This window comes from Schistocerca piceifrons, chromosome X (genome assembly GCF_021461385.2).
Source record: "Schistocerca piceifrons isolate TAMUIC-IGC-003096 chromosome X, iqSchPice1.1, whole genome shotgun sequence".
Classification (NCBI taxonomy): Eukaryota; Metazoa; Arthropoda; class Insecta; order Orthoptera; family Acrididae; genus Schistocerca; species Schistocerca piceifrons.
In genome coordinates this window covers 175,212,393-175,284,481 of record NC_060149.1, presented here as the reverse complement: position 1 = coordinate 175,284,481, position 72,089 = coordinate 175,212,393, and the positions used below count along the sequence as shown (strand labels likewise).

The 72,089-nt window shown below is 40.1% G+C and overlaps 1 protein-coding gene across 1 annotated transcript; it reads left to right on the top strand.

Moving 5' to 3' along the window:
- The first annotated feature begins 13,993 nt into the window (after positions 1-13,993).
- Positions 13,994-68,112, top strand: LOC124723140. Its single transcript, XM_047248329.1, has 4 exons — positions 13,994-14,103; positions 41,364-41,556; positions 67,654-67,796; positions 67,990-68,112. Exons 1-4 carry the CDS (start codon positions 14,037-14,039, stop codon positions 68,094-68,096), a joined length of 510 nt encoding a protein of 169 aa, XP_047104285.1. The 5' UTR covers positions 13,994-14,036; the 3' UTR covers positions 68,097-68,112.
- The last annotated feature ends 3,977 nt before the right edge of the window (positions 68,113-72,089 follow it).

The window sequence follows — 72,089 nt, the reverse complement described above, 5'->3', positions numbered from 1 at the left end:
GTATGGGGAAGTTAGCGTGAGTTTATATTGATACTAATTTGTCACAGCTAGTATTAATGTGCCATAGCCACTAAAGGAAAATAGAGAATTAGATAGAATGCATTGCTTCATGTAGAGAAGCGTAGAGCATGCAATATCAATGGTGAATTTATGGTTCCTGTAAGCCTAGATAACTTCAGCATAGACATAATTCGTCTGTTGAAGGGGCTAATGATTACTACATTAGAGAAATTATATGAGGAAGATATTGATAGGTTATATGATGGCAAGAGTCTCAAGCAAACCATCATGCAGCATCACTTGTGAGGCAGCATTCAGCAGACAATGTTAGTTTTGCTACTATGGCATATGGATTTATTTTACATGAAGGTTCCTTTACCAGCAACACCAGTTACCCCACACCATATAATAACAAGGAGTAATGCGCCAGCTTCCAGTAAGCCGTACTGTGTAGGGAAGCATCTTCAACCTGTAACGGAGCATCTCATAGATCAGATGTTAGCAGAAGGTATAACAAAGTACAGTGACAACCCGAGGGATGCACATCTTGACATCGTGCCAAAGAAGTCAACAGATGGTCTCACGAAGACTGAGTGCTGCCAGACATTCAGTTATTAACTGATTCTTTCGTTTTTCGCCCAAATTTTCTTCCCCTGTTTATGTTTTACCCATAATGAATAATTATATGTTTATCTATTTAAGTTTATTATGAATTACATTTTATGGCAAAAATGTAATCATAAACTCATCTTCTTGAAAAATGACTTTCTTATAAGTTCTTTGATTATATTGGATTTCGTGTATATTTGCGATGCCTGAGCTTCCACATTGCAGCAACAACCAATGCTGCTAATTTACATTGCTTTCTCTAGCATCTTCAGTCTAACTCAAGTGTGGTTTGATGTGTGTTCTTAATTCGTTATTCTTCGCTAGAAAATTAGTCTCAAGTTAAAAATGTTTGAAGGTGAAGAAGATCCATCAAAGACTAATCCACAAAAAAAGTTTAAATCACAAGGCAAACATCGCCAGATACACCTCAAGTAAGCAAGGACCATACAAGAGTCATACATTTTGTACTTTGTGCAGAAATTAAAATATTATTTTAGTATTTCGCACAGTGGAAAAACTGATCTGAGGCAACATACACAGTGACAAAGGATATAAGATTAACGAAAAGTGTAATTCTAGAAGTTCAAATAAACTGTCGAGCTATTTTGTTAACTTAAACTCCAAATAAGAGTATGATAAAAGCATCCCATATGAACCTGGTTTAGTGCATCATGCAGAAAGTTATTCAAGTATGGACTGTGGAAACAAACTTGTCCCATACTTTTATTGTTTTTGCAGTTGCTTCCAAACTTACATGTAGATGAACTAAATCAGAAATGATTGTGAAGAACGTTCTTGCTCTTAAAAGTGTTAAGGGTTTTGTGTTTGCTTTAAGGTGTCCAGGAAATATAAACATTTTTTTTTCGTTGGCAACCAATGCATCCAACAAAAGCGATCTAAAAACATTTCCAGTTTGCGTCCAGTACTTCGACCCTTTAAAGAAAGAAAAACACGATTTGGATGCAAATCATGTGTCTTCTTACTGTGCAGACAATGTTAGTACAAACTTTGGAAAAGACATTCTATATATCAGTTGCTGAGAAATTGGAAACCTAACTTACTGAAAGCTGATTGTTCTAATCATATCATACATAATCCAATTAAGTTTGCATGTAGAAAATGTAGCCTTAACGATATACAATCACTTCTCTTACTCAGACAAAAGAAGAGAAGAATTAAAATTATTATGGATTTGGAGTTGAGTGAAATTTTGAGTCATGTTCCAACTAAGCGACTCTCATTAACACCAGCCATATCTAGACAGCTTCAGACCTGGGAAGCAATTAAAAGTTATGTCAATAGTATTCCTGACTGTCCACAATAACTGCTTAACATTTTCATGAAAGATGAGATAGATGAAGGAGTTAATCTGAAATCTACTTTAATTTCTTAAGTAATATTGGTAAATGGCTCTAAATAGTAGCTAAGACACTAGAAAGATCTGAATTAAGTATACTCGAAGCTTATAAACAAATGATACATCTCAGTTCTAAAATCCAGACAATGTTGTTGGTAGCAAAGTAAAGGAACTCTTAAATCGATTGTCTGTGCCATTATAGAAGGAGGTAACTGAAGACTTTAACAGCTTTTATAGCAGTATGCTTCAGTACCTACAAAAGAAAAGTACAATATGACAGATGACATCCTCTATGCATCTCTTGCAGCTTTTTCTCTTTAGGAGGGGATTGTATTCAAATATTTTAAAAAGGAACTTTTTCATCATAGATGACTTATGTGAGGGGTTCAGCAGGCATCAAGATTACCTTAGCAGCAGTGTAATCAAAGATGGTGATTACGGTGTGAACTGACTTAACTTCTTTTCTTCAGTACCTGAGCAAGGTGTACCAAATATTTCCAATGTGGTAGGACTTGTGTGCAGTATCCTTGGCTCCAGCGCCTTCTTGGAGTGAATCTTTTCGTTCATGAAGAACAACTGCTCGAAAGATTTAGACACGGCAGAACTCCAGGTAACAGTAAACTATGAAAGTGTACCCTAGTCAAATTTTTTTAAATTTTCGAGGAAGCATATTCTTTATTAAACAGTGACATATGTTCAGTGAAATACAGTTATAATCAACCCAAATCTGAGTAACTAGCCCCTGTAAATGGCAAAACGTCATGATTCCAGGTTCTGTTTACAGCATGTGCATCCGTGTTTGGCGGCATCGCGGTGAACGCACATTGGAAGCATGTATTTGTCATCGCCATACTGGCGTATCGCCCGGCGTGATGGTATGGGGTGCCATTGGTTACACGTCTCAGTCACCTCTTGTTCGCATTGACGGCACTTTGAGCAATGAACGTTACATTTCAGATGTGTTATGACCCGTGGCTCTACCTCTACCCTTCATTCGATCCCTGCGAAACCCTGCATTTCAGCAGGATAATGCACGACAGCATGTTGCAGGTCCTGTACGGGCCTTTCTGGATACAGAAAATGTTCGACTGCTGCCCTGGCCAGCGCATTCTCCAGATCTCTCACCAATTGAAATCGTCTGGTCAGTGGTGGCCGAGCAACTGGCTTGTCACAATACGCCAGTCACTACTCTTGATGAACTGTGGTATCGTGTTGAAGCTGCATGGGCAGCTGTACCTGTACACGCCATCCAAGCTCTGTTTTACTCAATGCCCAGGAGTATCAAGGCCGTTATTATGGCCAGAGGTGGTTGTTATGGGTACTGATTTCTCAGGATCTATGCACCCAAATTGCGTGAAAATGTAATCACATGTCAGTTCTAGTATAATATATTTGTCCAATGAATACCCGTTTATCATCTGCATTTCTTCTTGGTGTAGCAATTTTAATGGCCAGTAGTGTACTTAAGAAATATTATGTTAATTTGCTTGGGCAATGAGATTCGTTCCTTGTATATTAAAAAGGCCTCCGTAAATAAGGAGCTATACATGGCTCATCTATGTTTAGCTGGCATGTTAAAGGGACAACAATTCCAATGGGTTTCAGATCATATCAATGCGTACCTGGATTCGTTTAAGCAAAGTCTCACTTTAAATCAGGATAAAAAATTGCAGAATCTTCAAAATTTGAAGCAACCGGTTCCTCCAGTTACTGAGTGCGATTCTAAATTTTTTCCAAAGACGTGTAAATTAACCGACATTGTCTTCGATCGGAAAGAGAAACGCTTATTGGATAAGGGTTTATCCTATAATATATCACACAAAATATCGCTGCAGCAACTGGATCGGTTGGTCTCCCATACAGTTTCTGCTTTGGATGGAAAACTGATGACGACGGCTCAGCGTAATGAAGTGGCTACAGAGGTAACCAAAATAGTAGAGAATTGCTCTAACAGCTTAGGTAATCCTAGTCATAGTTCTCTTATAGGCTCAGAGGAGAATATTAAAGTACGTAGGATCAGTGAAAAGCTACGGGATAATGGTGCGATTATAGTGCAAGAGAATAAGTCTAAATCGGTCGTAGTTAATTCGGAGGAACAGTAAGATGAAAAGGTCGAGCATTTTATTGACACCAACCACATCGAGAAAAGTAAGTATGACCTAACTGCTAAATACGTAGCGAATATTAAAAAGCTAACTAGGAACACAAGTATCTTTCTCAGACTTTTTAATAAGAGGTCATTTATTCCGTTGACCCCATCGGCTCCTAGACTTCATGGTGTAATAAAACTCCATAGGGAAGGTTTGCCTATCCGATCCATCATTAACTCCAGGAATAGCCCAGGTGTTCAACTTGAGAAACATTCGGCTGAATATTTGAATAGGAATTTCAAGCATCTGGTAAATTTCAATACCTCAAATAGAGAGGAATTGATTAGCAAACTTTTAGCCTTGACAATCCCAAAGGGTACTTCCCTGGTTTCATTTGATGTAAAAAATATGCATGCAAGCATCCCAATCGATCAGCTCCACGAAACAATTAGTGAAAATTTAAAGGAACATAGTGGCAGACCATTAGAAGACATAGAAGAGGTATTGCAGCTTCTCAAATTGGTATTAGGTTATAACTATTTTAAATTTGGGGATAGCACATACATCCAAAAACAGAGCTTGGCAATGGACCTTCACTGTCTTATTGCCTTGCCAACGTTTTTATGACTTTTTTGAGCATAATATGATGGTTGACTTAAGTAGGTACTCTGAAAGGATAATTTTTTGGGCTAGATATGTGGCTGACATAATTTTGCTATATAACAGTTCTTTCCAGGATTGAAACGCTTTCCTAGGTGAACTAAACAAAATACACGAGAGGATCCAATTTACTGTAGAACAGAGCATTAATGGCACCCTTCCTTTCTTAGGTCTATTGGTCAAAATCAATGGGAACTTGGTTAATTTTGATATTTTCAGAAAGCCCACAACTTCTGACGTCGCGATACATAGATCATCTAATCACCCTTTGCAATTCAAAAAGGCTTTACTACACAGGATGCATACGGTCCCATTATCTCAAGAATCCAGGGATCGGGAATTTAAAGTAATACAGTTCATCAGCTTTTCGAATAGATACAACGTGGATTTTGTTGGAAAGATTAACAGGGGTTATTACGGAAGATAAACATAAAACATAACACTGCTCACACCCCACTCACACCTGGAAATTTCACTTCCCTACAGCTGGCAAATAGCAGATTAGCTATTGGGCGTAAATTGCACAGGATACCTTTCTATGGTAACATTTCAAGCAGAATTGGCAAATGCTTAAGTTCTAAGTGAATAAATCTGGCCATTTATATTCCTAAATAAAATGGACCAAAGTTCAGGCACAAAGACTCTGCAACATGGAATAGTTTCGAGTCATCAAGGGTATATAGTATCGCCTGTGATGATTGTGATGCGGAGTACATAGGCCAGACAGGAAGGTGTTTGGAGACCAGCTTTAAGGAGCACAGCAGCGACCCAGGCTCAAAATCGGCGGTAGGTGCGCATTTACGGGAAACGGGTCACCATATCACTGGTATCCAGAATAACATGCTGGTGTTACATTTGGAAAGTAAGGGCAACACCCTTAATGTTTCCAAAGAGGCTGAAATCTTCAGACTTCTGAAGAAATCCCCTCGCTCCTCACTTAATACCCAGACCTATCTGAGACACAAGGGTCTTTTAGAAAATTTTGATTACTTAAACAGGTAGCCTTATCCCTATAGCTTACTTGTTAGTAGGTTCTGTCCAATACATTTTTATGCTTACTCCGGGCCTTACGCATTCAGAATCACCACATGTATTATTCTTATGGTTTTAACTAACTGCCCATTTTTAGATTGGCCACCTAGTATGGTATTAAACTTTTTTTAAAAAAATAGATATACGGAATTGTTTATCAAATGTTCAGCACCCTCCACTCTTCACACCTTGTACATGTCATCCGGGCTCTGGCAATTCTCGCGCCACTGCGTGAACTCTTTCCGGGTTGTGGCCAGTCAGTCAAGCTGTGTCCACTGCCACACGGCTCCTCTCAACTTGCACAGTATGTTCTGATATGTTTACATGGCCCTAATTCCGCTATTTGTTCATGCTAATGTTCAAAAAAATGGCTCTGAGCACTATGGGACTTAACTTCTGAGGTCATCAGTCCCCTAGAATTTAGAACTACTTAAACCTAACTAACCTAAGGACATCACACACATCCATGCCCGAGGCAGGATTCGAACCTACGACCATAGCGGTCGCGCGGTTCCAGACTGTAGCGCCTAGAACCGCTCGGCCACTCCGGCCGGCACTAATGTTCCGCAATGTTCGTGTTTTATTTTTATTTTATTTTTATTTTCTAGGTCATTGCCGCTCCCATTATTTAAATAATTTTTAAAAAAGACTTTTAAATTTTAACTACCGCTTTCACCAGATGACGGTATATTGGACATGAATGGTGGGGAGCGGCTACAAGGCAATGTTCAACGTTACTATGTTATAAATAGTGTATGTGAATACTTCCTTGTTTCGTTCAAAAAAACTGGCTATTTAAATGTTTAATTTACAACTCAGAATTGGAGGATCGAATAGTTTGTATGTGCTCCTATTATATTATTTTTTTGTACAGATTGTCTGAGGATGCACCAATAAGTGGTGCAAAACCGGTCGCAGATTTAATAAATATCATTCATACAGCCAGCGTGGAATTTTCTTTGAAAAAATTTAGTGAGTTTGATTGTGAAGTAGTGTACAAACTGGGTAAAAAGCATGCAAGTGTAGGTACACTAAGGAGGAAAGTTGTAGTGCTAAACGTAGTAGACAAAAGTTTAATGGAGTGGCAGAGAGCACAAGCGACTGACAAAGATTGTCAGGCATTCAGGTCACAATCACAGTTTGTGACACATGAGTGCTTGTTCAACAGAATGGAAAAATGCAGATCATCCATAGGGGTTCTGATGGCTTTCACGGAGGAAGTGCTGCAGGAAGAACATGACCATATGTTGTCAGGTCATAGAGTGCACTGAGCAACAGACAGATCGTGTAGCAGAGAAATTTTGGTGATGAATGAGGAAATGTGATGTTGAGAAATATGTAAAGGACTGTATGCCTTGTGCACAAGAAGCTGATCTTATTCATCAAAATATCCCTTTGCAAAGAGTACCAGAGGAGTTTAAACCCTTTCAAATCACTGGACCTGATACTTTTGGAACTTTTAATAGGCCACCCACTGGAACTAAATGTGTACTGATAATTGTAGATCATTTTTCAACGTTCTTTGCAGTGGAGCTGTGCCTGATTACTTGACTACTACAGTAGCCCAGGTTTTAATAACAACTGGATACTTAAAATTGTGGTACTTGATAACTTAGTTATGGATCAGGTCACAAATTTTGTATGGGACATGATAAAATATTTATGAGATATACTTCATATTTGGAAATTTCGAACAAGCTCAATCCATCCACAGACTAATGGCAGAATAGAATAAATGTATAGGACAATCTCTAAAATGTTGGGTTATTATGTTAACAACAACATATAGAATAGGATACATATTTTCAATACATAGTTTGCACATATAGCTCTAAAATGCATACTGGCACAGGTCTCTCACTTTCGGATACGGTGTATGGTAGATAAATGCTATTCTCCTTTGATGTTATGATTCCTATATTAGGACCAGACTGTAAATCGGTTAATAAAATTGCTAAAAAGTACAGGAGGTATGATAGAAAGTAAAGTGAACCAATACTAAAGCTTTGGAGCGACAGGAACAATTCACACGACGTGCTAAATTACCGTAATATCGAGAAGGTCAGTGGGTATTAGTCATCAATCTCTACATGCCTAAGGTAAAGACGGAAAAATTCTTGACTAAGAATTAGCGTCTTTATCAGATCATCGAAATGACTGCCAGTAAACATTAAAGTGCACTTTCTGAATAAAACGTCTATTGTCTATGTGAGTAGAGTTAAACGCTTTAGAGGAATAGTGCATCATTACCACAAGTCTCGATGATAGTCAGGGCAGACAAAAACGAATAGATGAGTTCAGAGGCGTATACCAGTGGTCAAGCAGGATATGCATAACTTACCATATGCATTAAGGTCATGCAACAAATAGTAGTACTCATGTTTAGTTGTATTATGTCTATGAGATGTTCCATTCTTGTCAGATGTATTATAAAGTTACATTGTGTCTCATTGTAGTTCTATAGTAGTAACATGTTTTTTCTTAGTTGTTTTAGTGTGTATATGCGTTTTCGAAGGAGGAAAAGGAGGACAAAAATTCTTTACTTTAAGTGGCAAATCACCAGCAACAACCAGATGGGTTGCAGTAATCTTGATGTTGCTGCATGTCATCAGCATAGGAGCAGTGCATGCATTTCGCATTCAATCATTGGAGTCAGGTGTGTTATTTTCTCGACAGCCAGATGTGTTGCACATTCATAGCACATTATATAAGGAAAAGCTCATGGCATGGTCAAGTTCGAGTTATGTGATAGTGGTACTTCTGTAAACAGCACGACTTGTGAGATAGCCAGAACGAACTTGCATCTCCCAGCTACGATCAAAGGTATGACTGTTCACCATTTCATTTGCTCTGCAAACAACTGAAAGTACTTTCAATGCAAAATCTAACTTACCTTAACCACACTCTGAATCCTTATCTCTTACATTCCTTAGACACACTGATAACATCTCAGGAGGGCAAAATTTTTATGGGGCAAATGTTGCAACATACTCAATAATACCAAAAGAACTGATGCCGAAACGTGGTAACCATAAACATTATGGCCACTCGTATTGCCAGCCGATGTGACCGAGCAGTTCTAGGCGCTTCAGTCTGGAACCGCACAACCGCTTCGGTCGCAGGTTCGAATCCTGCCTCGGGCATGGATGTGTGTGATGTCCTTAGGTTAGTTAGGTTTAAGTAGTTCTAAGTTCTATGGGACTGATGACCTTAGATGTTACGTCCCATAGTGCTCAGAGCCATTTGATCCATTTTTGAACCACTAGTATTGCCACATTACTGATAGCAATTGTCATACTTTACTTTTGTCTCAGAAGTAGAAGTATCCATCCTATAGACTTATCAACACGCCAAATACCTGTCACGTGGTTAACAGCATAAACCAAGAAACATAGAATTAGGGAACTGTAAATTGGTATAGTTCATAAAAAATGGATATAAGGCTAATAGAACGTAATTGTAAAAAAGGCTCAGCAAGCTACAACTTCAAGATGCTAATATAGGATTGCAAAACAACTTATGTAAGTCAGCTCCCACGACTAACAACATTTTGTATCTTGTACAATTATGCAGTTAGATTTATGAGATGAAGTTAACGAATAAGCCGAGGCAAAATTCTGGACGAATTTTTTGAAATGTGAGGGGGCAAGGGTGTGCTGCATGTCGCATAGCAGTATAATTTTATTGTGCAGGCATAAAATGCTACAGTTCTACCAGGCGAGCTTAGCACAGTAGGTTAGGGCTGGGCTGATGTACCAATCGGTATGTGAACAATGCGTACCACAAATGCAACAGATCACAGAATGGAGCAAGCGTTGCTGTGTTACTTAACAAGACACTGTGAGGTAATGCCATGTAACTTCACTGCCTAAGCGACACCACAAATTCAAATGTAGGCAGAAAAGAACTGAGCTCAGTGACCCAGAACTATTACTGAATTACCATAGCGAGACAAGGAGTGTGAATTGGTCTAATGAGGACAAATGCACTTATACACTTAGAGCCACTGCAAAATAGGTACAGGCTTGATCCTTCAAATAGAGAGGCTTTTGAAGCTCAAGAACACATTCTTTTCTGTTGCCATTCTGTCCCTGTCGCTAGAACCAGAGAGAATGACAGATTAGTAAGTTTCAGTGAAACCATGACAAGCTGATTGACGTGGCCAACGTGCTCCTTGCTTTCTGACTTCAACCGCAAGAGACAGGCAATCTGATGCACACCACAGTCGTGGTCTGCTAATGTTGCCAACTGAGTCATCTAGCATTAGAAGACTGGTGAGCGAAGAGACCTCCTCCACTACTGGGTCATCATGGATGACCTACATTTTCACACTGGCCAGATGAGGTGCATTCAAACAGCCACCTAGTCAAATGATGAGCATTTACTGCAGTCTTCTTCGATTCATGCTTATTGTCCAGGGCCTAGTCTTCATGACAACATCCTGGACCACAGTCGACAGTCTCCATCTTAGTGCTCAATAGGCTGCCTTTGAGAGTACTGAAGTGGGAACTGTACTAGGTCACCGCAAAACATCTAGTTAAGCAGTCCTTCCTCACTCCACTATTTCATTAAGCACAGCACATGGCAATGGCACTGACTGGCAGCAGCAATGTTACAACTCACTGATGAGGCATCAGCACTCCTTCGGTGCATGGGCACTCGGATCCAGCCACTGACTGCAGTTCTGAAGATACTTATACCTTTGTAGACACTGCAAAAAAGTTATCACAAATACTGCTGTATCACTGATGCCTCTGGGAGTGAACTGAAACTCTCACCCTCACACTATGCTTGACCACTGATCACAATGCAATCCCAGCAAGTGGGTCCCAAAATTAGTAATGGTCTCTGGGGAACCCTTCATTTTAGGAGCTGATGTTAATATTGAATTGCACATCAAGGAGGAGAGTGATCATTCAGTTAATAATTGTGAGTCATACTGCACCTTAACTGTGTGCATGCGAAAAATTAGAGTAGTGAGGGGAGTTAAAATGAAATGGGTTCTAAGGAAACATTTGATAAATTATTTGATGGAAACGATGACACTGATTTAGCATAAGTGTATATGTGCATTAAATACAGAAGGAAAGGGAAGGGATGCTGAGAACAACTGGTTAAGAGCAGAATATTTGGTGACAGGAGAAATTAAAAACTTACAGCTAATCATAGATACTGATGTTCATGACAAGAAAATATGTGCACTTCTCGAGTGTGGGAGTAATGTATTAGCCAACTCAGAAAATTTTGTAAATAGACATAAGAACAAGAAATTATTAATTTTTCCAGTCGCTGAAGTAAAAATTAAAGCTGAAACAGGTGGGTTAACTAAGCCTATAACGGAAGAAATGTTGATAGGATTTGAGTTTACAATGAGCTGATTTATTGTGAAATGTTTGGAGAAAGATATTGTGTTGTGCACAGATTTTTGGGTGAAGTACAAAATGGTAATAAATTCTAGAAAGAAATGGTTAAAATTCGAATAAGAGGGCAGAAAAGGAAGAATAAAATTCAAAAGGATATTCTGTGGCGAACACCAGATGCCCAATTTACGGGCTACAATTATCCAAGAGGCAATAAATGAGCTGTTTCAATATCTATAAACACAATATCCATAAGATTGCACATAAAATTATTAACTGTTTCATGTGTTAGATCATAATTGTTTTGGTGCATGTTAATGATTGTAGCTGGATGAAAAACTGGCAGAATGATAAGAAATAAAGAGGAGTAAGGAGGCGTACAAAATGCATATGTGGAAGTAGGGTGTAAAGTGGCATAATTGTTTATGGAGATTGACAGATTGTGATTTCTGTTGGTTTGATACATAAGTTCGAATTTCTGTACAGAGTATACACAATTTTAGGGGCAAATTTAGTAGTTTATCATCTACAATTTGGAAGAGTTTATATATATGTGAATGTTTGTAAGTTAATACTGGGTTAACAGTAAATGTTATGTTCAAAAGGGAAAATTATTTGGGGGTAATAAGATATGCGTACAGCAGTCTATAATTTGTTGAAACAATGACCAATGGGGAGAAATCTGCACAAAAGCTTCATTTAAAAGTATTAAAAATATGTTATTTATGCTAATTGTTAACAATTATTGCTTGTTTGGTGATCGATTTGTCTAAGAGGAAAACTGTGCTTCTTATTGTGTATTATGATCTATAAATCAAGGATATTTTGACAGTATCTTCCATCAGTTTAGATTGCTATTTAGCCTGTTTATGTATCTCTTCTACTGCAGAGCGCGTTCAGAGCCTGATCTACGAAAATTCATTGTAGCATACCATTATGGGAAACCATACCAGAGTGTTATTAGTTTAAAGATGATTTAAGATTATTGGTGATGTAATATTTTATTACTGTAACTGAATGATAAAGACTAATAAAACAATGCACTGATCTTGCCGAAAGCAGAGAAATGATTTGTTTTCTTTTGTAGCTCCTCTGGACCCCTGGGTTCTCTGGGTACCCTGGTACTCAGCATGGTATCCTGATGACATAGTGTACCTGTTCACAAATGTATTAATGTGGTTCTGTTGAGGGTGGTGTGGGTGGCAAATTCGTGTTGTACATTCTGTGAACATTGGACTTGGAGGATGTTACAGTATGTTACGTAATGTTTGTAAACAGCGCGCCCTTGAGCTCTCTTTACAGTTTAAATCACATTTAAACCAAACAGAAACTCCCTGAACACATTTATCTTATGACGATTCCTAGTCGTCAAAACCAGAGGCATACTATATATGATCCATATCTTTGTTAAACACCTCTCCAGTCAGAAATGTCCGATACACAATCACATCACGACTGTTGAAACTCTCAAGACTGGGAACCTTTTTAGCATCAGAACAATGCAGTACAACAGCAGTTATCCAAACATTGCCATGCTGCTCATCACCACTTTTAGTCGCAGTAAAGTTCAAAACACAACCGACAAACTACGACGATCCCTGCAAAATAACTTGCGCTTCAACTTAAGACGATGTAGTTTTGACACAATATCAGTAACTTTGTAAACAGTAGGCCGACGCATATAACGTCTATAGTAACGACTAAGCATCACGAACATAGCTGCACTGTTCCAGAACACTCCGTCAAATGATAACTTAGTCAGTCACTGTGTGGAACTTATCACGGACTTAGAAAATTTCTGCTCACTGTCGGCGCGGCGTTATCCCGTACTTGCGCACTAGCTGCTGTAGAGTGAGCACGGCATACGTGACCAGATAAGCGAGCGCAAGGACGAAGTAAGAGAGTGTAAGTGTGGAACTTAAAATACAACATAAAATCAACTTATGAAAGAAGTTGACACAGTCAAATTCCTGGGACTAAATGTGAACAAGGACTTAAGCTGGAATACACATATTGACTTTCTATCAAATAAACTCTACAGTTTCGCATTTTCAATACAAATAATAGCAAATTACACCGACTTGAGTACAAGAAAAATTGCTTATCATAGTTATTTTTAATCTGTTATTTGATATGGTGTGATTTTCTGGCGAACTTCAAGTAGTGTATCTCGAATACTGAACATTGCAAAAGAAAATTGTCAGGTACATGTGTACTGCACAGGAAACAGAGTCTTGTCACCTATTATTTCGGAAACTACCAATTCTAACTGTTCCCTTCATATACATTCATGAAATTATAGTATTCCTACACAGCAGACAAAAATTATTTGAGGAGAATCATTTTAACCACACATATTACACGAGAATTAGAAATAATTTTATGATACCCACGCACTAGTTGAAATTATATGCACGGACTCCACAGTATACGGTGATGACAATGTATAACAAGTTAAGGGACAAAAACATATTTAATATGAAGCCAGAAATTTTAAAACGAGGGTATATTAGATTCTGTGGAAGTGATGCTTCTATTCAACAGAAGAATTCCTAGAGGATGAAATGGTAATTTGAGCAACAGGTAATTAAGTGTTAGATTTTATTGTATGTGTATATAACAAAATTGTATTAATATTGTAAGGGTGCTGTTCGTTAACATCAGCTCTTCTGTATTTATGGTGAACTTTTACTGGAATTTTGACATGCCTCCTGTACCTGAATCAAATGATTTGTATTATGTACGTTATGAGATTAACAAATCACAATTCACAATTCTTAGTTTCCCGTTCAGTCATCTTTATTGTCTATGGCTTGTTTCACCAACCAGAGATTTTCTTCGTGTACGTAGCGAAATGTTTTGTAGATATCTTTGGTTGAGTTATTGTTATGACAGAGAGCAGCTTGTCAACGGCGGGTGTGGCAGAAAATGAAATCGTATAGACATTGGTTTATTGTTTTCCAATGTATAACATCTTTGTTTGTACGGGGAACTTGTAAGTAGAATTTCACGTCGTAAGATAAGTTTATTTTAGGTGTAATTGCTCATTTTACAATCCATGTAAAGGCTTGTTTAGTATTATGGGTTCTCAAGTTAGGCGGCAGAAATTAAGTACCAACAACGAACATCTGAACTTAACTGTTTTTCTTTCCTCCTGCGTACATACAGAACTGTTAACTACAGCGGAAAGTGTTTTTACATCTCCAGAAATCCTCCGCGTGGTTTTATATTTGGTTGCTATTAATATTCTATGCTTAAAAATATGTAACCGGTGGGTTACACAACGAAGTAATCGATTTTTAATACATTTACTCAGCGCAAACCTGGTTGGAAAGACTCGTCACTGATAAGTGAATAAATTGCTTCATGTGATTTGGGCAGTTTCAGAGTTAGTCTTTAATTATCGTCGGGATTTAGTACAATCTCAACCGTGGAATACAGTTAAACAGTGTTACTACAAAGATTCATCGTTGTTTCATGAGTAAACCGTCGGACGTAGTGTTACAGCATCAGTACAACTATTCAAAGGTGGTGTTTTCCATTATTTTGGCAACCTTGTAAATTTCCTACGTACAGTTACTTTGATGATTTCTGAAGTATCTGATGTCTGGGGAAGCACTGGTTAAGGGCGCTAAGTTAAAGTAACGTGATGTCAGGCAGGCAATATAAAGTGGTTTTATTGGTGCTGCTGAATTATTTAGAGATCCGGTATGGAATTGTTTTATGACGTACCATTCGAGAATCATAAACTAAATCATCAGTCAGGTAACATAATCAATAGGATTGTCTTGTGTGCTCTTAATGAACAGAGTAACTCGTTAGGAACATATTTTCGTAGTTTGCGAACTATTTCTTTTCAGTAGATATGTAGTTTTATTGGAGTGATTGAGTGAGAGTATCTCACTACAACCTGGATAAAAATCGATTGTGTCGAATACAATATAGACTTTCCACAGTGGATAATTTTACATAAAGTAATGTCACTGTAATCCTCACTTGTGTGTAGTCTTATAGTGCTGATAGGGCACAAAAATGTTGTGAAACAGTTGTTAATGATTCTTTTAATGAGCACCTATGGTTCAACTCAAACGTGGTTCTAACTACTTTTACTGAGGAGATGAATTGCCTAAAACCATAAGTGAATTAAAATGTGCACAATATATTTAATTAATTGTGTGTCCCCAAAGATGTCAGTTACTTTTATTGCTGAAACTATTTGCTATGCAGTTTAATTTCATCAATAACATCAGTGTGTAATTTCAAAAACATACGTTGTTTGCTTTATTGGTTTGTGCTTAACAGTCATAAACTCAAAGGTTTGTTTTGAAACCACAGACTTCACTCTGCCTATTCCTGTTTGATGGAAAATGCCTCTGTTTTACCACTTTTGTGATCTCTGGGGGCTTTTTACTGTGTGAATCATCAAATCCTTCTTGATAAGCATAAGTATTTTATTATGAGTGGAACAGTGCACAAATGGTTTAAGCCATATTTAAGTGGAAGAATGCAGAGGGTTGAAATTATCAGTACAGATAGTCTGCAAAAATCAGCAGAGTTCTCTAACTGGGAAGGTATCAAGAGTTGAACAGGGAGAGATGATGCTAGTTGTGGTACGAGGTACCCTCCACCACGCACCATATGGTGAATTGCGTAGTATGTATGTAGGTGTAGATGTAGTTGTATCTCACAGGGTTTAGTCATGGGCCCTTTATTGTTCTTAATGTATGTTACTGACTTGCTGCTCTGTATTCATGAAGATGCAAAGCTAGTTCTTTTTGCCGGTGATACAAGTATAGTAATCACATCAAACAACCAAGAATTAGCTGAGGAAGTTCTAATAATGTCTTTCAGAAAATTAAGTGGTTGTGTGCAAATGGACTCACTAAATTTTGAGAAAAAACAGTATGTACAGACCTGCACAGTAAACGGCGTAACACTGTTGATAAATGTAGATGTTGAAGAGAAGTTTGATGCTAAGGCAGAATATTCGAAATTTCAGAGTGACTACATTCATAAGAAATTGAATTTGAGAAAACACATTGATGATCTGTTGAAGCATTTGGGTTCAGCTACTTATGCTATTATTGTTAATGCAAATTTTGGTGATAGATGTATTGGTAAATTAGCCTACTGTGCCTATTCACTGCATTCATATGGTGTCATATTTTGGGGTAATTCGTCATTAAGAGGAAAGGCATTTATTGCACAAAAGCATGTAATCAGGTAATAACCCACCCTAATTCAAAAATAATAGCAAATTGCTTAGCTACAACACTAGAAGAAAGAATGATCTCCATTATTCTGGGTTCACCAAAAGGGGTGAATTATGCTGCCACAAAAAATCTTTGATCACCAAATAGTATTAAAAGTCTGATAGCCAACCAGTATTTAAAAACAAATTAAAAGAATTTCTGAATAACAACTGCTTCTACTTAATAAAAGAATTTACACACAAACACAAAGAAAGAAAACTTACTTTAAACTGATGCATGCACTGCACATCACTTCAAAACCTTGAACCATGTCTTGTCACTTCTAACTTCTCACATCATTCATGAAAGTGGTGAGATTGGACTGAGCAACAGTTGGGAATTTGTACAAGTGCTGATAACCATGCAGTTGAGTGCTCCACAAACCAAACATCATCATCTAACTTCTCACATTTTCAAATCTCATCCTTTCCTAGCATGTAATGTAGATTTCCTATAAATCTCCCATCAGCTGGGTATTTGGTGACTTATCAGGGAATCCCTGTTTAATCTAGTGTGCCTCAAACCATCTGTCCACTTTGCCACACAAAGGAAACTCTGGTTCCAACACTACTCTTTCGTGCCAATTTGCGTGCTTTACTGCTGCAGTTTAATAAATCCTTCAAACAAATTTGATTGAAGTTTGAGTTTGTAACTATTGTTATTTTACTTAAACAATATTTTCCGACCTAATTTTTTATTAATACTCCCAAACATTGAACTTTCTGTTTTACTGTTTTGTACCCTGTTATCTTCAAAAGCAGCTGATGCGTAAGATATTGGACAAGTAATTTTAGATGTATAGAAATGAAAGTGATTCTAGTATTACGGAAGTGTCAGATTCCACCCGTCTGCTTTGACCCATGACGTCAATATGGCGGAGATGGTTATTCTAAGCATCTCCAATATGGGCCTATGATGTCACTATGGCAACAAACACTAGAATACGTATAAATAAGACAGTAACATCTCCCTCCAAAAATACAATCAAACTGACAGGACAGCCGCAGGAAATTGGGGGTTTTAGGGAGGGGGCAAGCTAGATATAGCAGTAAAAAAAACATACACCATGAACCCAAAACACACAAAATGATGAACAAAAAAATTACAACATCTACAGGAATCGGACACTTCCCTTGACCTACATAGGTCAACTGCAGCTGATGATACGAAAACACCAACACCTACAGCAAAAACTATGGAAATTGGAATAAGACATTTCCCTTGACCTCAGCTGATGATACCAAAACACCAATACCTACATATAAAACTACAAAAATTGGAATCTGTCATTTCCCTTGACCTATATACACTCCTGGAAATTGAAATAAGAACACCGTGAATTCATTGTCCCAGGAAGGGGAAACTTTATTGACACATTCCTGGGGTCAGATACATCACATGATCACACTGACAGAACCACAGGCACATAGACACAGGCAACAGAGCATGCACAATGTCGGCACTAGTACAGTGTATATCGACCTTTCGCAGCAATGCAGGCTGCTATTCTCCCATGGAGACGATCGTAGAGATGCTGGATGTAGTCCTGTGGAACGGCTTGCCATGCCATTTCCACCTGGCGCCTCAGTTGGACCAGCGTTCGTGCTGGACGTGCAGACCGCGTGAGACGACGCTTCATCCAGTCCCAAACATGCTCAATGGGGGACAGATCCGGAGATCTTGCTGGCCAGGGTAGTTGACTTACACCTTCTAGAGCACGTTGGGTGGCACGGGATACATGCGGACGTGCATTGTCCTGTTGGAACAGCAAGTTCCCTTGCCGGTCTAGGAATGGTAGAACGATGGGTTCGATGACGGTTTGGATGTACCGTGCACTATTCAGTGTCCCCTCGACGATCACCAGTGGTGTACGGCCAGTGTAGGAGATCGCTCCCCACACCATGATGCTGGGTGTTGGCCCTGTGTGCCTCGGTCGTATGCAGTCCTGATTGTGGCGCTCACCTGCACGGCGCCAAACACGCATATGACCATCATTGGCACCAAGGCAGAAGCGACTCTCATCGCTGAAGACGACACGTCTCCATTCGTCCCTCCATTCACGCCTGTCGCAACACCACTGGAGGCGGGCTGCACGATGTTGGGGCGTGAGCGGATGACGGCCTAACGGTGTGCGGGACCGTAGCCCAGCTTCATGGAGACGGTTGCGAATGGTCCTCGCCGATACCGCAGGAGCAACAGTGTCCCTAATTTGCTGGGAAGTGGCGGTGCGGTCCCCTACGGCACTGCGTAGGATCCTACGGTCTTGGCGTGCATCCGTGCGTCGCTGCGGTCCGGTCCCAGGTCGATGGGCACGTGCACCTTCCGCCGACCACTGGCGACAACATCGATGTACTGTGGAGACCTCACGCCCCACGTGTTGAGCAATTCGGCAGTACGTCCACCCGGCCTCCCGCATGCCCACTATATGCCCTCGCTCAAAGTCCGTCAACTGCACATACGGTTCACGTCCACGCTGCCGCGGCATGCTACCAGTGTTAAAGACTGCGATGGAGCTCCGTATGCCATGGCAAACTGGCTGACACTGACGGCGGCGGTGCACAAATGCTGCGCAGCTAGCGCCATTCGACGGCCAACACCGCGGTTCCTGGTGTGTCCGCTGTGCCGTGCGTGTGATCATTGCTTGTACAGTCCTCTCGCAGTGTCCGGAGCAAGTATGGTGGGTCTGACACACCGGTGTCAATGTGTTCTTTTTTCCATTTCCAGGAGTGTAGGTCAATCATAACTATTGATACGAAAAAACCACCGCCTACAACTAGGAAAAAAAAACACCACCACCTCAAAAATTAAAAAGTCAAACATCCCTACATAAATTAAAACACATTCAGTACACAAAACATTACAACGTAGACCCAAAAAAAAAAAAAAAAAAAAATTACTTACCAGCGACAAATGTCGAGAGGGCGCCATCAAACACAACTCGATGACATCTACAGACAAAACCAACTCAAACTCCGCGCTGTAATGACGTCACACACCACAACACCCTTACTTCATGGATCAAAGTAGATGGGTGGAATACGTATTTAAAATTACAAGTAATTCACTTCATACATTTAAATATCTGTACAATATGTTTCATGCATTGCATTTAAATATTCTTCACTAGAGTAAAAGAAGTGATGCTGTAAATGTGACTTAAAAGACTTTTCCAAGGTGTTGAACTTAGTATTTGATTGTGGGAAATTTTTTATAAATTTCATCTTCCGTATGCAAAGTGCCATTTTGGCACAGGGTAGAGGCCTTCATATAGGGCAGAAAATGGAGGCGACTGACAGGAAGAAGGAAATAGCGTTAGAGGTGCTATATGCATGTGCACTGGGTCAACTATTTTGTGTGTGTGTGTGTGTGTGTGTGTGTGTGTGTGTGTGTGTGTGTATGTGTGTGTGTGTGTGTTTTTTTTTTTGAGTTACCTACTCAAATACTGAGTGATTATAATTACAGTGCAGCTACTCCCAGAGGTCCAGTGTGGGCTGTAATTATCATATGGCTGCAAAACTTGTAGGTATTCTAATGCATTAATGCGGAACTGATTTATGCTGGAAAAAATTAGTTCCAATTTTGGCCACAGAGTGCAAATTTGGCTCTGAGAATGCAAGAAAGATGTACAGAAATGGTTCCATATGTAATGAATTAGGAACCGGACATGGGCAGAAAAGGTCAAACAAGTGAGAAACACATAATGTTGATTTTTATTATTAACAGCTGCCGAAACAATTTGTTCAGTATGAGCACCAGTGACATCAACAAGATGCTGTGTCCATAAAATCACATGGATTCAGATCAGGAGATGGAAGGTTTCATTAAGCAGATCTTCCCGTAGGCTTGTGACATTAGGTGTTGTCCCGTCTTGCATGAAAACATTGGTTTCCACACAGTTGCGCTCTTGCAAAACATGAATCACATGCTGTTAAAAGAGGTCTCAATAACGTGCAGTAGTCATGGTACACCTGACAGACCCTCTGGGTGTATTCTCTTCAAAGAAGAATGAACTGAGAAAAAGATGCTTGTGGGAGGTATTGCACCCATTGTATGAGAGACTTCATACAGTCACACACAGCGCGTACAATAGCTCTTTGTGCACAACACGGGCTTTAACAGTACCTCTAAATGCGACAGGCCTGTGTTTTCATTGCAATCTGTAGTGTAAAATGTGCCTCCCCACTCCATGAAATATCACTTGGTCACATGCTACCAACTTCGATCCCTGCCAGAAACCAAAGAGCAAGTTCAGGACGTTGCTGTGGGTCATGAGGTTTCAGATGCTACAGGATCTGGATCTTGTACACGTACTGGTGTAAAATAGACTGCAAAACATTCCATACTGTTTACTGTGGGATGGACAGTTCTCGTGACACTTCATGAGCATTAGCAATTCCTGGTGCGCTTATTGCATATTCAGTTATAGCAACAGTAAATTTGTTAGTAACTTCCATTGGGATGGGACATCGTCCAGGTGCCACACCACGCTCGCCTAGGTTTTTGAATTTTGTTATCATCATCTTTAAACCATTTAATGACTTTGGGGCTCTTCACAAACTTTTCAGTTGGCAATACTCTCTTGGTGCACAAAAACAGTTTCACTAACAACGCACAGTCTCTCTTCTTGGTGGCAATTCTGTTCACTCACGTTATAGCTTCTCAAACAATAGTGTGGATGTCATATCATTATAAAAACAGTGTACAGCACCAAATTTGCAGCTGATGGCCAAAATTGAAACTAATTTTTTCCGTTGTAAATCGTTTCTGTATTAACACTTTACCGTATCTACCAAGTTTCACTGCCATACAATAAGTACAGCTCACACTGAACCTCCATGAGTAGCTGCACTTTAATTGTAACCACTCAGTATTAGAGTGTTTGATTGTAGGAATCTGCAATCAGCAGATAGAAAAATACGTGCAGAAAGAGCTTGCTACAACAGAACTGGGAGGCTGATGGTGAGATGAGTATCAATGTTAAAAAGAAATAGCCAGTATACTACTTCTTCAGACAATTCGAGAAGATTTTGATCAGAATCGAGAACTGCTTGCAGAGTCAACTAGTTTTAAGTACCTGGGTGTGTCATATGATAGTAAGACTGTATTGGGATATACATATGAAATGTGTGTTAAGGTAAACAGTGCCATTTTCCAAACAGCTGCTCATGAAAGTAAAAGGAAGAGCAGTATTGTTCCTTGGTTGGGTCTCCCTCTAATTTTGTCACTGTGTGTGGCTCCCATGCCAAATCATATCCAATTTCAGAATTTGAGGGTGCACAGAGAGTAGCAGCAAGATATGTGCAAGCTAATTTTGAGCATTTTTAATCCCATTGAATGTGGACTTGATTAACAAGCCATAGAAAAAGTGTTAGACAGTCTGGGCTAAAGTGCCCTTACCATGTTGTCAGGTCTTGTCTTGTGTGCTGATGTTAGTTACGTGTTCCATGGATCATTTTGTACGATAGATCATAATGATGTGAAATGAGTTATTTTACATTCACATTGCAAATTAATTTGGACGTATGGTTATATTCTGAACAATTCTAAGATTTGAGGTAGTAATTCCTACCTTCTGCACATTACAGTAACAGAAAGCCTTCTACAGAATAGTAGGAGTTGTCAAGGAGAAACTTTCTCAGTTTGTTTTCAAATTTTAATTTGCTGAATGTCAGACATTTTATGTCACTGAGTAAGTGGTCAAAAATTTTTGTTGCAGCATTGTGCACACTTTTTTATGCTAAAGACAATCTTAATGTGGAGTAATGAATGTCATTTTTCCTTCTGGTATTATAATTCTGTCCATAATTGTTGCTTTTAAAGTGTAGTGGGTTATTTACAACAAACTTTGTGAGGGAGGGAGTAAATATACTCAGAAGCAATAGTCAGAATGCCCAACTCCTTAGACAGATATCTACAAGCTGATCGTGTGTGAGCGCGACATTTTATTCTTGCAGCACATTTTTGTGGGTCTTTTGTAAAGATTAGTTACCCAGAACAGTATTCCATAGGACATTATTGAATGGAAATATGCAAAATATGTCAACCACTGATTTGTCTCTCTCCAAGATTTGCAATGATTCTAAGTGCAAATGTGGCTGAAGTAAATTGTTGTAAGAGTTTCAAAATGTACTTTCTCCAATTTAAATTCTCATCAGTATGGACGCCCAAGGATTTTGAAGTTTTAACCCTATTTATTGTTTCCTCACCATGTGTTACACTTATCGTTGGTGTAGTACCCATAGATGTACAGAATTGAATATGTTGTGTCTTTTTAAAATTTGGGGGGGGGGGGGGCATTTGCAGACAACCAGTCAGTGATACTTTTAAGAACTTTATTTACCATTTCTTCTTTTTCTATATGTGACATTACAATTCTAGTGACATCTGCAAAAAGAACTAAGTCTGCTTGTTGAATATTAGACGGAAGATCATTTCACTATATGATGAGCAATAGTGGTCCTCAGCCTGAGCATTGGGGAACTCGATACATGATTTCTCCCCAGTCAGAATTATGTCCCCAAACTTTATTGACTGGATTACTAGGTATAAGTTTGTGCATTCTTTTCTTTAGATATAACATCTATTGGCTGAGTATACCACCAGTCCCATAAAGCTTCAATTTATCTAGGAGAATACTGTGATTCACACTGTCAAGTGCCTTAGATAGGTCACAGAGAATACCAGTTGGCACTATTTTATTATTTAATGCTTGTAAAATTGGTGAGTCAACATGTGTCATTCTCAGTAGAGCAGCCCTTCTGAAACACAAATGGTGATTGCTGAGGATATCATTCTTGCTAATGTGAGATATTATTCTAGAATACATCACCACTCTAAAAAATTTTGAGAAATGATGACAACAGTGAAACAGGTTGCTAGCTGTTTGACATCTCTCTCGTCACATGTCTTAAAGATAGGTTTAACAATGGCATATTTCAGTTTGTCTGGAAAATTAGTGATGCATTCCATATTTTGGATAAGACCAGGCTAATTATATGGGAACAAATCTTTAATACTCTATTGGAAACACCGTCAAAACGAGATGAGCTTTTATTTTTGAGAGAATGTTTATGTTTCGTGATTTCAAGAAGAGACATCAGTGATATGTTCATATGGTTGTACTTTATGAGAGTTGCTTTTTCAGTGTACTGCAGTGATTTTTCTCATGAACTTTTTGTCCCTGTGCTTTCTATTATATTTGAGAAATGATCATTAAATTCATTTCCTACCTTTGACTTGTGATCTATAGCCCTTCCATTCAGTTCATAGTAACGTTATCTTGTTCTGTGGCTAGTTGTCCTGTCTCTCATTTCACTGCATTTGATATAGCCTTAACACTGTTCTCAGAATTACTGATTTCTGACATTGTGTGTGTTCTATGATTTTCCAGTAATCTTTCTTAGCAATTTTGAGTAGTTTTTGTAATGTGCAACTACTGCAGACCCCTACTTGTTTTTTCCCCTTTTCTTTACACAAGATATTTTAATTCCTCTAGTGAACCATGTTTTTTTTATATGGCTATTTAATGCCCGTTCAGGTTAGCTCATGCGCGAAGCTATTTTCAAATAATATGAATTTATCATGGAATGGATTAAGTTTTATGTTAGCATTTGGTTCATTCATCGTATGTCATCTCTTGTAAACTATTCTTAAAAACATTTGTCATGGAATCATTAATTATTCAGATTTCCACTGAGGAGTTGTTGTTGTTGTTGTTGTTGTGGTCTTCAGTCCTGAGACTGGTTTGATGCAGCTCTCCATGCTACTCTATCCTGTGCAAGCTTCTTCATCTCCCAGTACCTACTGCAACCTACATCCTTCTGAATCTGCTTAGTGTATTCATCTCTTGGTCTCCCTCTACGATTTTTACCCTCCACGTTGCCCTCCAATACTAAATTGGTGATCCCTTGATGCCTCAGAACATGTCCTACCAACCGATCCCTTCTTCTAATCAAGTTGGGCCACAAACTACTCTTCTCCCCAATCCTATTCAATACCTCCGCATTAGTTATTTGATCTACCCATGTAATCTTCAGCATTCTTCTGTAGCACCACATTTCAAAAGCTTCTATTCTCTTCTTGTTTAAATTATTTATCGTCCATGTTTCACTTCCATACATGGCTACACTCCATACAAATACTTTCAGAAACGACTTCCTGACACTTAAACCTATACTTGATGTTAACAAATTTCTCTTCTTCAGAAATGCTTTCCTTGCCATTGCCAGTCTACATTTTATATCCTCTCTACTTCGACCATCATCAGTTATTTTGCTCCCCAAATAGCAGAACTCCCTTACTACTTTAAGTGTCTCATTTCCTAATCTAATTCCCTCAGCATCACCCGACTTAATTCGACTACATTCCATTATCCAGTATCCAAACTGTAAGGCACTGTTATTTATCCTAACTGTCCATCTTGATCAGAGAAAGCATTTGTTACTGGGTAAACGTCTATTTTCTTGCTTTGAGCTATACCAAAGAAAACATTGTCAATGTTGACAGTTCATCAGCATTCATTGCAGTCAATCAGAATCACAGAATCCAATGATTTCTTTTTAATTTTAAGGGTGGTTAGTGGTTTTTGTATTTGCTGAACTCTGCTATTGTAGAAGCTCAACCACATATTCAGTTCAAAAATTTGGAACATTGTACCATGTTTGTTGACTTCTTTTTTACCATGAAATTACTGTTCAATTTGTTGTACAGAACTATATTTCTCTTAATTAAAGAGAGAGTTCATTTGCAGATACACTACTTACTTATTAGTTCTTTGGAAAACATGAACAATAATGTATTTTGTTGGCTAACAATTTCTCTGATGAATTCTAACATGTGTGCCCTGTGCAGTAAACATGAGCTCTTTTGATGTTTGATAAGTGGAAGGTCATTCACACATACAGGAAATAGGACAGGGCCCAAAATTGAGTGTTGTGGAAATGCCTCTGTGATTTCTCCACTGTCACAACTTTTTTTTTTTTCCATTCGCTAACAGCAACAACAAAAATTTTCATCACTACAGTTTGCATTTTTTTTTAAATTGAATGTTATTCAGATCAAACAATGGAAAATTCAGGTAGGAATATCAACAGTGTAGGAACACATAGATCGCTACTTACTATAAAGAAGACATGTTATGTTGCAGACAGTCACAATTAAGACACATACATAAAGCTTTTGGCCACAGCCTTCTTCAGCAAAAGAGAAACACCCTTCATACACACAAGAAAACGCACACAATTCTAACACAACCACCAACTCTGGCAGTTCGGGCCAGAAAGCAACTATCACGTGGAAGGCAAGAAGCAATGTGGTGGGCCAGGGAGGGTACGAGTGGTGGACAAGATTAACGCTGTCTGGCAGAGTGTGCAGCTGTCCACGAGGATGAACGGCCACCATGAAACTGTGGCCAAGAGCAAAGTAGACCACCCAATGGTACAACATGCAGCTGAACATAACATTCTTGATTTCAATGGCTTCTTCACTACCCAAGCCATCTGAATCCTCCCCTACACCACCAACTTCTCTGAACTGTGCAGATGGGAGTTATCCTGACAACACATTTTCCGCTCTCGTAGTTTTCCCCACCTCAACCTACAGTAACACACTGTCCCCAAACCCTCCAGCCAATAGTTTCTACCCGCTCTGTCCTATCAACTCCTCCCCATTCTCGTCTCCCACTCTCTTTGAATGCCACCCTCTGCTAGTGCACCCACCCATCTTTCCCCACTCCTCTCCTTTTTCACTCCTCCCTGCCCCTAGCCTCTTGGCACTGCAAGTGTTGGCATTCTAGTCCTTGCACACTCCACCAGACAGTGTTCATCTCTCCCACCACCCAGACACTACTATCCCTTCCCTGTGACCCTTCAGATTGCTGCTTGCATCCCACATGACAGTTGCATTCTGGCCCAAGCTACCCTAGTTGGTAGTCATATTTGCATGAGATGTGCTTGTTTGCGTGTCTAAATGGTGTGTGATTTTCTTTTGCTAATGAAGGCTGTGGCCAGAAGCTGTAAGTAAGTGTCTTTTAGTTGTGCTTGTCTGCAACTTAACAAAACTGTGATTTAATATGAGAGTTGTTAAGTGTACCTTACCCTCTTAAAATATTTAAAAAAAGTAAATTGGATGGTAATATTTAGATATTTCCTGTCATCTTTCTTTTCATGAGCTTTAATAATGACATAAAAAGAATATTAATCGTAACTTCAGCACAATAAAGAAAGATATTAGTTATGAATCTCCCACTCAACACATATTTTTAGAAAGGGACGTGGTGTCTCTTTACGTCACCATATGAAATATTTTTTGTACACATTATGTTTATAAACAAACACAAGTTCATAATTCTGCATGGAATGTGTTCAATCTACGGGAAGGTTCTATTTTTGAGATTGTGTATAGTTTTCTATACTTTTAAACAGAAATTGGATTAATCATATATTAAGTGTTCAACACCAATTTTGTATACACTTCAATGAATTTTCTTTCTTTCTTTCTTTCTTTCTTTCTTTCTTTTTTTTTTTTTTTTTTTTTTTTTTTTTTTTTTTTTTTTTTTTTTTTTTTTTTTTTTTTTTTAACTCTACCATTTTTATAAGTTGTGTTGTGGTAGTGATCATCAGAATGTTAATTTTGAACTCGCATGTTACTCGCTCATTCTCTTCCACAGCTAATTCATTTTCTCCCGTGATTGATATCCCAGCCTCCTTTTTCACTAACCTGTTAACAGTGGCACCAAACTGTGTGAACTTTAGCTACATAGGAATCACAGCTTACAAGTAATTGTTTATTTAAGCTTTCCCTGATCTATCTCAGGAAGCACCAAGCAAATTATGACTATTAAGATTTTTTTCTGTAGCTTTGCTTACCCACAAATAGAAAATTATCTAACATAACATACTGTACTTCTGTAAATGAGAGGCAGGACAATACGACATAAATTTAATTGGATAAATGTATGTAACATGTTGACATAACTTTGTTGTTTGTTGGAGGTAGTTTTCATGACTTTTAATTTGTGAATCACATCTACAGTTTTTCTGTAGTAGTAAATGACAAAAGGTACAAGCATGTTAATAACACTGTTATAATTACTTATACACAGTCCAGTCACATTAATGTGACCACTGCCTATGTTCGAAATAAATGTGCAATAACCATTTGTAGGCGGCAGGTGGCAGCACTAGCAGTGGAAGGTAGATAAAACGTGTTAAGGAGGCACAGGAAGCAGTGCAGTTGTTTCCATACTGTGGAAACAGAGCGATTTATCTGGCATCCAAAGCAGCATGAACATGGCTTTCAGGCCTAAGGTGGAAACATTTCCAAAATGGCTAAGTTTGTCAACCATTTGATGGATGTGTAGATGTGTACAGACAAAGAAACATGCAACTGTTGAGCAGCTGACCACCCAGGTGAACCAAGGGGCTATCAACAGTGTCTCCTCAGCGAACGTTGCTACATGTGGGCCACCCAAGCTGACTACTATTTGACAATGAAGGCTGGGATTTGCATGCCAGTAACTGCAACTGCATGTCCATTGAGTGGTGACAGGTGGCCTAATGGGATGAATCACATTTTATGCTCCATCGGACAGACGGCTGTTGGCATGTACAGTGTGAAATGCTCGAAAGCAAACACCCTGCAACAGTCGTCGAAAGAGTCCACGCCAGAGGAAGGAATGTTGTGATCTGAGGAATATTTTTGTGGTATTTCCTTGGTTATCTCGTCATTCTGCAAGGCACAGTGCATCCAGACAAGTATGCATCTATCCTTGGGGACCACGCCCACCTCTACATCCAGTTTGTTTTTCCTGAGCACGATGGCCTCTACCTGCAGGACAATGCAACGTGTTACACAGCTCGCAGTGTACATGCGTGGTTTGAAGAGCAACATGATGAAATTACCCTACTCCCGTGGCCACCAAACTTCGAGTTTAAACCCAATTGAAAATGTGTAGAATCATCTTGAATGGACTGAATGCACCATAGATCCTCAACCAAGAAACTAGCACAGCTGGCCACGGCACCAGTGTAGATGTGGTTCCACATCTCTGTCTGTACTTTTCAGATCCTAATTGACTCTTCCTGCTCGTTTCACAGCAATCCACACTGCAAAAGGTGACTATTCAGGCTTTTGATAGCTGCTCGCATTGACACACATTAATGTGACTGGACAGCATATATTTAAAGTTAACTATGTATTAGTTACTGCATCCATTTTCTGATAACAGTGAGTACATACCCATTAATATGTTAGACCATTTTAGTCAGACTCTTACACAACATTGAATTTAGTAGTGTATTCCTGTTTCAACAACTTGTACTCAGGTGCATTTGTAAATGGCAAACCTTAGAACATAAGATATCACAGACTTGCTTCCCTTGCCACAGTGAGATTTAAATTGCACAGCATTTTTGGTGTGAGTCACTTCTACTAAAATTTTGCAGGTTCTAGAATGCTCACTTAGTGTTTCCATTCATCATTATAGTGTTTATAAAATATTTTATGGGTATGTTATCAAATATTAATCAGCTGTTAACATTCACAAGTAGAGCTGTGGGAGCAGGTCATGAGTCATTTTGGACAGCTCAGACAGAAGAGCACTTGCCTGAAAGGCAAAGGAACCCAGGTTTGAGTTCTTGTCCAGTGCACAGTTTTAATCTGCTTGGAAGTTTCTACTGTTAATGTTATTTATTTTGTATTCATTTATTAAATATGCAGTTATTCAAGGTATTGTGGGAGTGGGAAGATACACAAAATAAACAAACAGTTACACACACTGCAGCAGTTGGCATTAATAATTTGAGTACTGTTTATTCTTTGCCTTTGTTTCTATGGAGTTAGAATATTCCATTGTTGATTATTTGCTTTTATGTTTTACGAGAAAAAGAAATAAAGTTGTATATTCTCAAATGTGTGTATAAGAAGTTATTATTTAACATGATGATATGTAGTAGCCATAAAATGGTGACCCAAGACACAGAAGAACTTGCACAGCAAGAAACAAACAAGCGAGGTGACACAAATTCTCCAATGCATACAACAGATGGCGGAAGTCTTATGATACATTTAGTGCAGCTACAAAGTATGTTGCTCACTCAGATAGAAGACTTGTAGAATGAAATAGCGTAGCATGGGAACATTTCTCCTGGACAAATTAATGATTTTCACATGACAGGCTCCACAGTTGACGAAACTACAAGAAGTGCTGATTCATCTAGAAGGGCATATGGAGGTGCACATGCCTCAGTTCCTGTCCGATAAATTGGAATTCTGATTTTCGATGTTAGAGTTGGCATTCATTCATAATAAAGTAACAAACAACCAAGAAAAGTTTGTGATAGCAGTCAACGGTCTGGACGCTAGAGCAGTGGCATTAGTAGAATATGAAATTAAGCATTTGCCAGCAACACAGTAGCATAAGAGTCTAAAGAAGATTTTGATAAACAGGCTTAGTAACTGTTAGATCAACGGATATACAATGTATTATGCGGCAAGTGGCGAGGTGACAGATCCCTCACAGAATTTTGGCGGCAGTTATGGGGAATAGTGATGGAGGCAGAATTTTGGGTGCTACAGCCCAGTATGTTTGGGCATCACAGCTTCCCATGGCAGTAAGAGCAGCGGTCGACATGAAGAATGGGTGCGACATTACCACTATTTTCCAGTTGGCTGACAGAGTTTGTACAATAATGGAGACAGCAAGTAGACTGATCCTTGCAGAAGCAGTAGTGAAATCAGAAGCATATCAGGCAGTGACAATTCACAAGGGTTAGCAGGTGGATACAACTGCACAATGTCAGAAATTAAAGAAACCATGAGATGGGCTTCAGAGACAAATTGACACTTGGAAGACCGCTGGTTCGTAATATCCTTCAGTGCACTTAGGAAACAGTGGACTGAAAAAACCTGAACAACTATATGGGTGTCATAAACAGTTCGGTGAATGAGCCTTTAAGTGTATTCTACCATTCAATTGCACGTGCCGTGTCAGTAGCATGGAGACTGTAAGGACAGACACTTTCTTTTTGTCTTTGTCATGACGACTCTATGTATGAGATGTGAAGACTTTGTTGTTATCTCGTAAACACTGAGTCTAACATTCGTATGTTGCCAGTAGAGAGAGATATGTTGGTCAAAGGCAGTTTGTTAGTTCACCTTGTGGCAGCAAATAAACAGTCTATAACAACACATTGCAATTGCAGCAAGGATGTGAATTTAGGTTTCCCTAATACTTGTCGTTGGACATTTGTAATAGCTGAAATGCTGGAACCAATATTAGGGTACAGATTTTCTGTACCCATACATCATCACCCTTGATATTCAGTTGGCTTCACATGAGAAAGGTGAAGAAATGGGAACTGGGCTTGTAGGAAAATTCAGAGAAAGAGGAGGCGATTCGGCACAAGTGATAGAGGTAGATCAGCATATGGACCTGACAGCACAGACACCAACCACAGTGGCACATAATACGGTTCAACACATAAACACAGTGCCAGGCGCTCCAGTCTCTTTTATACCGAGAAGATTGGCACCAGGTAGGTTAGCAAACACAAATGCCAAGTTTGAATATATGTTAGAAAAAGGAGTAATACAAAGATCTGATAGTGCATGGTCCTCACCTTAACATCTAGTTTAAAAAATCAGAAGTTGGAGGCCTTGTGCAGGGAACTGAATGCCTGCATGATACCTGTTTGGTATGCAGTGCCTAATATTTGTGATTTTATGAATGTCTGGGTGAGAGTAAAATATTTCAGTGTCATAGATTGTCAAAAGGCATACTATCAGGTACCACTGCTGTCATTACACCTTTTGGCCTCTTCGAATTTTTACATGTACCATTTGCCTTAAAAATGTGGCTCAAACGTGACACCATTTCATTCATGAGGTGTTATGAGGGTTACACTACACCTTTGCCTATCTTCACAATATACTCGTATTTTCAGTGACACAAAGTCTCCATGAGGTGCACCTTATCAGTTTTTGATAGACTATGTTGGTACTGGATAATAATTAATAAAAGTAAGTGCAACTTGCAAGAAAACCACATGACGTACCTGGGTCTCACAGTTTCAGCAGACGGCATCCGCCCATTGGAAGAGAAAGTGGAACAAACACAACAAATATCTCAGCCATTGGATCTGCAACAATTACTTAAGTTCTTAGGTGTTGTAAAATTTTAGCATCAGTGTCTGCCAAGAGCAGCTGCTTTGCAAGCACAGCTCACAGAGGTGCTGACAGGTCCTAATACCTAATAAACATCAGAATATAGACTGGACACCCTGCATGCAGCAAGCCTTTGAACAGATATAGAAAAGTCAGAAGCAACCTGCTTTACTGGCTCATCCTGAGAGAGATGCGAGACTAACTGTAATAGTCAATGCAAGTCAGGTAGCCATTGGAGCAGCGTTGCAAGGGTCTGCTGGGCACTGACAGCAGTTAGTTTTTCTCACAGAAACTTGAGGATTTAAAAGGAGTGGAGAATATCATAGTAGACTATTCTGTGGATTACACAAGATTGGTGAGAGGGCAAAGAGAAGACTTACAACTACAGGTTTTTCAGCAGAGCACATCGAAAGGGTTGAGACCTCAGGAAAAATGTCCGGAAGGTGAGGCCATTAAAATGTGGTGTGATACCTCACAAGGAAGACCTTGACCATTTGTGCCTGACTGTTTAAAGTCAGAGATATTTGAAAGTATACATAATTTGGCTCATCCAGGTACACGAGCAAGTACCGTGTTGCTGATATAACACTTCTTTTGGCCTGGAGTGAGGCTAGATTGTCGAAGGTAGACACAGGCATGCCCTGCATGTCATCAGTGTAAGATGGGACGACGTGAAGAAACCAGTGGGACATTATGATGAACCATCTGGTTGTTTTGAACATGTGCACTTCGACATCATTGTCCCACTGCCGATGTATGAAGGTTACTGTTGTATGCTAACAGCAATTAAGATTTAAGAGCTGGGCAGAAACTGTACTGATTCTAGGCATATCAGCAGAGACAGTCATTCGAAGTTTCTTGGCGACATGGGTAGCAAGATTCGGACACCAGTGCATGTCACAACTGACCAGGGTCGTCAGTTTGAATCCTAATTATTTCTTGAACTGGTGAACATTTGTGGATCCCAACATGATTGTACAAGAAGTTATCATCAAGAAAGTTACAGAATTTTAGAACAGGGGCACAGAACACTTACAGCGGCATTGCGACATTCTGTCATTTGTGTGCGGAAACTTAAGCAAGTGTTTGCGTGTGATGTTACAAACTGATTCAGTAAGAGCCCTGTTGCAGCACCATATGCTGGACCTTATAAAGTACTGCAACATAATGCACACACAGTAGAGCTCCAGATTCATGATAAACTGTACTGTTACTGTGTCAGTCAATTGAGTGAAGCGTGCTCACTTACTGACGAAAGACTTAAAGCAGGAAGACATACAAGACTTGCAGTGGAATACAGTGCTACAACAGGCACAAGCATCTTCCAGGAAACCAATTAAACTGAATCTAGTGGAAGATACGGCATCGGAGGAACAAGACACACAACCAGTGATTTGTCCAAGGGTGGCTCGGAAAGCCTGATAAAAGTTTCCACACACACCTGGAGCTCTACTGTACCGGAAGGGGGCTATGTGGGAGAGGAAGATTGACAAAATAAATAAACAGTTATGCACAGTACAGCAGTTGGCAGCAAAGACGTTAATTATTTGAATACTACTTATTCTTTGCATTTTGTCTATGGAGTTAGAATGTTCCATTGCTGATTATTCACTTTTATGTTTTACGAGAAAGATAAATAAAGTTGTTTGTTCTCACATGTGTGTATAAGAAGGTATTATTTAATGTGATGTTATGTAGCGGCCATAGTATTATAGTTATGAAATATATCCTATGTATCAAATGGAAACTTTAATTGAGAAAAGCGTTAAAATTACAAGGAGAGCAAATAGGTTTACAGGATTTACCTTCAGGAGGCAAAATTCCTAGTACTGCCAGTATACACACATTGTCAAACAATGAATTAATACATGTAATACTGTCAAAATGAGGGACTGGAGGGAAAAAATTAGTTTAAATGATAGCTGAAATGAGGACCTGGGTGGAAAATGGCTGCAGCATAGAGAGTGAGGGCTAGGGAGTAATTAAGAATGGTATGTTAAGCCAATTGGATTGTGAAAATGTAGAATGCACTGGAAATATAGTCCCCACATGCACATTACAGGTGAGGAGAACTAGTAAAATACAAAGGTCTTCTTTGTTGCTTACTCTCAACAAATACAGTAATCCACATTCCACAAGACGAGCTGGAGTCCTTAAAACTGTGCATTATGAAAATGAGCAAACTGAGACGTGGCTCTCTTTTAGCTCTTTTGTGTGGTTTGTTCTAGATTATGAGATACAAATCGTTGAATCCTCAACATCTTCTATGTACCTTCAACCAATTATTGAATTGTGGTTTACTCATCTCATAACATGTGCTTATTATTCATCAGATTAATTTACAAGACACATGTCAAAAATTAGTAACACAAGTCACTTACATAGCTAGTGAGCTGGAGCAGCATTGTAAAGTTAATGATTCTCCCCAGAATAAAGTTGTATTTATGAAATAATCCTAATGATCAGTGGCATCCTGCTCAGTTTATCTGCTCATCCTTCATGAACTCTTTCACCTAGTAATAACATTTCTGTATTTGAGTATCATGTAGATTTTTCTTCAGTAGGCCTAGCTTCATATTCAGAATGTTGTTCTCTTATAGCATGTTGAAGATTTTCACTGCATATATTGGAGAATCTGAGCTTATAATATTAATTGTTGAATGTAATCATGCAGTTATCTTTATTCCATATGTTATATGAATCTGATTTTCTATGAATAATTGTGGTTTGCTGTATAAAAAGATTATCATCTCAGTGAAACATACATGGGGATTCAAAACTCGTGTTCCAGTAGACAAATCAGGTGTACCAGAACTCCACCTAAAAACTTTCAGGGATGGTAGTGTGGACCAAAACAACAACAAAAAGTCTAACATAGACTAAAATGCATACCTCACAAGCTATGAGCACTAGTTTATCTTCGCTACTGTGAAAAACACTCATCTACTGAAGTGCTCATAACTCTTAAGGCATGCACTTCAGAGCCCTTTTTTACTTGCTTTGAGGCCATACTACTACCTCTGAAAGTTTGTTGGAGGAGTTTTGTTTCACCCTGTTTGTCCTATGGCACATGACTTGAGTTACCATGTATAGGGAGGGGATTGTTAAATTTCCAAGTAGTGGATGACATGGTTCACTGACATGTGCAGTACATGTTTCTGATAACTTGGTTCTCTAACATCAGTATATAAGATTCATTACCAGAACTTCCCCCAAAAACTGTCATTCAGGATTGCTGATTTAAAATAGCTACAGCATGCAGTTTTGTGTGTCTACATCTCAGTGACACCAGACAATATTAGCATAGCAATGTAAAGCTACATAAATTACTTGGTAGGTACTCAGTATGTATATTCCGGTTTAAATATGTATATACGTGTAGTCCTAGAAAATTGACAGATTCCACATCCACTGTGTCCTTATTTTTGTGGCTTATTTTTATGTCCTGGCATTTTGATTGTTGGCTCCTGAATCCCACCATGTGTGCTTTTAGGATGTTCAGAGTTTGTGTAGGGCTGCTTAGCTGAAACCCTGTTTCTGAGCCATCAAGTGTATTAATGATGCTGTCAGGATTTTTTTCTGTTTCATGATTATTATAAGTCTGTGTCGTTTGCCAATCATTGCTGGATAGACTGTGTCAAAAATTACAAAACATATATACTACAGTACAAATGACGTTAACAATACAAAAAATTTAAAACATTATGCATTTTAGTATAGATACATTTAATCTACTATTGACATTTGAGTTCTGACATATTCATTAGTTTTAGAGAAAGTTCAGTAAAGTCATTCACTTTCTTCACAATGAAAAAATTTCTGGATGAAGTAGAGCAGACATAGTTTTAAGTCTCTTGAAATTTTGTCCTTGAACCTCTCCAGTGGCAGAATCTGCACTTCCGTGGGTAGTTATCCAAACATTCTCGAGGTAATATTTTGCAAAACTGTCTCTTGTTTTGTACAGTCAGCAGTATAGTACGTTTATGCTCTCTTTGTTGTGGGAATTGTGGTTATGTAACTCATGCCTCTGGCTGAAGGAGTTTAGAGTTTTCTTAACTTGAAGGAAGCTCAAAAATACATAATGATTATAAACGGTCATTATTCCCAATTTTGTTAATGGCCTGCAGTGTTCTTTTCTCCTATCTCCTACTCGATGTTGTGATCGTTGTCTTCTTCCATTTTTTTCGGCCTGTATGTAGAGTGGTCGCATAGTAACAGGCCCTAGCCGATACGGCTGTGAAACAATTAATAACAAAGTATTAGGAAATACTGATGAGTTATCACATGTTTCAATTTTCCCAGGACGTAAATGCCTGGTGACAGTTTGTCACTCCCGTGTGCATTGTGTTCTTACCAAGAGTTTGCTATCCACCATGAACCCCAGAAGTTTCACAACCCCTACGCAGTTTAGGTATTTTTTGTCAGTGAGGCTGCATATTAATTCTTGCATTTTTTCCTTCATTGGTTTTCATTTTGTTTATTACAAACCATCCTTTTGTCACATTAAACAAGGTATCTGCCTCATAATGAGCCTTGCTGGCTTTGATGCTTTTTGAGTACAGAGTTGTCATTTGCAAATTGTAAGAACTGACCATGAGAGCATAAATCATTTACAAAAACTTGGAACAGGATGGGACCCATTACTGCTCCCTGTGGCACACTGTATTCCAACTTCTGTTCACATGGTAGTGCTCCTTGGACTTACATGATATTCTGTATTCCAGATAAGATTTGAGGGTTGCCAGAACATTGCCTCCAACTGCATACTCATTAAGCTTATTTAGGAGGACATTATGAGGACTGCAGTCAAACACCTTACTGAGGTCACAAGGGTCAGTTCTAAAGATCCTTTTTCTTCAAAACTGTGCTTTATCCCAGTAACCAGATCTAGCGCTACTGTTGTAGATTTACAGTTCCAGAAACCATGCTGTGCAACTGAGAACAGTTAATTAATTTCTAAGTAATTTGAGGTTTGCTCTTTCATTGCAGTTTCAATGACTTCAGCAGAGGTTGAAATTAAGATTGTTTGAAGCTTGCTACCATTCTTGGGTCACCCTTTCTGTAAACTGTACTGCCCATGCAAGTTTCAGAAAGTCTGGAAATACACCTGCCATAGATGCACTTAATAATTACCATAATTAAAGATTCAGTAATAAAATAAATAATTTTCTTAAGAACATTAGTGGACATCAAAATGTCAGAATGCTTATAAGATTTTACAACAATGTCAATGTATAATTAGATGAACGACGAACACTAACTTCACTTAATGAAGGTTTATTCAGTACTTGCACATACAAGATCACGAAGTGAACTGCCTTCGGCCAGAACACATACAGTATATATACAGTTGCAGAACATTCCAGTACAATGATTCTTGACATTTGTGGATACTTCTAGAATTAACTCAAATCGAATATATAAATTAAAATTTTACAGTCCAGGTGAGTTTTGAACTCGTGACCCTCCATGCAACAGCCCAGCATCACAACCACCACACCACGGCGACTGCGCTACTCAGCCTCTTCTGCAACAATATTTATTATTTAATTTTTTCTAATTTCCTCTAGCTCATCATGGTGCACCTTTTGTCATTCCTTACAGGAAGTCCAGGGATTGCACTTAGTGTTTCTCATGATGTCAGTAAAATAAATGTTGAAATCATCTGGACTACACAAGCTTAAGGGAGTGGTGGATGTTTTTTTCCATGTTTTCATTGATCAGGTCCCAGGCTGCCTTGCATGAGTTGTGAGCTCCTGCGCTGAACCTATCATTGCTTTTCTTTTTGGCATCTTCTACATCCTTTCTGTAAGTATTTTTACTTTTAAATATTTGCTGTAAAATATTTCCCTTGCACTGGGATCTGTTGCTGTTTTGGAGGGATCATGTACACTCAGGTGAAAAGTCATGGGATACCTCCTTTTGCCCATCACAGTGTAGCAGCTCGATGTGGCTTGGACTCTACGAGTCATTGGAAGTCTCCTGCAGAAATGTTGAGCCATGATGCCGCTAGAACAGTCCACAATTGTGAAAGTGCTGCCAGTGCAGGAATTTGTGCACAAACTGACCTCAATTATGTCTCATAAATGTTCAGTGGGTTGCATGTCTGGCAGTCTTGGTGCACAAATAATTCACTTGAATTGTCCATAATGGTCTTCAAACCAATTGCAAAGAGTTGTGGCCCAGTGACATGTTTGGGAACATGAAATCCATGAACAGCTGCAAATGGTTTCATGCAATTGAACATAACCATTTCCAGTCAGTGATCAGTTCAATTGAACCAGAAGACCCAGTCCATTCCATGTAAACGCATCCCACACCATTATAGTGCCACAACCAGCTTGCACAATGCCTCATTGACAACTTGGGTCCATGGCTTTGTAGGATCTGCACCACATTTGAACTCTACCATCTTACCAATTGAAATTGGGACTCGTCTGATGAGGCCATGGTTTTCCTGTTGTATAGGGTCCAACCAATAGTCATGAGCCCAGGAGAGGCACTACAGGCAATGTCATGCTGATAGAAGTGACACTCCCATTAATCATCTGGTGCCATAGCCCATAAACACCAAATTCTGTTGCACTATCCTTCTGGATACATCTGTTATGTGTCCCAAATTGATTTCTGTGGTATTTCTTACAGTCTATCTATCACTGGCAATTTTATGAAAAAGCCGCCGTTCCCGGTCATCAAGTGAAGGCCGTTGGCCACTGCATTGTCTGTGGTGAGAGTTAATGCCTGAAATTTGGCATTTTCGGTACACTCTTGACACTGTGAATCTCAGAATACTGAATTCCCTAGCGATTTCTGAAATGGGATGTCTCATGTGTCTAGCTCCAACTACCATTCCACGTTCAGATTCTCTTAATTCCTGTAGTGTGGCCATAATCTTGAATTACTTGAGTACAAATGACAGCTTCGCCAATTCTCTGCCCTTTTATACTCGCTGTATACAATGCTACCACTATATGTATACATGCAGATCACTGTCCCATGACTTTTGTCACCTCAGTGTAAAGCAGTACTATGCATTTTAATTCATTCAGTTCACTGGTATACCATGTTTTTTCTTCCTCCACATTTTATCTGTGTTGTGGACATGTTCACAGGAAATTTTTTGGTCTTCTGTGGCTTTATAAAATCAAATTTGGTTTTAATGGTCTGGAAGAACTCTTCAAATGCATCAGTTGCTTTCATCTCCTGTAATCCAGGCTACCACACTACTGCAGATAGTGCTGTCAAGCAGTTAATGTTTCCATATTTATGAACCTTTTTGTGAGTAAATAATTATAATGCCAGGAGACATTTGGTTGATTACTAGGTCTTTCTATATAAATTTCCTGGACCAGTGCTCTGTGGTCAGAGATCATTGGGTCAACTGCAGTCATCTCATAATCCCAAGTATTTAGGTTTGTGATCACAGTTTCAAGGCAAACAGCACCTGTGGTTGGTAAATGGCTTGCTACAGATAGTTCATAACTGGATATTATGTTCATAAAGTCTCTCTCCTTAGCACTCTTTACCAAAATGTATATTGAAATCACCACACAATGCAGTTTGTTATTTCAGTTTTTGATTAAGTAGCTCAGGCAAGATTCCATTTGGATGAGAAAATTTTCATAGTTGCCATTTGGAGAATGGTGTACTGAGACAGTAATTATATTAAGATCTAATAACGTCAAAGCAGCCAGCTCTTCTAATCGAAGGTCCACACAGAAGCTTTTTAAGTCAATTTCCTTAACACTGTATTTTCTGTTGGTATGTATATATAGAAGAAATGAAGCCAGAAGTACTGTGTGTGTGTGTGTGTGTGTGTGTGTGTGTGTAGACACACACACACACACACACACACACACACACACACACACACACACGCACACACACAGTACTTCTGGCTTCATTTCTTCTATACAGAAAGATGACACACAGTTTTTTTGTAAGGTATTGTACATTGGCACTGCATATAACAATGCGAGAGAGATTCTGAGCATTATGTGATCTCTTTAAAGTCAGGTACTCTTGGTGTCTGTCACAAAAGAGCTTATTTCACAGGAATATTGCCCAGTCTCCAGAATAAATTAAAAAAAATGCTTTATCACAGTAGTTTTAGGCCGTATAGTGCTATCCATTATTTTATCCCTAAGCTTAAAGTCATCATAACTTTGAAACTGATATTAAGCCCCTTTGTTTCAAGATTTCCAGGTATAAAGTTATGGCTAATGGCTAGGGAAGGTCTTACGCAGGAAGTTAATGAAAATTTGAGGAGTTGTACCACTTTTGACTGTGCTCACATGTAGCCATGGCCTTTTTCCACATACAGCATTCCTTGTTTGTCTGCTCTACCAACTATTGTTGTTGTGCTACCTTTTGATTTGTCACTTGCAGATACAACAGAATTATAGGGTAGTGAGCCTGCATCCTTTTTGGTGCGTAGTAGTGAATGCTTATGGTCTTCAGCCAAAATCTCAATATATTTTTCCCTTAGTACTCACAGAGGTTTTTGCTTCATTGCCAAAATATACATTTCTTCTCCGTTTCCTGTGTACTTCTTGAAAAGGTGCATCTGCATTTCTTTGCAGAGTTTTTGTCTGAGGACTTTTCAACATTGTTAGAGCTATTTAGATTGTGACACTGATCTGTTCATTTCGTTTGATTGTTTGCTATTTGCATCTGGTGCATATGTCACTGTAACAGTTTATATACTTGAGAAGTTATTCATACATATTAAGTCACTGCACCAATTTATTTCAATTTTGTACCATTGTTTCCTACTTATCCTTGAACCACAATCTCCTGCAGAATTTTGTTGTTGGCGATCAATTAAATGTTCAGGGAAATCACTTACAATATGTAACAAACTGTTATCTTCACCTTGTTTGTCTGGAGAGCTCTGATGCATAAGGCTTCATTTGTTTAGTGTTTATGCTTTGGTTGTGCAAGTTCATTTTGTGGGAAAATCAATAAACACAGACTGAAAATAGAGTATTCAGGCACTCCTGGTGTTGTTATTCTTAATTCTGAAGGATATTTTGGTATTTTGGAGGATATAATTAACCTCTGCCTTCCATAATGTAGGTATGACATAAGCCACTGTAGGGCACTGCCCTCAGTTGCATGTTTCTCTAGTTAGTGAATTAGCAAGTGTGGTTTATTGAATTAAAGGCTGTTGTGGAGTGACAGAAGTTGTTATTGTTTAGTGAGGTACTTATCAGTAAACTAATTTATGACATATAGATAGTATTTTTTCTTTGCTCTAAATCAAACTGATAGTTCAAAATAATCTCATGTGTTACAGTAAAATTTTGTGTCTGAATAGCAGCTGCTCTCCCAGACACTATTGATAAGACTATTTTTTTTAAAGAGTGACTTCATTTCTGCATAATTTTATACATCTGGGATAAAACTTCGTTTGAAAGATTGATTTATTAATGCAATTAGAGGACAGCTTACTCTTTTATACATTGATTTGATTACCTTTGTGAATATCCAGTCACCACCTGCAGAATTTCTTTAATGATAGTATATTGTGTTCTTTGTCAAAACATTTCTAAATTTTGTGACACACACTTAAGGTTTGGTATCTGAATTGTCTTTTTTTAAATCAGTAATACTGGAAGACACTACAGCCATATGAAAACATAAGTTGTATATGTTTGACAGTATATTTGAGTATTCAGTAACAAGTAATTGAATGTGCTCTAGGAATAGTAAGAATATTACAGAGTTTAGCCCTGTTGAAATGTTTGCTATGAATCTGATGTTGGAGTGTGGCTTTATATGTTTGCAGTCATGTTGATTTGAGTTGTGCTGTAATGTTGATATGTATGTTTACTTTCAGCCAGTGCTCAGTGTTGGCTAAATGGGGACGAACTGAGCCTGGAAAACACAAATGGAACAAGTGCTTCCCTGAGACGGAAAGAAGGGCTTCTGACGTGCCCTGGTCCAGGTGACCCTAGTCATTATACAGAGTGCTGTTGGGATTCACGTTATCAGTGCTGCCCTGTCCAGTCAGCAGTGTCAATGGATGATCAGTGAGTGATGATATGCTGATATTTCTATGTGGTGGTGGTGGTGGTGGTGGTGGTGGTGGTGGTGGTGGTCGTAGTAGTAGTAGTAGTAGTAGTAGTAGTAGTAGTAGTGTGTGTGTGTGTGTGTGTGTGTGTGTGTGTGTGTGTGTGTGTGTGTGTGTGTAAATTGACATAGTACGGCACTGGTCATCTTCACTTTCAGATTCATTATTTCATCTTTGCCCATGATGGTCTTGAAGAAATGAAAAGGCTCTGACTAAAACATGCTTGGTGTGGATTATTGATTATATCTGTGCTTTTCAAAATTGATGGTGTATTCATTGCTATCAGTATCAACATTTTGCAAAGAGTGGCTAAGAGCAGATTCATGAAATTGAAAATATAGTACAATGATTTTTTCCCTCATAATATTGTGATCTTCTGAAAGCTGGTTGGGAACAAGAATAGTATGTAAAAGTATAGAGTGAAACTCATAAGGTCATGCCACATTCGGGGAAAAAAACCACACTTGATTTAATGTTAATAAACAGTGAAAAGAGTAATGGTGAGAAGTAACCATCCACCATATAGTTAAAGTGTTGAGTGACAGACAGGCTCAGAAATCATAGCAAAACCATTGGATAGTGTCCTTGTGTTTTTTTATTTTTTAATTTTTAGTATAAAAACGTAATTTGTTAAGATTACAATTTTGGATGTGTTGTCTAGTCAGGAAAAAGATGTCTGCAAGTTATTTAAATGTTCTTTCAGATTTGTGTACTGGGAGATTCTGAAGTATACAGTACTATGAAAAGAGTGAGTGGCATATTTGAGCAAATTATCATTTTCATTTTAACAAGTAATAGCCTGGTTTTACCATTATACACAAAAGGTGGATATCTTCTTCTTTTTCCTGGTCTTACCAGTAGATTACATTAGATGTACTTTTCGATCCAATTGATCCATAATGAGATCCTCTGGGATGTGTGACATGGAAGAAAACAAGAATACACCAAAAATATTTACAAAATAAGAACAGATATGCTATTGTACCTTCCACAGATCCCAAATGAAATTTCTCTTGTCGATGTGGAATTGGTAAAAAAAAAAAGCATATTTCCATGTAAAAGGATATAAAACTTGTCACCAAATAATAAATATTCATTACACTCAGGTGCATATGATAATTCTTACTCTTGTAGACCCATATCATCTATTTAAAACAAAAAATAAATAAATAAAATAAAAACATTTTACAGTACTTACTTACAGTGATCACATTACTGCGTAAATTTGTAAAGAAGACAGATTGTATCCAATATTCACATCATGTGATGTTGTTATTAACACACATGTATCAGTTGGTTCTGCTCAGAAATTCATCAAAGGAGTAGGAGGAGTTGGCCACCAATAAATCCTTTAGGCTCTTCTCAAACTGAACTTAATTATTAGTAAAACTTTTTATGGCTGCTGGCATATTATGGAAAATATACACTTCTTCTGAGTAGTGGACACTTTGCTGAGCCAAAGTGACTGACTTTAAATCTTTGTGAAAGTTATTCTTATTTCTAGTATTGATTACATGAACTGAGCTGTTGGTTTGAAAAATGATATATTTTAATGACAAATTTCATTAAGAAATAAATGTATTTGGAAGCAGTAGTTAGCGTCACAGTTCTTTAAACAACCCTCTGCTGGACATTCTTGAGTTCACACCATAAATAATTAAAGTTGCACGTTTTTGGCGAGGAGTACTTTAGCTTAGCTTAATAACGTACCCCATAAAATAATCTCATATGACATTATGGAATGAAAGTAAGCATAATACACCAGCCTCTTTATTTTTGTATCACTTACATCTGATAACATTTGCATAGCAATTAGAGATTTGTTCAGGTAGTTCTGCAGTTCTGTGGTATGCTCCTCCCAGTTAAATTTATTATCAAGCTGTAATCCCAAGAATTTAACCCTGTCAACTTCTTATCTCTGCTTGTCATTATATTTTAAGCACATACTGGCAGTAAACGTTTTACAAGTCCTGAACTGCGTATAGTATGTTTTTTCAAGGTTTAATGACAGATAATTGGCTAGAACCATTTATTAATGTCCATCAAAATTTCATTATCTGACCTTTCTTAGGCTATACATGATTTACTATTTATTGCAACATTTGTATCATCTGCAAACAGAAAAGTAAGGGCACTATGATGGAATCTTGGGGGATGCTACATGCTATTAGTTCCCAGTATATGGGGTCAACATGTTAATCTGGATCTGGCAATGATAGTGGTAGATAATGGCCAGATGACTTTCCTGTTGTCATTCCTCCCGAGGACGGTATTTGTGTGTCTCATCTGTCTTCGTGTAGTGTTAACCCATGTGAAACTATGAAACAGTTTTCAGAATATGTGCAAATCCTGTAACTGAGGCAGGATGTTGGTACCAGCCCAATATTCACTGTGTTGGATATGGGGAACTGCCTAAAAATAGCATCCAAGCTGGCTGGCACACTATCCCTCATAGCAAATCCACTGGGCTGATTTGATCTGGAGCCAGCACACCTTCCCAAATCCCGGAAGTGGCATGATAATGTGCACAGCTATCCTGGTGGTTTATGCAAAGCCCACCCTTACATCCCAAGTCCACCATAGTTTGTCAGAGATTTCATCATACTGCTATAGTTTGTGATGGCTATTTAATTGTGGTTAAAAGGGCAACTCGTTCACAAACTGTAGCCATGTGCTCATTCCCAGAGTTGTGCTTCAATTATTCTGAGACATCTTTGGCACAGGCATTTTCCAATGTTCACTAGGGAAGAGAAAATGTAGACGTTAAAGATGACATATATATCTCTCATACTCTGAAGCCAAAAAGTTGGATGAAGTCCTGCAGCCACTGATGTTCTTTACATAATTTCTGTTGACACTAATAACTGTCTGTCCCAAAGACAAACATCTAAACAGATGGCCTGTGAGACGAAATATTATCTGCATGTCCAAGTGCTTATGTAATAGAGCCTCTATTTAAAAAACTGTTGGTTCCCAAACGAAGTTGTGAGAAGAAACAAAAATAGAGAAAAGCAATCAGTCACTAGGAAATTTCAGATCGGCGCACACTCCATTGCAGAGTGAAAATTCATTCTGGAAACAATCATCTAAGCTGTAGCTAAACCATTTCTGTGCAGAACATTTCTTTCAGAAGCTTTAATCCCACGAGGTAGGTAGGAGAACTTTGGTGAAGTTTGGAAGGTACAAGTACTTCAGGTGGAAATAAAGCTGTTCATGCAGGTTTGTGAGTCTTCTTTGGATAGCTCATATGGTAGAGCACTTGCCCCCAATAGGCAAAGGGCCCCCGTGTTTGAACCCCAGTTCACCACACACTTCTAATATGCTAGGAAGTTTCAGGTCCATACAAGTGGTCAGAAACAAACTGTGGTGGTCAATATAGTCTTTCTACACTCACCATTGGTAGCTCACAAATGGGGAGAGAGAGAGAGGTGAGTGAGTGAGTGAGTGAGTGAGTGAGTGAGTGAGTGAGAGAGAGAGGGGGGGGGGGGGGAGGGAGGGAGATAATTTCTTAATGTTTTAAGTTCATGGTACTCATTTATAATGAGAATCTATCTTGAAAGCTTCACATTGAGAATTTTATACAGAAACTGAATTCTGCTTTCACATTGGAATACCCTCCATAATTACTTTCCAGTGTAAAAGGTTGTTGTTATTGCTTACTTTTACTCTGTTTTGTTATATGATCTAATTGGGGTAGTAGCGCACTTCTGGAAGATGTTCTTAGCCCAAACAAGGGCTTTCGGAACTATTTGTGTTGTCAGTTTATAGACATTATGTAGGCCACATCAGAGAATTTTAAAAGTGGCATCCTGGTGATTATAAACTGCATCATATGATTTGTAGTTCATAAAATGAAGTAATTGAAAACAAACTACAGCACTCACTCATTCAAGAAACACCCCCCCACCCCCCCCTCCACACACACACACACACACACACACACACACACACACACACACACACACACACACACAGTGCTGACAACAAAAGTGAAGTCCCCGAGGAATGGCCAGATGTCAGTGTAACTTCGCACATGTATACACCGTTGGTGGGTGTGTAAATGATTAGAATTGTAATTCTTCATTGTTGTCCATGTTTAGTGTTGTTACCAGGCCTAGTAGGGTATATAAGGGATGTGAAAAGTGTTAGATACTGAGTGATCACTGTGAAGGACATGGAGATGCCACTTGTGAGACAACATTATTGACACCTGGCAGCATTTGAAAGGTGCCTCATTGTGAATTTGGCCAGCTAGTCAAATCGTGCAATATACAGATTTTTAAGGCATTGAAGTGCGACAGTTGGACTGTATGGGAACGTGAGCGCAGGCATACTCATCATCAAGGTTCTGGTCAACCACGTATGACCACTACAAGGGAGGATAGCTGTATCAGGCTGCAAGGCTGCCACACAAATTTGTTAGTGATACTGTGTTAAACAGCGACAGTGATTGTGACAATTGTGCACTACTCTCGTACAGTTCTCGGACTGTAGTACACCATACAAAACAGTTATTTACCCATTCTACTTAACCCATTAGAATGGAGTTCTCATTAACAAATTATTTTATTTTCAAACTGTCACACGGTGTATGATTTCTCCTGCATTGCTATCATAATAGGTCCATCCAGAGACGTCAGCTAAGAGACTGCCTAAAATATACATCAAAGCCCGATGTTCTCATCAGCCTTCTGCATTGTTCGTTAGGATTCGTGGTATCTTCTGTCCGGCGTATTCCTGGGAGCTGTGGTTGGTGCCGAGGTCTCTCTGCACGTGCCCCGATGCCACCCATAGCCCAACAAACACCTCAAACAAAATGTGCACGAAACTAAATGGAGACAGACATCTAAAATATGTAAATGAAAGATGAGTTCACAGAATAACATCAAATTACATGAATGAATGCCAGAGCAACATCATAAAACTACACATTTTCTCATTCCTATATATCATCAAGGGAGCAGAAATTTTAACGTGATACATTCACACACATTTCAAGGTTTTCAGTCTCAAAATTTTTGCACCCTATCAGTGCACCAAGTTCATTGTAATAACCACTACACATCTTCTTGCTATCGAACAGCTTCCTCTCCAGATGTAAATGCACTCCAGTCGTGGCTTGACGTGTTCTTCATCTCAAAATCACGTTAGTCCTACTGTCACAGCATCGAAAAGTTAGCCCAGCTTTGGCAGACTGTTGCAAATAGTGAAGGATAATATATTATTGATGGCTAAGGTCTCTGTAATGTGTGTGTATTGTGTTTATTAAACTTATCGAAAAATGCTATGACCTTACGCACAAATTTAGTATTTGAAGAAACTGCTGTGCCCTTATATGGGGAAGTGTATTCATCACATCCACAACTCAGAGGGCTTTGTGCAACATCTCGAGCAAGTATATATCATGGAATCTGATACAATGGTCAGTTTTGATGTGATCTCCCTGTTTACCAAAGTTCCATTGGAAGGCTCACTGGAACTGATTGCAAAGAAATTTGATGATGCTCAAATGGAACTCTTCGGGCATATATTCATGACAAACTTATATTCTGTATAGGGGCCAATATTATGGACAGACAAGAGTGACATTGGTCAGCCCCATCTCCAGGGGCTGCTGAACCGTTCATGGAGAAATATAAGGAAGAAGCATAATAGATGGCTATATACAAACCCACAGGCTTCTCTAGGTGTGTAGGTGATATCTTTGTGATCTGTCCTCATGGTAGGGAGAGTATTAGTGAGTTTTTGGAACATCGTAACTCATGCCACCCAAATATTAATCAGCTGCCATTTCTGGATGTATTGGTCAAAAAGAGAGCAGATGGGTCATTACCAATTGTTTGGTCACAGTGTGTATCACAAACCAGCACTCGCTGATTTGTATCCACAAGTTAGTAGCTGTCATCATCTAGTGCAGAAGAATGGATTTCTAAAGACATTGGTCTACAGGGCACATATCTCATCAGACTAAGACAGTTTGGCACCAGAAATAGAGCACCTATGCTTATGCTTCTGCAAAAATGGATACATGGTCAAACAGATTCATAAGGCCTTTCAACCAACAATTCAGTCATGTGACAGAGAAGAAGAGCAAGGTGGAGCAAAGACTATGGCTTACTGCATGATCTGTTTCTGTCAAGAGCAACAGGATTCTCAAGAAGCATACCATCATGTGCATGTCCTGTCCTACCAAAATAAGAGGACTACTGGGAAATTTGGGTGATGACCTTGGTTTATGAAAACCAAGAATTTATAATACACCGTGCCAATGTGGTGTGTCGTAAATTGGCCAAACAACTAGAACAGTGGATGTCAGATGCCAAAGACATCAGCTGCACACTTGGCTGAGAAAGGCAACTAAATCAGCCATTGCTGATCATTGACTGGAACTTAATCATACCATGGTCCATGAAGAAACAAGGGTTGTGCCACAGACCCCCAGATGCTAGAACAATGTTTTAAGAGTGTCATTAGTGGTAAAAGTAGCAAAAGCTTCACTAATAATGGCATGGGCTACCAACTCAGCAAAGTCTGGGATCCTGCATTGGAGTTGCTAAAACACAATGGTTGCAATAGCAGAACTCAACAAAAAGATAATCTGAGAATTTGGACATGAGGAATGAATCCCAAACAGCGAACAGGATACACCAGACCGCTGTCAGGTGCACCGGGCCAAAACCAGAAAGCCAGCTTGAGGCCAGGTACACCTTACTGAAGACAGAAAATTTCAAGACATTACTAGTGGGAATGGACTGCAGATGGTGTGCCTAGACCTGACCATGGTGGGGGGGGGGGGGGGGGGGGAGAGGGAAGCAGTGGGTATCAGGTGCTTATAATTAAATGGACAGTGTTCTGGCTGCTACAGTGAGGAATGTGTACATCACAGGGCACTGAAACACTGGAGGTATGTTCATTAATAAATGCATTCACGGAGTATGCTGAAAAAAAAAGTTCACTTTCTATCACCAGGTGAAAAATATGGCACTGTAAGCAGTCAGAATGTGGAATGTTTCTTGTTTTGACATCAGGATGCTGTTTGTCACTTGGTGAAAGGTGTTGATTTCTTTTTGGAAGTGAAGGTTGGTGTAAAGGGTTAAAAACATTGAAGTTTTCTGTGTGAAATTCAGTGGCTATGGAGAAGAAAGACTGTACAGTGTTGGTAAAGTTATTTTATCAGAACAGCAGCAATAGCAGCACTGCACTGCAAGAGTATTGCTGACAGAAAAAGTGGCAAAGAGGCCCGAAGTCAATAAATGGGCTAAATAATATGACAAAGAAATTTAGAGGAACAGGCAGTGCAGCAGGGAGAGGAAGACAGCCCATTCCCATGGCAGTTGTTGATGAAGTTGCTGTAGCTATATCCAGCCATGCCACACATGCTTCAGATTCTGCAGCCAGTGCTCAAGCTGTGTTACAGGAATTGTTTCTTCCCTTGTCAACTTTTCAAATGATTTTGCAGCACATGCTGGTATTCCTACAAGATACAGAATAGTCAACGGATAAAGGCCCAAGATAGGCTGCAATGCTGTGATTATGCCCTTTGGTTTTTGGCACTCATGGAAATGTATGACATGTGACAAGGGAATTTTCTTTGGACAGGCAAAGCATTTTTTTACTCTGCGTAGTGTTGTGAATGCACAGAACTATCATGTGGTGTTCTCCCACCATATGTTGTTTAGGAACATCCACTGCACTCAACGTATGTGACTGACTGACTGGTGTGGATTCGCAAACTCCCATCATCCTTTGTCAGTTTTTCTTCTAGCGGCTGACAGCTCACAGGCCTGTTGGATGTACAGTGACATCTGCATGTTATAAGGACATACTTCTATAACACTTATTCCAGCTTGCAAGAATGCAACTGTGTCCACACCACTATTTTCACACAAGATTGGATGACACCACATGTCAATTGCCAGGTGAAAGATTTACTTCAAGCAGCCTTCGGTAATGACTGCATGTGCTAAACCCATGTGATTTCTGGTTGTGGCGGTGTCTGAAAGATTGTGTCTGTCAGGGATGTATCCAGACTCTTCCTGATCTGAAGAAGAGCATACAATGACATATCATTCTGATTACTATGCTGTGAACAACTGTCGACCATGGCGTGTTATGGATGCAGCATGTTGCTGAGTTGGGAGGCCATACTGAATACATGTAACTTGTGACTGTATCCTAATAAATGAGCCACAATGACCATTATCACATGTTTGATCATTCCTCACCTTTCCCTGCACCCGCACCACACTATGACCGCTTAGAGTGCCATATTTTCATCTGGTGGCAGGAAGTGGAATTATTACGTTTTTCAGGATGCTGCACAAGAGCACCAATTAATGAACATACCTATGATGTTTCAGTGTCGTGCAGCACTTGAAATACCATAAGTTTAAATATAACCACCTGGTTTAAATATTCGACCTGTTCCACCTGATGAGCCATCTCGGGTAGAGCCTGATGAAGGTAACGAGTCATGTCAAAATATTGTGTGTGGATGACACTGATATTCGGTAGAATGACCAATGCTTCAAGATGTCAACTTCCTCCTTAATGAGACATATAGTGGTAGCAGCAGCATCATTATTGACTGTACTTTCTCCCCCAAAAGCATGGACCTTGCCATCGGTGGGGTGGCTTTTGTGTCTCAGTGATAAAGATAGCCACACCATACGTGCAACCACAACAGAGGAGTATCTATTGAGGGGCCAGACAAATATATGGTTCCTGAAGAGGGGCAGCAGCCTTTTCAATAGTTGCAGGGGCAACAGTCTGGATGATTGACAGATCTGGCATTGTAACACCATCCAAAATGACATTACCATGCTGGTACTGAGAATGGCTGAAAGGAAGGGGAAAACTGCTCCGTAATTTTTCCTGAGGGCATGCAGCTGTACTATATGGTTAACTGATGATGGCATCTTCCTGGGTAAAATATTCTGCAGGTAAAATAGTCCCCTCACTCGAACCTCCAGGGGGTACCATTCGGGAAGATGATATCAGGAGAAGCAAAACTGGCATTCTGTGGATTGGAGCATGGAATGTAAGATCCCTTAATCAGGCAGGCAGGTCAGAAAATTTAAAAAGGGAAATGGATAGGTTCAAGTTACAGTGGGAATTAGTGAAGTTCGGATGCAGGAGGAACAGGACATCTGGTGAGGCGAATACAGGATTATAAAGTCAAATAGAGTTAATTCAGAAGTAGGTTTAATAGTGAATAAGAAAATGGGAATGTGGGTAAGCTACTATGAACTGCATAGTGAACTCATCACAGCCAAGATACACTAAGCCCACACCTACCACTGTAGTACTAGTTTATATGCCAGCTAGCTCCATGGATGATGAAGAGATTGAAGAAATGGATGAAGAGATAAAAAAAATTATGCAGATAGTTAAGGGAGACAAAAATTTGTGATAGGAGACTGGAATTCAATAGTAGGAAAACGAAAAGAAGCAAAAATAGTAGGTGAATAGTGACTGGGGGAAAGGAATGAAAGAGGAAACCAATTAGTAGAATTTTGCACAGGGCATAATTTAATCATCGCTGACACTTTAAGAATTGTGATATATATGTGGAAGAGACCTGGAGACACCAGGTTTCATACTGGTCATATAATAGTAAGACAGCGATTTCAGAACCAGGTATTAAATTTTCAGACTTTTCCAGGGGTAGATGTAGAGTCTGACCACAATTTATTGCTTATGAACTGTAGATTAAAGCTGAAGAAATTGCAAAAAGATAGGAAATTAATGAGATGGGACATGGATAATTTGAAAGAACCAGAGCTTGTTGAGAGTTTGAGGGAGCATTGGGCAAGGGTTGACTAGAACAGGGGAAAGGAATACAGTAAAAGATGGATAGGTAACTTTTAGAGATAAAATAGTGAAAACAGCAGAGAATCAAATAGATAAAAAAAGACAAGACCAGGCAGAAATCCTTGGATAACACAGGACATATTGAATTTAATTGAGAAAAGAAGCAAACACAAAAATGCAGCAAGTGAAGTTGGCGAAAGGGAATACAAACATCTAAAAAATGAGATTGACAGGAAATACAAAATGGCTAAACAGGTATGGCCAGAGGACACATGTAATGATTTAGAAGCATACTTCACCAGAGGAAAGATAGATACTGTGTACAGAAAAATTAGAGTTTTTGGAGAAAAGAGAAGCAGCAGTATGAATATCAAGAGCTGAGATGGAAAACCAGTACTAAGAAAAGCAGGGAAAGCTGAAAGGTGAAAGGAGTATATAGACAGTCTATACAAGGGAGATGAACTTGAAGGGAATATTATAGAAATGGAAGACACAGATGAAGATGGGATGGGAGATATGGTACTGCGAGAAGAATTTGACACAACACTGAAAGACCCAAGTCAAAACAAGCCCCCAGGAATAGATGACATTCTGTCTTGGGAGTGCCAGTTATGACAAAACTGTCCATATGTTCAGATAACTTACGGGTTTGCTGCTGGGTGACGTCATCGACCACCGCCGATATTTTGACAGGAGCACACCCTGCCATTCTCAAGGCACAACTGCAAGGAGGAAGCAATGTGCAAGGGAATTTAATACCTCCATTCACAGAGGAGACACAAGGAAGATACCAAACACAGAACAAGTAACCACAAAGTCAACACACAACCAAAGATAACCAACATCAGAAATATCGATAGTGACTATTAATCAACAGGTGAGGTAGCACTAATTCTGTCCCTCTGTTTTTTTTTGAGAGACAGATCCGGATTCCAAGCAGCATTTAAACAAAATCCAACATCTTTGTTTATAAGGTTGCTTGATAGTTTGATTTCAACAGCTTCCTTAATAACACTATCCCAATAGCTGGGCGTGCAAGCCAGAATCTCTGTGTTGTTGTATTCCATAGGATGACCGGTGTCAAGGCAATGTTCTGCAATAGCAGATTTGCTCAGCTGTTGTAAGCGTGTGTGACGCTTATGTTCAATACACCGGTCTTCCACAGTCCTGATTGTCTGACCAATATATGACATGCCACAACTGCAAGGGATACGATAGACACCAGCCTTACGCAAACCGAGATCATCTTTTATGGACGCCAACAGGACCATAATCTTATAAGGTGGTTGAAAACCACAATATGGCCAATCCTATTGGAAATGCTTCCTGCGTAAGGCAAAAGGGCTGTAGACTTGGGTGCCACTTCGTTGCTATCATCACTCACATGTTGCACAGAAGGCTGATAGTGCAATGCACGATTGATCTGCCTCTCACTATAACCATTCTGATGAAAGGTGACTTTGAGATGTGATAGCTCAGCTGCCAAACTTTCAGGGTCTGACATAATGTGGGCCCTGTGAACCAAGGTACGAAGTACTCCTTCACACTGAGCTGGATGGTGACAACTATCAGCTCACAGATACAAGTCAGTGTGAGTAGGCTTCCTATTAACAGAATGTCCCAATGTACCATGTCTTCCTTCTGACCAACACATCGAGGGAGGGAAGGCGTCCATTGTTTTCCATCCCCATAGTGACCTGAATATTAGGGTGGATTGAATTCAGGTGTTCCAAAAACCGGTTTAAATTCTCACTACCATGAGGCCAAATAACAAAAGTATCATCTACATATCTGAAAAAAAATGCAGGTTTCAAGGTCGCTGACTCCAATGCACGTTCCTCAAAGTCATCCATAAACAAATTGGCCACAATAGGTGACAACGGGTTTCCCATTGCAACTCCATCAGTCTGTTCATAGTACTGACCATTGAATAAAAAGTAAGTGGAAGTCAGCACATGTTGAAACGAATTTGTTAACTCGACACCAAACTTAACCTCAATTAGTTGCAACAAATCAGAGAGGAATGCGAGTGAAAAGAGAAACCACATCAAAACTGACTAAAATATCAGTCATTCAAACGCAATCCCTCCAATCAACGTAAGAAACCTGTAGAGTTCACATCTTGAAGACACCTTTCGTCAGAATGGTTATATTGAGAGCCAGATCAAACGTGCGATGCGCTATCAGCCTTCTGTGCAACAGGTGAGTGACAATAGCAACGACATGGCACCTAAGTCTATAGCCCTTTTGCCTTACGCAGGAAGCATTTCCAATAGGATTGGCCATATTTTGCCAAAATATGATGTGAAATGTGTTGTTTGACCACCTTCTAAGATTATGGCCCTGTTGGCGTCCATAAAAGATGATCTTGGTTTGCGTAAGGCTGGTGTCAATCGTATTCCCTTGCAGTTGTGGCATGTCATATATTGGTCAGACAATCAGGACTGTGGAAGACCGGTGTATTGAATATAAGCGTCACACACGCTTACAACAGCCGAGCAAATCTGCTATTGCAGAACATTGCCTTGACACCGGTCATCCTATGGAATACAACACGGGGATTCTGGCTTGCACGCCCAACTATTGAGATAGTGTTATTAAGGAAGCTGTTGAAATCAAACTATCAAACAACCTTATAGACAGAGTTGGTGGATTTTGTTTAAATGCTGCTTGGAATCCAGATCTGTCTCTCATCAAAAAACAGAGGGACAGAATTAGTGCTACCTCACCTGCTGATTAATAGTCACTATCGATATTTCTGATGTTGGTTATATTTGATTGTGTGTTGACTCTGCGGGTACTTGTTCTGTGTTTGGTATCTTCCTTGTTTCTCCTCTGTGAATGGAGGTATTAAATTCCCTTGCACATTGCTTCCTCCTTGCAGTTGTACCTTGAGAATGGCAGGGTGTGCTCCTGTCGAAATATCAGCGGTGGTCGACAACGTCACCCGGCAGCAAACCCGTAAGTTATTTGAACATTCAATTCACCGGGAAAAGTTAAGGTCTTTCCATATGGTTTGCAAGATGTATGAGACAGACCAAATATCCTCAGACTTCAAGAAACATGCAATAATTGCAATTTCAAAGAAACCTGTTGCTGACAGGTGTGAAAATTGCAGAACTATCAGTTTAATAAGTCATTGTTGCAAAATACTAACATGAATTCTTTACAGAAGAGTGGAAAAACTTGTGGAAGCTGACCTCGGGGAAAAGCAGTTTTGATTTCTGAGAGATGTAGAAACGTGCGAGGCAGTACTGACCCTACGACTTATCTTAAAACATAGATCAAGGAAAGGCAAACCTGCATTTATAGCATTTGTAGACTGAGAGAAAGCTTTTGACAATGTTGACTGGAATACTCTCTTTGAAATTCAGGAGGTGGCAGGGGTAAAATACAGGGAGCAAAGGGCTATTGACAACTTGTGTAGAAACCAGACAGCAGTTATGTTGAGGAGCATTAAAGGGAAACAGTGGTTGAGAGGAAGTGAAACAGGGTTGTAGCCAATCCCCTACATTATTCAGTCTGTACACTGAGCAAGCTGTAAAGGAAACCAAAGAAATATTTAGAGTTGGAATTAAAGTTCAGGAAGAAGAGGTAAAAATCTTGAGGTTTGCTGATGACTTAGTTCTGTCAGAGACAGCAAAAGACTTGGAAGAGCAGTTGAACAGAATGGGTAGCGTCTTGAAAGGTAGGTGTAAGATGAACGCCTACAAAATCAAGACAAGGATAATGGAATGTAGTCGAATTAAATCAGGTGACGCTGAGGCAATTCGATTATGAAATAGGACACTTAAAGGAGTAGATGAGTTATGCTGTTCAGGCAGCAAAGTAACTGATGATGCCCAAAGTAGAGAGGATATAAAATGTAAACTGGCAATGGAAAGAAAAACATTTCTGAAGAATAGAAATTTGTTTACATCAAATACAGATTTGAGTGTTAGGAAGTCATTTCTGAAAGTATTTTTATGGAGTGTACCCATGTGCGGAAGTGAAACATGGATGATAAACAGTTCAGACAAGAAGAGCTTTTGAAATGTGGCACTAGAGAAGAATGCTGGAGATTAGATGGGTATATCACGTATCTAATGATATGGTACTGAATAGAATTGGGGAGACAAGAAATTTGTCGGATAACTTGACTAAAAGGAGGGGTTGGCTGATAAGACGCATTCTGAGACATCAAGGGATCGCTAATCTAGTATTGAAGGGAAGTGTGGGAGGTAAAAATCGTAGATGAGACCAAGAGATGACTACTGCAAGCAGATAGAGAAGGCTGTAGATTGCACTAGTTATTCAGAAATGAAGCCACTTGCACAGGCTAGAGCAGCATGGAGAGCTGCATCAGACAAGTCTTTGGACTGAAGACCCAACTACTCCTACTCCTCCTCCTCCTACTACTACTACTACTACTACTACTACTACTATTATATGAAGCCAAGTAGTTGTTTAAAGTTGTTACCAAAGATCTCAAAAGTTTCGACCGATTTACTTGGGCGTGAAGCATGAAATATTAATTTATTACTTCTTTACTGCTAACTGTATTTGTTATACATTTTTCGGACAGTATTCATGTATAGCACTGGATGTACCAGCAAAATTATATCATTGTGCAACACACAGTTCAGTAGATACATTGTCATAAATGTTGAGCTGCATCAAAATGAAACTGCTGGACAAAATTCGCTAGAGATATGTGTATAAATGAGTGTGAAATATGTTAAATATATGTGAAATATATTTGGCATGTGCGCATTCAGACAAAGCCATGGATGTGAAAACGTCATCCTAAACCCTGGAATGATTTCAACGAAATTTGGTACACATATTAGTTACGATCTGGAAAGAAATACTGTAAGGGTAAGTACCACTAGCTCCTATTAGGATCAGGAGATGGGCAGACAGAAGGGGGAAGGAGAATATGAGCACAGGTTGGAGGGGGAGGAGGAGATGGAGTAGAGGGGGGGGGGGGGGGAGAGTTTGGAATGTATATCCAATTCCTCCATATATAGGATGAGTCAAAAAGGACTTTTAAACTTTGGGATGATAATACAAATTTATTGAGATAACTTACAGAATCAGTAGATGTCATTTTGTTGCAAACACCCTCAAGTTTGATTCACGTACTGCATCAGTACCCCATTCCACCACCAGGAGTGCCAGCGTAGTGCACAGTTAAAATCGCTACTTTCACTGATGCAGAGCATGCTCACTTTTTGTTTTGGTTTCATGAAATGAACTCTGCAACAACTGTTCGGCATAAATTTTGCACTCAATATGCTAAAGAACATCCAAGCAGGCCTACAATTTCCTCTTGGTACAAGAACTTTGTTGAGATGGGTTGTTCATTGCCACATGATAAATCACCTTCAGTCCACAAAAATCAATGCGATGTGCATCTCACGGGACTTGCATTCCACAAAAGACTGTTTGGTGAGTACTCGTAGATGTTTACACTTGTAACCATACAGATTCACAATGGCACAACACATTAGTGATGCAGATAAGTTTGCTCGTGGGGAATTCTGTGCGGAAATGTTTCATTGGATAGAGGTCGATAAGGGCATGGTGAACACCCATAGCTGCAGAATGTGGGGCAATGAAAATCCACGTGCAACCCTGGAACACATTCATGACAGCCCCAAAGTTAATGTGTTTTGTGCCGTTAGCAAACTGAAAGTGTACGGCCCTCATTTTTTCATTGTGAAAACTGTCATTGGTATTGTGTATCTGTATATGCTTGAAATTCTTTTTATTTCACGGAACAATGATGATAACAGAGATGGGACGGTGTACTACCAGCAAGTTGGTGCACCGCCTCATTTCCTCACGGAAGTTCAAGGTTTCCTTGATAATTGCTTCCCAGGTCGGTGGATTGATCGTGAAGGGCCAATTGCTTGGCCACCTCACTTCCCAGACATGACAACAATGGAATTCTTTCTCAGGGGTTTCATTAAAGACCATGTGTATGTTCCTCCCCTACCAAACAGTTTAGCTGTCCTGAAAAATCAAATCTATTCTACCATTGCACAAGTTATGCCCGATTTTCTGCTATGACTGAGCAAAGAAATTGATTACTAGTGAGATGTTTGCCACATCACAAATGGTATTCACATTAAACCAACTTAACACTTTTATGTGAAACTTGAGGTTATTTGCTACAAAATGACACATCTACCAATTCGGTAAGTTATCTCAATAAATTTCTATATCATTACAAAGTTGTAAAAGTCCGTCTTTACTCATCCTGTATTTAGCAGTTGCGAAGCATTCCCAGTCTTGCTAGTTACTAATAAATCTGTTGTTGTTTTTGTTGTTGTGGTTGTCGTTGTCGTCTTCAGTCCTAAGACTGGTTTGATGCAGCTCCCCATGCTACTCTGTCCTGTGCAAGCTTCTTCATCTCTCAGTACCTACTGCAACCTACAACCTTCTGAATGTGCTTAGTGTATTCATTTCTTGCTCTCCCGTCACGATTTTTACCCTCCACGCCGCCCTCCAATGCTAAATTGGTGATCCCTTGATGCCTCAGAACATGTCCTACCAACCGATCCCTTCTTCTAGTCAAGTTGTGCCACAAACTCCTCTTCTCCCCAATTCTATTCAATACCTCCCTATTAGTTATGCGATCTACCCATGTAATCTTCAGTATTCTTCTATAGCACCACATACTAATACATCTAACACAACTAATGCACCAATGTGCTATACTAGGTGCTATTAAACTCCAAAATCTATTTTACACAGTTTCTCAACTATTGATTGATATTTTGAAATTTGTAATCTATTAAAGAACTAAAGTAAATATGAAAACTAAATCTTGTAGCTTGGTCTCTTTAGGGTTTCATACCTCAGTCAGTGAAAACAAAATCCTCGTATGATCACTTTGTTGTTTGTCTGTCTGACCGTTAAGATCCCTTTTTCGTAGGAACAGGTCGATGTATCAACTTGAAATTTATGTCCTATACTAATGTGCGATCACTTGCTGGTGTAAAACATTTAAGCTTCTACCTCAGTGCAATCAAAATAAAAGGCCATTTATGTCACATTTGGTATCTTGCCGGCATTGATAGTGATAACTGGCAAAAATTTATGAAATTCTCGTTCCAGGTATGGATTACCTATCTTTATACATAATTACATATGTGCCAGTAACGCTTTAAATAATGGCATAAATTGCCAGTTTTTTAGGCCTGACATTCTCCTAAGTGAGCGATCTCCAAAGTTTTAAGCACTCACCTCAAAAAATTCAGCAAGCATTTGGAATTGGCAGTGTGTTTGTTCCAGTATAGTGGGTTTCAATTTCCAGTAGTAGTTACAATAAGTACACTGTTCACAAGGAAAACTGGTATTTTGGTTATGTCTCTAAGTTGTCTGAAAAGAGTTCTCAATGTAGCTGTTGTTTCATTCCCAATGTCATTAAAATTGAAACCTTCTTGCCACAGACATTAACTTCAACATTTGGTAGAAGTATTTCATCACTGACTGCTGTATTTTGACACAGCATATCTTCTCTAATGTCATCTCTACGTTCATATTTCATTGTTTGAATAGCATAACATGACCTGTTACTTTGTTCCCTATTTTTGAATGGGTCTGTTCCAAAACCTATTTTGTTTAATGCAAGTCTGTCCAAGATGCTGTGATCTTCATTTGAATGGCTACCAAATGGCACTTCAGTTTCCCTCCTATCAGCATGCATTTGCCAATAACCCCTTGTATAAACATTATGTCTTCATGTCAGCGGCAGTTAATTTCATGATGCCACTTTAGCTGGTTGGTATTACTTGGTCTTGTGGCCTCTGGATGTGGATAATGAGGGTTCCGATTATCATATACATTGTGTAAAGTACCACAACCTCTTCTCTCACTGTCTAATGCTTCCAAATGGGTAATAGCTTGTAATAATTCATCAAAGTTGTTAAATATCCTTGATGCTAGACTTTCCCAGACATTCCAAGGAAGACGCTTTGTTAAGATTGCAGTTAAATCCACAACATTAATAGGGTCATCCAAGTACATATTATTCTCCCAATATTTCTAAAGAAAATGTTCCATGGAACCTTCAGTTAAATTGTCATTGCTGAGCACAAATAACTTCTCCTTAATACTCCATTGTTTTCCCCTAGACCAATGCTGTTTCAAAGTCGACAAAAAGTAGTATCTTTCAGCAACACAGTTTTCACCATGTGTGGGCACAAGCACACATGTCACAGACAAATATCAATCTTATCTGCCTCAGTGGGAAGACACGAATAAGCAACTTTAAATTGATTAACAAAATGAGACTGAATGAAGATGTTCATTCAGATCAAACTCTTTAAGTTGTCGATTGCTGGTAACATTGTCGATTATGATATTTGAATAGTGATTTCTGGTATAGCTCCCTCACACAACTGAATTAATCTCTTCACCTATCAGACTTCAGTCAGTATCAGTCTTACAATTTTGTCTGGCCCTTATGATTAGATCCAGCACTTTAACTGTACTTTCCAGATCAGAACAATGTTGTCTACTTTCCAGATCAGAACAATGTTGTCATAAATCAGAAACTAATTTAGCAACTGCATTTTCATTTTCTTAACATGACATTTGTCTGTTATGAAAGGTATCCCGTAATTTTTGATTTATTTCAGGAATCTGATAACCCCTTGTTGCTCTGTGTTTAATAAACTTCTTGTTGCTGCAAGTTTAGTTAGGATTGAACCTCAATTAATGCAGATTTTATCTGCGTACATTGTTCCTTAATCTCTAGGGCAAAGTGAGAATGCTTTACATCCACTGGTTCTTGAAACTCACTTGTGAACTAGCAGACTGTTGCCTCCACTCCATAATGCATTCTTCATTTCCTTTAATTAGCATGTGTTTGCTTCTAGGTTACTGTTCAATCCGCTGGTGGTGTTACCTAATTTATTGTTCACTTGTTATAAGTACTAAAGAATTAGATAATTACTGTAAATGTTTATAGAAGTATTCATTATAGCATCTGGAGTCAGAACACTGGAATTTGGATTTATGTTCTCCATTGTAATTGAATTTGAGGTTTCATTATTGTTACCTATTTCATGTACTGCATGCCCATTATCTGCTCTAATTTCTTGACTACTTTTGCCCTGATCAACAAATTAACACATCCGTCTACCATTTTTGATACTGTTATTTCACATACCCAAAGGCACAAAATCACAGAAATATTAAAATAGTTTATAGGTTATCCAACAAAGCCCACAGCTCCTACTTTTTCAGTCCATCCAACATTTTAAGAGATGACGCTGCAATGCATTGCTGTAAATTGTAATTTACTCCCATCACAAAACATAACTACTTCATTAAAAACACAACACCCTTAGATGTTATCCTGATTCCCAGACTGAAAAGAGGCTTAAAAATGAATTACACTCCTGGAAATTGAAATAAGAACACCGTGAATTCATTGTCCCAGGAAGGGGAAACTTTATTGACACATTCCTGGGGTCAGATACATCACATGATCACACTGACAGAACCACAGGCACATAGACACAGGGAACAGAGCATGCACAATGTCGGCACTAGTACAGTGTATGTCCACCTTTCGCAGCAATGCAGGCTGCTATTCTCCCATGGAGACGATCGTAGAGATGCTGGATGTAGTCCTGTGGAACGGCTTGCCATGCCATTTCCACCTGGCGCCTCAGTTGGACCAGCGTTCGTGCTGGACGTGCAGACCGCGTGAGACGACGCTTCATCCAGTCCCAAACATGCTCAATGGGGGACAGATCCGGAGATCTTGCTGGCCAGGGTAGTTGACTTACACCTTCTAGAGCACGTTGGGTGGCACGGGATACATGCGGACGTGCATTGTCCTGTTGGAACAGCAAGTTCCCTTGCCGGTCTAGGAATGGTAGAACGATGGGTTCGATGACGGTTTGGATGTACCGTGCACTATTCAGTGTCCCCTCGATGATCACCAGTGGTGTACGGCCAGTGTAGGAGATCGCTCCCCACACCATGATGCCGGGTGTTGGCCCTGTGTGCCTCGGTCGTATGCAGTCCTGATTGTGGCGCTCACCTGCACGGCGCCAAACACGCATACAACCATCATTGGCACCAAGGCAGAAGCGACTCTCATCGCTGAAGACGACACGTCTCCATTCGTCCCTCCATTCACGCCTGTCGCGACACCACTGGATGCGGGCTGCACGATGTTGGGGCGTGAGCGGAAGACGGTCTAACGGTGTGCGGGACCGTAGCCCAGCTTCATGGAGACGGTTGCGAATGGTCCTCGCCGATACCCCAGGAGCAACAGTGTCCCTAATTTGCTGGGAAGTGGCGGTGCGGTCCCCTACGGCACTGCGTAGGATCCTACGGTCTTGGCGTGCATCCGTGCGTCGCTGCGGTCCGGTCCCAGGTCGACGGGCACGTGCACCTTCCGCCGACCACTGGCGACAACATCGATGTACTGTGGAGACCTCACGCCCCACGTGTTGAGCAATTCGGTGGTACGTCCACCCGGCCTCCCGCATGCCCACTATACGCCCTCGCTCAAAGTCCGTCAACTGCACATACGGTTCATGTCCACGCTGTCGCGGCATGCTACCAGTGTTAAAGACTGCGATGGAGCTCCGTATGCCACGGCAAACTGGCTGACACTGACGGCGGCGGTGCACAAATGCTGCGCAGCTAGCGCCATTCGACGGCCAACACCGCGGTTCCTGTTGTGTCCGCTGTGCCGTGCGTGTGATCATTGATTGTACAGCCCTCTCGCAGTGTCCGGAGCAAGTATGGTGGGTCTGACACACCGGTGTCAATGTGTTCTTTTTTCCATTTCCAGGAGTGTATTTTGAGAATATTGAAAAAAAAAAAGATGAAATGAAAATGACATTGGGCACTATGTGGCATATCTTTGCATAACTATTCTCATTGGGTGAAATGTTCAGACAAGTGCTTTAGGTTCACTGGATGCTGTTTTAATGGTGGTGGTGCAGTTCTGTAAAGTTTATGTGAAATATGAAATACGTAATTTAATTGTTCTCAAAGAAAATTCTCATTATTTTTTTCATTCCCTTGTATTTTCACTGGTACTGGAAGTCAGGCTGCTATCATTTCAACAGTGAACCAAAGTTAATAACTTATTTTTGGAGTATTAAATGAAATCTTTGTCTTATTAGCTCTGTGTCATGGGAAGCCACACAGTTAGTACACTGAAATCAGTAGAGCTAAATCGAATCATAACCTGTATATCATCAAAGATACTGGATATGATCACACTATTATTGTTACTGGCAAAAGCATTTGTGACACTGCTGATGGTACAAAAGCAACTGTTACTGATTAACATCTGAAGGAATGAACTAACAACTGTGTGTTAATGATTTATTTTGCTCAAGAATCTAAGACATACTGATATAATGGGACACTGCCATAGCAACATACATATTAAAATTACAAAGGCCTGATGTGGAAATCTGACTTGAATAATGCTTCTTGGCCCTGAAAGTCCAAGAGCATACAATCCAGACAACATTTTAAAAGATTATTGGTGTATAATGTAATCAACAATATAATAGTTCCGCTTTTGGTATTTATGTATCTGATTCCCAGGGGTAAATTAATTTGCATAAGAAAAATGGCATTCAATTAGTGATGTGAAAAAACCTTCAAGAAGTTAATAGATAAACTTGTCAGCAATTAGAAGTTACAGTTGAGTGTAATTGTAAGCTCTCTCCCTCTCTCTCTCTCTCTCTCTCTCTCTCTCTCTCTCTCTCTCTCTCTCGCTCTCATTCTTGGGAACATTCAACTGCTTCACTTATTTCAGTGTTTTTATATTGTATTAATGTATTTATGTTTAACACAGTAAGCTAAATCTGTTTATTAACTACATCAGCTAAACTTTGTGTAATATTTACATGAGAAACTGTGTGTGTTGACTACTGGAAATGACTATATATCACTGGGATCCTTACCTTCTGTTCATATGTCCTGTGAAATTTGTTTTTGTGTTCTGCATGCCTGTATTGCTTTACTCCAGTCTTAATTATTTTCTCACCCATCAGTAAGATACAAACTGCAACACTAAGGCTTATGATGGCTCCTTCGGACACTTCCTGAGTTCACTTCTTTCTTGCCATTTAAATTGTTTGTTAATACTAATAAACTTTTGTCCGCTAAAACACACCGACTTTCAAAGAAATTACACTGAAATTGCTTATGCAGTAGGTATTTTTCAAATATTTTGGAAGATATCTTCAGTTAATTTTTGTAGTAGTGTTTAGTTAGAGCCAGCGTAAAAACAGGTTACCCAAGGAATATTTCGTGGAGCACCAAGTGTCAGTGAAACCTATTTCAGTTCTCATGAAAAACACAATGATGCTTAAGTGTAATTTTTGTCCAACTGGTCTTATGTGGTGGTCATGTAAAAGGTATTTATTCACAGTAACAGCAAAACACAAAGAATGTCAGTATTTCCAACAGTGTCAATAAATATCCCATTAGTTCAGTAAGAGGCTGCTCTATTAGTTGGACACTTATTTACATATTAAATAACATTTTGTTAGCAATGAAAATGAAAGGGTTATTTCATATCACACCAAACACCGTGTGACTACCTCAAGAGAAATTTTTACTTGGGGTGATTCCACACACTCACCGCAAAGACAAAATTTGAAGTATAGTTAAAAGCACTAGCAGAAAGGCACCTGATGTTTGAGAGATTTGCCATGTAAAGTCAATTTTATGTAAATTTTACCTTTGACATAAGGCAGACATGAATAAATATTACTCTTTAATATATAAAAAGCAGCTTCTTATTAAGTACAGAAACATATGCATGCTCAATCTCATAACAACACCAGGTATTCGCCAATGTTGCTCCTAGCCTTTCGAAACAAATTATTGTTTCCACCAGTTGTTGCAGGACAGAGGAAACTACCTATACTGGAGTGTAGGTCACCTGGAGGCACGAAATGGAGCCAAGAGTGAGCAACTAACTTGGTGTTCATCTATTCGTTACTCACAACAACTTGTAGTATTTACTTTGAGTAAAATTCGCCATATTTTCTTGCCTTCTCTTTACACTTGAACCATAGTGCGGTCCTGAAGGCAATTTTTAACACTCTTAACTAGTGCATGCCATAATTGAATGACACCTGGATAAACATTGAAATTAGCTTTCATGTTTCAAGTGGTTTAGTACTGCCTTCTAGCAGGGATACCTTTGCTAACATTACCATACATTATATCTTTCATATTTGTCTACACATTCCCTGCTGTACCCAAGTCACCCACCCAGCCTCCCCTTTTCTCTCCGTCTATTCAAGGCAATTCCCCTCCCATTGTCTTTTCAGTCTGCATATGTACCTTGTAGTTTCTTTCTGTTTCTTCAAACTTGCCACAGCCATGTGTCTTTCCTCGTTTCTCCAGAGCATTACTTACCCTACCCCACTTACTCCAGTCCCCCGCTTTTTTTAACCCTTCCTCCACACTAATGCACTATCCTTCCACTTTCGTGTCACTCCTCATATCCACCTACTCCCACCTCCAACCCGCTAGCCTCACTTTCAACCAACATGCACTTGCCACATGTAGTCAAACCTTTACACTTCCAACTAACTGTGTATCCCATTTCCAACCAATATGCCCCTGCCACCTTCAACCAATCCAACCTTCAACCAATCCATTTGTCCCTAACCACTTCTATCCATCTCTCCCACCACCCTAACTCTCCCTCACTCCCACCACCCTAACTCTCCCCCACGCCCGTCACCCTACTAACTCTCCCCCACGCCCGTCACCCTACTAACTCTCCCCCACGCCCGTCACCCTACTAACTCTCCCCCACGCCCGTCACCCTACTAACTCTCCCCCACGCCCGTCACCCTACTAACTCTCCCCCACGCCCGTCACCCTACTAACTCTCCCCCACGCCCGTCACCCTACTAACTCTCCCCCACGCCCGCCACCCTACTAACTCTCCCCCACGCCCGCCACCCTACTAACTCTCCCCCACGCCCGCCACCCTACTAACTCTCCCCCACGCCCGCCACCCTACTAACTCTCCCCCACGCCCGCCACCATACTAACTCTCCCCCACGCCCGCCACCCTACTAACTCTCCCCCCCCACTACTCTCACAAGCCTTCTTCTTCGCCCCCACCACTTGAACTAGCCTGTCCTCCCTCCCCCCCTCCCCCCACCACCACCACTTGCACCAGCCCACTCTCAACCCTCCCCTTGCAAAAACCTGCTTCGCACCTAATGCCCACTTGCACAAACCTGTCTCACCCTCCCCTCTTGTGAAACTACTCCAAGGTTCTGTAGGGGTACACTGCTGGACACCCCTCACTACTTTAGCCCCACCTTACTGCCATACATGTTTTGTGACTTCAACACTTCCTTACTGCCAAACCCATTCAACAATGGTCCCTTCTCTAGTTAGGCTGCCATACCCTTCCCTCCCAGTTCTCCCTGTGCCTCTCTCTCGACCAGCCTTGAGGCCTCCCACACCAAGTCACCATTTTCACAGCTTGCTCCCTCCTCGTCGCTCCCACCCTCTCCTCGTCGCTCCCACCCTCTCCTCGTCGCTCCCACCCTCTCCTCGTCGCTCCCACCCTCTCCTCGTCGCTCCCACCCTCTCCTCGTCGCTCCCACCCTCTCCTCGTCGCTCCCACCCTCTCCTCGTCGCTCCCACCCTCTCCTCGTCGCTCCCACCCTCCCCTCGTCGCTCCCACCCTCCCCTCGTCGCTCCCACCCTCCCCTCGTCGCTCCCACCCTCCCCTCGTCGCTCCCCCCCTCCCCTCGTCGCTCCCCCCCTCCCCTCGTCGCTCCCCCCCTCTCCTCGTCGCTCCCCCCTCTCCTCGTCGCTCCCCCCTCTCCTCGTCGCTCCCCCCCTCTCCTCGTCGCTCCCCCCCCTCTCCTCGTCGCTCCCCCCCTCTCCTCGTCGCTCCCCCCCCTCTCCTCGTCGCTCCCCCCCTCTCCTCGTCGCTCCCCCCCTCTCCTCGTCGCCCCCCCCTCTCCTCGTCGCCCCCCCCCTCTCCTCGTCGCTCCCCCCCCTCTCCTCGTCGCTCCCCCCCCCCTCTCCTCGTCGCTCCCCCCCCCTCTCCTCGTCGCTCCCCCCCTCTCCTCGTCGCTCCCCCCCTCTCCTCGTCGCTCCCCCCTCTCCTCGTCGCTCCCCCCTCTCCTCGTCGCTCCCCCCTCTCCTCGTCGCTCCCCCCCTCTCCTCGTCGCTCCCCCCCTCTCCTCGTCGCTCCCCCCCTCTCCTCGTCGCTCCCCCCTCTCCTCGTCGCTCCCCCCCTCTCCTCGTCGCTCCCCCCCTCTCCTCGTCGCTCCCCCCCTCTCCACGTCGCTCCCCCCTCTCCTCGTCGCTCCCCCCCTCTCCTCGTCGCTCCCCCCCCTCTCCTCGTCGCTCCCCCCTCTCCTCGTCGCTCCCCCCCTCTCCTCGTCGCTCCCCCCCCTCTCCTCGTCGCTCCCCCCTCTCCTCGTCGCTCCCCCCCTCTCTCTCCTCGTCGCTCCCCCCCTCTCTCTCCTCGTCGCTCCCCCCCTCTCTCTCCTCGTCGCTCCCCCCCTCTCTCTCCTCGTCGCTCCCCCCCTCTCTCTCCTCGTCGCTCCCCCCCCTCTCTCTCCTCGTCGCTCCCCCCCTCTCTCTCCTCGTCGCTCCCCCCCCTCTCTCTCCTCGTCGCCCCCCCCTCTCTCTCCTCGTCGCCCCCCCTCTCTCTCCTCGTCGCCCCCCCCCTCTCTCTCCTCGTCGCCCCCCCCCCTCTCTCTCCTCGTCGCCCCCCCTCTCTCTCCCCGTCGCCCCCCCCCTCTCTCCCCGTCGCCCCCCCCTCTCTCTCCCCGTCGCCCCCCCCTCTCTCTCCCCGTCGCCCCCCCCCTCTCTCTCCCCGTCGCCCCCCCCCTCTCTCTCCCCGTCGCCCCCCCCTCTCTCTCCCCGTCGCCCCCCCCTCTCTCTCCCCGTCGCCCCCCCCCTCTCTCTCCCCGTCGCCCCCCCCCCCCTCTCTCTCCCCGTCGCCCCCCCCTCTCTCTCCCCGTCGCCCCCCCCTCTCTCCCCGTCGCTCTCCCCCCCCCTCCTCGTCCCCCACACCTACTTCTCCCTGCCCAGTGCACCTTCCCCGTCCCACTTTTTCTCATAACACACCTCTCACATTCCCTATTTCTTCTGCCACTGACTTTGCTTCTACCACTTTCTTTCCGTCTCCCCCTGTACTTTTCTGTCATTGTTAGTTGGTATTTATTGTCAATTGAATTGTCTGATTATACTGTTGCTGGTGCCACAGGCTTGTGAAGGTTGTTGGTGTTGCTGTCATATCCTCCTGCCTACTCCTGACTGTGGGTACTATTGTCTGCTGCTTCTGGAGCCGGTGCCCTCTCTACAATGCCTGTCGCATCAACTACACACATGGCACCAGTATAGCATATGGTGTGTTTTTGGTTACTGCTTCAAAATTAACATTTACTCTATGTTGTGATTAATTCCTATTGGGATTTGGCAGTATTGTTTCTTACGTATTAAGTTTTAATTCAGAGTGACATATTGTGGTGTTTATAAAATCACAGTTATTTCCAATTTGGTTTCCTTGCTATAATTAACCTTTCTCCCTCTCTCTTTGCAGCCAAAGATGATGATGTAGCAAATGGAATAATGCCTCCAGAAGAAAAAAGCAATCAGCATCACTATACACCAAATGCTGTAAACATCAAACAATTTGAAAATGTCTAGATCTCAGTGATTAATGTTTTAAAGTTCCTAGTTGGTAATATGCAGATTTTTTTATTTTTATTCTTTTTTTGTCTTGGTGTTGCACAGAAGTAGCCTGTAAGATACTTACAGGTCCTTGCAAATGACCACAATGATATTATAGTAATTTGAATGCATGAGAGAGATTCACTTCTGAACCAAAGAAAAATCAAAAAACACTGCATAGTCTGTATAATAGCATTTATAACTAATTTATAACTATGTACAACTTTGGCAGCAGTGGCATTATTTTTGTGTGTTTTAAAGTGGTATAATTTTAGGAAGCAATTCTATTCTAGACACCTTACAAGAAATACTGTAATGGTATAATTATGCTTGAGCATTAGATGGGTGTGGCATGCTGAACACACACTGGATAATGTCCACAAATGTCGGTGACATGTATATGTGAATTCTGTTTCTGTGAGTGGTAGACTGATTGCTTATAGTAGGACCGCACAGACAGTTTGAAGCTTGGTAGCTCTCGGTTTGTGTACCATGCTCATTGTGTGCCATTTCTTCTATCAGCAAAATTATGTTAATGTAGCAGTTTTGACCTCTGTCCTATAGATCTTATTGTTCAACTTGAACAGAAAAATTTCACATTGTTGTGTAAGGGAAGTGTGTAAATTTTCAGCAACCACATGAAACTGGAAGAGAAGCAGTGGGTGAAGAGAATGGGATGACAAAAGAATGGGAAATGTTGTACAGAAACAGATGTTTTCAGTCTTGTGAATTAGTAATTAAGGTAGTGTAATTTCTTTAACTGATGATGTACTGAAAAGTCAAAACTACATTTTTTAAATAAGCTATTGCAATTAGCTTCTACGTATGTCTAGAAACTTCATTGTGAGTCTATGTGGTATGAAAATTTTCCCTTGGGTTGTTTGTTAAATGTATGAAATTAACTTGACAGTTGTTCTCATGTGGTTGTACTAGATACTGGAATTAGCACTGTTTTTAGTGAATGTATATTGCTAAGTAGTATTTTGGATAAGGCTGCTCTGACACAGCCTTTGGTGTCTAGTGCCTTATATTTTATGCCACCACTAAGAGCTTCTTAACTGAAGTGTCTTCAAATTTATCAGAATGCTAAGACTGTAATTTCTCTGCTCAGCCATAAAAAGTCCAGTCCACAATTATAACAGACCACTTCTGTACATTTAGTTAAAATTTGCTTTCTAGGAAACTTTTGGTCAGATACGCACATTCACAGGATTAGTTTGTTTGATGGAAGAAATTGTTAGTTTCTGGAATAACTATATTCTTTCTTGCTGCAAGCTTTTATGCTGTGGGCTATAACAACAGATAGTATTATAATAATAATAATAATTTAGCATCATCACCACAATCTTACTTCTAGCCATGCTACGTGTTTTGTTACTTCCTCTTGTACATAACAGTTACCATTTTGGAGCTTTATGATAATTAATTCTATTGGTGAAGTTGACAGAAAGTAGACCGAACAAAATAATGCATGAGTACTGACAAGAAAAACCTCTGTGCCATATATTATATTTTAAAAAATGATAAAAGGACGTAGTTGCATCACAGTTTTTATCTTCACAAGCGTCAGTTATCTTTGTCGTTGATGGAAGTATAGATGTAAATTCTCAAAGAGCAACTGACCTACTTTGATTTATTATTTGTTTATGTGTGTATCTCCATTTGTGTTTGATACTCCCATATCAGAACAGAGCTAGACATTTGGAACTTATTATTTCAGGGTTTTCATGTGTGGCAACAACTATCCATAAAGAAAGATTTTGCAAGGAAACAAACTGTTATCAGTTCAATTGATTAATTGAAGACTTGCTGAGAGGAAAGTAATTAATTTCAACTCCCCTCCCTCCCTCCCTCCCGTCGTCATCCTCGGCCATATCTGGACCATGAATAAATATCTACAGATAGGAACAGTGGAGCGTGTGTTGGATCATGTTGAAGTTAAATCTTTTCATAGTAATATTCTAGTTCTCTACTATGAAAATAGACTCATTGACTCTCAGAATATCTTTGATAAGTTAGGACGAGGCAGTGTTCATGGTTAGTCACAATACCACAATAATTGGGTGTGATGTTGTAACAAATATGAGACGAATAGCTAAAACATAAAAAAAAAATTAAAAGAATAGCTTACAACTTTGCATCTGACAGTTTCAGTTTCAATTTTTATCTGGAAGGAGCTTAGAAATACTAGGTATACACCAGCTTGATATTCCTGTTAATTCAATGCAGTGATACAGCCTCCAAATAGCAGAAAGAAAAATAATTTTACATTAACTCAAACTCATAAGTTTGCATACACGATATTCCGGAAGACAGTTGTTAATTAAATTTGAGGGCTTTCTGTGTGTGTCGATTTGCCATCCAGCCAAAATGTCTCATGCAGTACTGTCTTGGCCAAATAGTTTAAGAAATTATTAACATGTATCTATTTAGATCATACTGATAAGTTCAACTATTGTAAAGATAGTTGTACTATCCACTTATTATTTAGGTGTCTTAAGTTCAATAATTTTTCCATATTATGGTCTGGTTGATTTCTATTATAGTTAGATGCATTTGTTTGAATTAACTCTACACACACGGGAGAAAGCAGCCTCATCCCTGTATAATTAGAGGATGTAGTAGAATTTTTAATTATTTACGTTTATGTGTATTCTTAAAACAGGACAGTGAGAAAGTAGGTATGATGTAATGGAGTACTGTTAATGAAATTCACCTGCCCCCCCCCCCCTCCCCCAATTTCCAAACTGTTGTACTGTATTTCCATCTTAAATGTCATCAGATGTTTTTTTCCCTGCTGATTCTAAAATTATTTTCAATATCATTGCTTTTGTGTGGGTGGAGTTGCTGTGGGGGAAAAAGAATAATAAAGCACAATGTGCCTGTGCATTACCTCAATGGAAACTATCATTCCGATTTTTGTTACACGTAAAACATTACTCATAATTTTATATGCTTCATTGACAAGAGCATCCCCAGATTAGTACATTTAGATTTTCTGTTAATGGATTTTGTTGACGCTGAGGAGAAATGAGAGAAAAGCAGTATGTTGAGCGATGAATAAATTTGCTGTGTGGGTATAGTGTGAAAATACTATCATGCAACACACTCGGCTGCCACTAGCTGTTTCTCCTACAAGTTGCCAGGTGACTTCTTTCTGTTATATCAGAAGATACTTCATATTCTATTTTCTATATAGGTACCATCAGACCAAATAAATGTTGCATATTAAGTTTAAGATGAAAGACCAAGTACTAACAAAAAATGTCAGTTCTCACAATAATGAATAAAAATAAATAAGTATCAGTGTTTTGCTGTCACTGTCAATAAATTTGTTCAACTGAGTGCTGCACAAAATGAGTTGAAGCCATTCTATTAGCTGGACACAAAAAATTACATTTATTTTTATTCATTATTGTGAGAACTGACATTTTTTGTTAGTACTAGGTCTTTCATCTTAAACTTAATATGCAACATTTATTTGGTCTGATGGTACCTATATAGAAAACAGAATATGAAATATCTTCTGATATAACAGGAAGAAGTCACCTGTCAGCTTGTAGGAGAAACAGCCTTTTGTGTGTGTGTGTGTGTGTGTGTGTGTGTGTGTGTGTGTGTGTGTGTTATAATTTCAGTGTATTCTGACATTTCAATGCAAAATGAAAGATTTTCTCATTTCCTATTTTTCTCAATGCTTCCTTTTCTGCATACATCAGTGGTGTAAAATAAATTTTGTGTAAGATTTTCCTAAAGCTGTAAGACAGTTGGATGTTACTCTTTTTGTTTCTGTATGAGTCTTCTTTTGATTTTTTCAGGAACTCTACTAGTTTTGTGTAAAAAACTTTGCTGCCTTGTATTTCTTATAAACATGTGGTAAATGTTAATAATGAAAATTTTCATTGCTAATTCTATGGTTTCTGAGTCTTTGTGTGTGTGTGTGTGGGGGGGGGGGGGGGGGGGGGAGATAAA

Bases quoted from the DNA above. Each gene is read 5' to 3' on its own strand.
- LOC124723140 (XM_047248329.1), top strand. From the start codon at position 14,037: ATGAAATCGTATAGACATTGGTTTATTGTTTTCCAATGTATAACATCT. The intron at 41,557-67,653 runs GTGAGTGATGAT...CTGGTGCCACAG, and splicing joins GCAGTGTCAATGGATGATCA to GCTTGTGAAGGTTGTTGGTG. The intron at 67,797-67,989 runs GTGTGTTTTTGG...CTCTCTTTGCAG, and splicing joins TGGCACCAGTATAGCATATG to CCAAAGATGATGATGTAGCA.